Raw genomic sequence first — 72089 nt, forward strand, 5'->3', positions numbered from 1 at the left:
GTATATGTGGAACATATAAGATGGATGACAGAGAAAAAGAATGCCCAACATTTAGAACAGTAGCAGATCCTATATGAGAAATTACCAAGGCAGTGCCATTACCTACAATCACATTATCGGAACCAGAGTATGGTTCACAAATTGCTAGATTAGAGATATCTGCAGTTATGTGATTGTTGGAACCACTGTCAAGAATCCAAGAATCGGAAGTAGAAGAAACAAAGAAAGAACAGCAGGCAGAGATGCAAGAAGGTCCAAGAAAGGACGACTTACCCAGGTAGGCATGGTTGAACCTTTGGGGACACTGAGCAGCTAGGTGACCATTAAGATGGCATATCTGGCAGTTATCACGAGGAGAGTTCATGAACGATGGTGAACCAGACTGATTTGTTGGAGAGGTAGGTTGAGTTGCTTGAGTGCCATGACCACGCCTATTATTGTATGAACGGCCAGATCGATCACCATAGGAACGTCCACCAGAATCACCACGGTCATAGTTTACAGAGACACCTCGATATCCATTTGAGCCACGATCATAGCTAGACCGATCATAGGAGCGGCGATCACCCCCAATGCGCCCTTGAGACCAGTTTTGAGAACGGCGAGACCGATCTCCACCATTGCGCCCTTGAGAACGATACTGTCGAGATCGATCACCTCCATTTCGTGAGGCAACATTAGCTGTGACTATGCTTTGAATAGAGGCTGCAGCCGATGACGACAGATAGAGTTCTTGATTTAATAGAAGGCCTGAAAGATCAAGAAACCAAATCGGCTCTGCGCGTGTGCGAATTGAAGTAGAGAAATCGCGATATTCATCACCAAGGCCCCTAAGAACCGCCAAGACCAAATCCTCATTAGGCATAGGATTATCAATGGCCACGAGTGCATCAGAGATGGATCGAACCATAAGAAGAAACTCAGCGACAGAGGATGTTCCTTTTTACAATCGGTGCAGGCGATCTTTGAGATCCATCACACGAGAGCGTGAAGATGGGGCAAACACCCTAGTTAGGGTTTGCCATGCTTTCAGATGAAGTTTGGACGCATATCACATGAGGAAGAGTTTCCTCAGAGAGGGAGGAGATTGGCCAGCTGAGAATGAGCTGGTCCTGACGATCCCACAGAGCAGAGGATTCAGACTCCTCCAAAGGTCGAGGATGGCTTCCATCGATGTAGTCGAGGATATCATGGCCACGGAGTAATGGAAGGAATTGTGCGCGCCACAAAAGGAAATTTGTGGAGTTCAGTTTCAATGGCAGTGATGGTTGAACATTCAGAGATACGAGAGATGCCATGGAAATTCAGAAGAAGTTGTAGACGAAAGAAACAGAGAAAGGAAAATCTAGAAAAAGAGTCTCGAAAGAAGAGAAGAAACTCGCTTGAGACAAGAAAACCTTGAAAAAAAAATCTTGAAAGAAGAAAAGAAAAACTCGCTAGAGACAGGCTCTTGATACCATGATATGTTTAAGAATTTTCCACACTCTTTATTGAATAGGAACCAGTATATATAATACAGCAAATAAGGAATCCATTAGACATTTGATAATGACAGATAACCACTCATAACTATAACACGTCATTCACGTTGGTGAAGAGATCCTCTCCTTAACAGTTTTAAGGCCTTTATGGTCTTAGTGGAGAATGAATGAATTTTAAGGCCATTCATGACCCTTAGTGGGGAATGACCATGAATTTGGAATTAACCTCAAATTCATGTCCATATTCATGTCCATAAATCTCATTCTTCAATTTGGTCATAAGTGGATGGTTATTCTTGAGAATTCCAAGGGAATGCAAGGATTGGTCTTGGGCCTATATAAACCCAACCAATTGCATTGTAAGATACATCTTTGGATACATGTTCATGCCCATACTTAGCAATCACTAAGAATATTATTCTCTCTTTTCTTCTAAGTGTGTTAGAAGGTTGCTGTGTTGAAGCTCTTAGCCTCTTCAAGGGGACTAGAAGAACTGCTCTATCTTCTAGTTAGAGGTTATTTTATCTTGGGGTAGTGGTGCACAACAGTCCTTGGCAGTAGGAGACATCAATTACCTTAAAGGCAGCACACAAGTGTGACTCAACCTCAAGCTTCTTCAAGTTGTTGCGGGTGTGACTCTACATCAAATTCAAGTTTTGGTCTTCTCATTTCAGCCAAAGGTCAAGCCTAATTTCTACTGCTTAATCTATTGTATTACAATTTGTGTTGTTTCAAATTATTTGTGAGGAATTGTAATACAATTACCCAACAGACACATTCAATCAAATTCCTTTGCAGGCTATGGCCCCCCACTAAAGCTATAATCCTTGCACCAAAACCAGGCAAGCAAATCCCTAGTAGACCCGCAACAACACCTATGCACCACAATGGCCGATTTCTAGGTTGTACCGACCATTGATTCGTTTGTAATTCGTCAAGAAGCTGAAAATTTTCATTCAGAAAATCCAATTCCCAATCTAAATATACCCAAACCCAAATATCTTAATATCTCAATTCCCCAAACAAAAACCCAATTAAGGGTGTATTTGCAGCAGATCTTTATTAACCAACCCCCAAATAAATAATGGATTAATTAATAAAATTTTCCTGCAATCATGGTGGTAAAAAGGAAGAACCAGGTATGAACTTCGACTGAAACTTCCCAGTCCAGCAGGTTCTTGAACTGAAGTTCAGCAGAAAGGGGTCTCCCAAGGATGTCGATTAACCCTCCCTAGTGTCGGATTGAAAGATCAACCAGTTCTATCGTGAACACAGGTGACAGTCTAGCGTTGGAAAGAATTGAGAAAAAAAAAAAAACCAGTAGGTTCGAGTGGAGAAGAAGCGGGTTTGTCAATTAAACTTGCGTGAGGGTGCTCCGTCGACGTGAGGTTGCGGCACCAGTGTGAGGATGCATTTTAAGGTGACAGAAATCACCCCCACCGTCTAGTTTGGTTAAATCGTTTTGAGAGAGGAGAGAGGAGAGACAAAGAAATTTGAGAGAAAAATCGCATTTTGTCAAATAAAAGTGAAATTTGGACCGTCAGATCTCATATGCCACGTGTCGTCTTTGCAACAATGCACTTGACGATGATGCACTTTTTTTTTTTTTTGATAGAAGACGATGGTGCCCTTGAGAGTTGGGCCGATAAAAATCCGGCACACATACCCTTTTTAAAAATAAAATTAGGCCACCTTGGAGTCTTGGACAAAAAGCAACCTTATTGAAAAACTTGTCGGACTTATATCCAATGTCCCACTCTACGATAAATAGCCAAATAAACTGGCGCAAAAATATTCGGACAGGTGTTGGTTTACCATAGACGCTTGAGACCGACCAAAGTGACAGAAACGAGAGAGAGGACGAGAGACAGGGCAAAATTCTCTGCAATTTCGAGGAATTGAGGCGGCCAAGAGACCAAGTGGAAGTTGGGTCAATTCTTTAGTGTATTTTTTTTTCAGTTTTCAGCGCAGAGAGAAGAGGAAGGTATATAGATAAATGTGTGAATGAGAACACCACCTTCCCTTCTTTCCCTCGCCATTGACTCCGCTGTCCTTAATATCTCCCATGTCTCCGATCTCTCTGCCATTCCTGAGCACCTTCTGGTCGAACTTTTCCTGGTACGTCTTCTTTCTCCTTATTCCTCTCTCTTTGTTGTTCTTGTTACCTAAGAAAACTTTTTGGCTTTCTCGGTTTACCCTTTTGTTGTTATTTTGTGAGTAATTGCCTGACTCGGTGAATGGGTTTTTCGGTTTCCTGTATTCAAGTTAAAATTTTTGGGATATGAGATGGTTTCTCATTGATTGTGAATATAAATCTGTAATATATGTTGTTGTCAATTTTTAACTTAGGGCAGATAATTTTGGGCCATTTGCTTTGGGGAATGTCTCCTGGCTTAATTTAATTAGGTATTTGTTTCTACTGAAATTTATATGCTATTTTTCTCTGTTGTTTACTGCCCCCCCTAAGTAGCTGAAGTTTAGCATTAAATATGATCAGTATGTTAAACTGCATTTTTTTATAATTGTGATTATCTGTTGAAGAAAATAGAGTTTAGCATGATCTGGTGAATTTTGATAGCAGTATTTTTGGGCTTCCACGTTTCACTGGATTGATAAAAAATTACTTATGTTTGTTTAGTTAGAGTAGGTGTTTTGTACTTGTTATGGACACATATTTGCATCTTCTTATCAAACTTGAGGTGGATTGTTGGTTTATATACTGTAGAAGATCCAATAAAATAGAGTTGACCTATAGGAAAATTGGCCTTGATTTCTGGTGAAAATTTCAGTGAAATGATAAACTTTATCATAGATTAGTTAAATGATAAACTTATCTATATAAAAGCTAAGGAATTGAACGATTTCAAACTTTATTATACATGGGATAAAGTAATAGAAGTGGAGTGGGCATAGTAGTGGATAAAGATTTAAGAATGACATGGTGGATATTAAGAGATTTGGAATAGGATTATATCCATCAAGCTTGTGTTGGAGAAAGAGGTTGTCAATATAATTAGTGCTTACACACCCCAAGTAGGATTGGATAAAATAGTAAGTTACAATTTTGGGAACACATGGATGGATTAGTGTAAGGATTTAGTCAAGGAGAAAAGATTATTGTAGGGGGTGATCTATATGGTCATGTTGCAAGAGATCGTAAAGGCTATAAAAGTGCAAATTTGGAGAGGAATGAGGAGAGGATTTCATTTCTTAGATTTTTCTTTTGGCTTATGATTTATCCATTGTAAACACTTACTTTGAAAAGAGAGAAAAACATTTAGTTACCTTCAAAAGTGTGTATCATAGTAGCCAAGGAGATTTCTTCCTCACTAGAAGGTCCAATAGATTATTATATAACGATTGTAAGGTTATACCAGGTGAAATTCTACCCAAGGTTCAAAAACTTGTTTCGAGCAGCCGTCTCGACTAGGTTAAGTTTTTCGAAATCTAGAGATCTCAATGAGACAGTGCATTTTTTTTGTTTGTTTCAGAACTATGTTTCGGTGGGCAAATGGTCATAGTTGGCTCCAAAACTTTAAGGGAAGCTTATTTTAGGCTTAATATACATATTTAAAACTTCAAATTGAAAAAAAAAAAAACACCCAGTTTGGTGTTTTGGATGTGCACCCTTGGCTGGCAGTAAAGGCCGAACCCTTAATGTTATTGCCTATTCTACTCGTTGTTTTAAGCTAAAACAAGTAAATTATGCAATAATGGATGAAGAGACGTAGTCTTGAAAAGAAATAGTTTAAGACTTAAAGTTTCTACTACAAACTACATTACTTACTACAATGAACAATAAGTCAATAATACATAAGTCATACACTCATACTGTCATAGACACCTTGGTACACCGTGAGGTCGTAGTTCGGTCTTCGGTGTGTAACATATAAAAAATTCACATCCATACAACAAGTATTTGTTATTTTCTTTTCCAAAAAATGGATTTGGGGAATAGTAACTTTATCTGAAATGGTTGTATGTAGCCAAATCTGGAGGAATAGGCAACAATCGATCTCTTCGTAGTGTATCCCAGTAGCAAGGAGTGATGATGTGGCCGAAAAGTGAAGAAACCAAGTTTTCCCCCTTCTCCAGACCAAAACAACAGCCTTTATGTTGAAATATGTCGAAATCTTGAAATGAAGCTCGAGTTTGTGCCTTTTTATAAAAGGCATTGTAGTAGTTTGGCGAGATGGTACAAAGTACTGAAATCTCGGTCGAGTTTTTCGAAACTTTGTGTTTTTCTATTTTGTATGATATTCTGTTTCGACCAGCTCGAGTTTCTCGAGTCTTTCGAGATCCTGGTGAGTTTTTGAACTATGATTCTAATCACACAACATAGATTAATGGACATGGATATGTGCCTCATTATGCAGAATCGTAAGGAAGGTGAGCTTATTTACCCTAGGATAAGGTAGTGGAGCTTAAAAGGAGATACCTAACCCAATCAGCCAACCCTTGTGTGTGACCTCATTACCCTGGCTCCTAGTGGGACTACTCCTACCTAGGACTACATCAATACCTTGAAATCATTTACTAATAAAGTGGTTAAATAAGAAAAGTGGGTTTTGAGGGAGACTAATACGATGTGGAATGAGATGATTGCTTGAATTAAGAAGGTTGTTCGGGTTGGGTATGTCTTGTATTCTGCGGGTCCACATAATTGTAATTGGTCTGTATTTGTTATTGGGACGGGTTTTGGGTCAATTACATGTACCGGGGGGGGGAATTGTAATTATGTGGGGATTAGGGTTTTGGGTTTCCCTATATATTTTTTCTATGTGGAAAACCTTGGTCACAAGCAAAGGGGAAAACACTTTGTGAGGTGGAGAGTGGTGTAGAGAGTTTTTCAGGTTAGTGGAAAATCTCTGATTCTCTTGGGTGGACGTAGGCATTCTTGCCGAACCACGGTAAATTCCTTGCGTTGTGTGTGATTGTTTGCTTTGGTTCTTCCTCGTGGTTGTGCATTCGTCCCCAACAAGTTGTATCAGAGTGGGATTTGGTGGATCATCGCAGGTGGTGCATGGAGATTCAGGAAACGACGGTGCGTAAGAAGAGGAAGGAGGTTTCAATCCCAAGATCGAAGGTGCATATGGTACGTACGGTATAAGGGATTGGACATTTTTTTTAAAAAAAAAAAATCGATCAAAGATAAGAGTATCATGGAGAAGGAGGAAAACTGTTCGTACGAAGGAGATCGGAGTACGAATGTGTGTTGCTTATTTTTTTTCTTCTTTTGTTTCTTTTTTCCAAGGAGTAACGTAGACTCTGCATACTACATAGGTGTTTTGTGAAAAAAAAAAAGAATGTAAAGTAATCATTATGGTTTCATAAATCTAAGAAAAGGGAATTAGAAGAGAAGCTTGGAAACAAGGTTCGGTAAAAAAAAAATGATTTGTCGAGCCAGTATTGTACAGGGTTCGATTATGTACAAGAATTCTGGTTTTGAACAGAGGGTGTGGTACGGAGGTTAGAGGTACTTAAGTTTTTTCGGTGTTCCAGACTTAGTGGAAGGGACAGATCGGACAGATTCTGCTCCGTTAGCATAGATCTTGTGGGTTCGTGTAGAAATCAACGGTAATACAGTTGGTTCAGGTTGATGGCGGGCATGGAGGGCATAGGTCAAGTAATTTGGATGGTGGTGAAGGGTTCAAGTTTCCCCATAGAACATTTCAATGGTCATAATGACTTCACTTTGCGGCAACAATGGGTGAAGAATATTCTAACGTGGGAGGGGAGAGTTAAGGCTCTTAGGAAGAAATCAGAAAAGCTAGAGAAGATGAGGGATGATGAGTGGCACGGGTTGAGGGATTTGGCCAACAGTACGACCCAATTATATCTTGTGGATAATACTCTTCATGAGGTCATCGGGTTGGTGGCTCTAGAGGATGTCTGGGCAAAGCTGGAGAGCAGAGTAGGTACAAGTCCAGGTCGTTGACAAAATCGGCTATTTTTGAAGAAACAATTATATGGTCTTTGGTTGTTAGAGGGATTGAAGTTTGAGGTGCACTTGGATGAGTTCAACAGGATATTGACAGAATTGTGGACTCTTGATGTGAAGTTCGAAGAGGAGGACAAGGCACTTCTCCTATTGGCATCACTACCTCCTTCATTTGATCACATTGTGACTACACTACTGTTTGGTAAGGATACTCTCAAACTTGATGAGGTTATTGCTGCTTTGCTGATGAATGAGACATGACGAAAAAATAGCGGTGAGGGGACGTCAGAGGAGGGTAGTGCCTTGGTTGTAAGTGGTGGTCATGGTAGAGGCAGATCAAATGGGAGACTGGAGGAGTTTGACAAGTACAAGGGTTGCTCAAAGTCTAAAGGTCGTAAAATAACATATTATTACAAGGAGGAAGGTCATATAAAGAAAAATTATCCAAGGCGTAAGGAGGATAGAAAAGAGGAGGAGGAGGAGAAGGAAGGTAAATCATCCACTGCTGGTATCGTGGAAGGGTCTTGGAGTGATGATGGAGATATCTTTCTCACTACATTTTCAGGTATGGATACTTCAGATTGGATTTTAGATTCTGGTTGTTTGTTTCATATGTGCTCAATCAGGGATCAATTTGCTACATATCATGCATGTGAGAGTGGTATTGTCAAAATAGAAAATAATGCACACAAGAATGAAGTGGTTCAAGCAACCATTAAGACTAAGAAAGCAAATTTTAAGACATGGCAAAGGACTAAGGATGTAGAGGATCTAAAAAGGTATAAATTTTCCAAGAATGAAGTTATGAAGATTGTGGGAAAAGCAAGGGCGAAGAAATATGAAATTCTTTATAAGAATCTGAGCATAAAGGAAGAGTAGAGATCTCTACCATGTTAAATGTATTAAAAGTGAAGATGGTAAAGTACTAATAAGGAATGAGGACATTAAGGGGAGATGGAAAGATTATTTTTATAGCCTACTAAATGAAGACGTTTCGAATAATAGTCTCGGAAGACTGCATTACCCATCAAGACACCACATGTTGTATATATATATATATACGAGAAATTAGTTTCTTTGAAGTAAAGGAAGCTTTAAGGAGGATGAGATAAAAGCAGGGATTAACACGAAGTTGGAGTTGTGGAGATTAACGCCAAGTTGGAACGACGTGCTCACTATCCTCATGGAGTAGCTCCCCTTTACCCTTTTACTGAAATAACCCACATCCTCCTGCCCACTTAAGCCATGGAGATATAGGAGTAGATAAATGAGAGAGAGAAAGAAATGAGATGGAGTGAGAGTAGAGAGAGACAGAGAAATATTAAAGGTGGGCAGAGATTTTGCATAGACTAGGTGCAAAGTCGTCACCCCCGCCACCGATCCTCAGTAGGAGGTTGTTCCTGAAATTCTTCTGCCTAAATCGAGATTCATTGAAATCTCCCCTTGCATTGACACCTGAACTAGAAGAACCCCAACCTAGAGAAGATAACAGATATAAGGCTTAATTGGTTGCCAAGGGCTTCACCCAGACATTTGGCATAGACTACCAAGAGACCTTTACTCTTGTGGCCAAGTTAAACATTGTTCAAGTGATTCTCTCATGTGCAGTTAACTTGGGATGGGAGCTGCAACAACTGGATGTGAAAAATGCATTTATGCATGAGGAACTTGAAGAGAAAGTATACATGGATGTCCCTCCTGGATTCTCTAGTCCGAAAACTGATGGCAAGGTATGCAAATTAAAACTAGCATTGTATGGGTTGAAACAATCACCTTGAGCGTGATTTTTTTGCGCTTTCATAAAGCCATGATGTCTGTGGGTTACAGATAGAGTAATGCTGATCATACTCTGTTCATAAAAAAGAATAGTGAGCTGATTACTGTTCTTATTGTATATGTCGATGACTCGTGTTACAGAAAGTGACATTAGTGAAATAGCCCGGTTAAAGACTTTCCTTGGCACCGAATTTGAAATTAAAGATTCAGGAAAGCTACAGAACTTCCTTGGGATCGAGGTTACACGATCAGATCGAGGTATCTTCCTTTCTCAACGGAAGTATACACTCGACCTTTTGTCTGGCACTGGGATGTTAGGTACAAACCTGTAGATACCCCCCTTGAGGCAAATTTTTATCTCAAGCAGAAGGATGGTGAACTTGTGGATAAAGGGGGATATCAAAGATTCGTTGGGAAATTGATTTATCTCTCTCACACTAGGCCAGACATTGCATTTGCTGTTAGTATGTTCAGTCAATAGATGCATGATTCTTACTTTGGATACTTGGAAGCTGTTTATAGGATTTTGAGGTACCTGGAGTCTGCTCCTGGTCGAGGGGTTCTTTTTTCTTCTCATGGTCATTTGCACATTGAAGCTTACACTGATGCTGATTGGGTTGGTTCTCCTGACAACAGACGTTCCACCTTCCCATACTGTACTCTAGCTGGTGGAAACCTTGTTACTTGGTGCAGCAAGATGTAAGCAATGGTTGCTCGTTCTAGTGTAGAGGCTGAGTTTAGGGCTATGGCCCACGGTTTTTGTGAACTTCTCTAGCTTCAGGGTCTTCTCCAGGATCTGTGTGTCCCTGTTCAGCTTCCCATGCAACTCTTTTGTGATAGCAAAACAGCCATTGGTATTGCACACAACCTAGTTCAGCATGATCGGACGAAGCATATTGAGATTGATCGTCACTTCATCAAGGAGAAGTTAGAACAATGCATCATTTGTGTCCCTTTTATCACGTCCGCAAAGCAGCTGGCAGATGTGTTCACTAAAGGCTTATCTCTTAAAGTTTTTCATCCAATCATTTCCAAGGTGGGCATGATTGACATCTATGCACCAACTTGATGGGAGTGTTGTAATTTGGGTATAGGGGTAATTTTGTCTTATTTTATCCCTTAGGGGTATTCTTGTACTTGTACCTATTCTAGTACATTCTTTAGTCTATTATAAATAAAATGGGCTGTGGACATAATGTCACAAGCCATTATTCTCAATTTCATCAATGTATTTTCTGGATACTTGCCCATTTCCACCTTTTGTAAGAGTATCTTCTTTAAGGCTTCCAGGATGAATTACTCAGTTTGTGTAGAAGTCTAGGGCACATAATTTTATAACTGAATCGCTTGAAAAAAATTATTCCCTTCATCCCTTGTTCAGGACAGGAGTTCTATTCATCGACAGCCCTCCCTCAGTGATTTTGCATTGCTGTAAGTTCCCAATTTTTTTCCTTTATGGTATTCCTGGATTTGCTGCCACCCTTTAGGCGGCTGTGTCGTTTTTTATTTTATTTTTAATCTCCCCTTGCATTATCGATAGTCTTGGTATGGATTAGGGTAAGCAACCCCTTCACCCCAGCCAAAAACAAACAACACCATAAAACAGAGGGGGTATGATGGACTTGGAATATTGGACATCGTATGTTCATCTTGGCTGTGAAATAGTGCAATATCAACAAATGTCTTCCACAGCACAGCTCATGGCTAATTAAGAGTCCAAAATCTGGGTAGGCAATGCACGTGATGTTGCTTGAGTGTCACGCAAGTGACCAACTTGGTATTTCAGGGTATGTACAAACTAAACATAAAGGTTTTCCAACTGAAGCTATGAATTATTGTGGGTTTTCTAATGGAACCCCCAAGCCCTAGTGGTTCCATAAAGATTTCTAGTGTCCTTTGCCGTGGTTCCTGTTTAGCATGGGCTAAATTTTGGATGATGGACTATCATTGACCTTAACTTAGTCTAGCAAATGGACCATTGTATGATGTTTAAAAGGTCTGGCTAAATTAGACCATTTACATGTACATGGATGGACAAAGTTATTTGTGATTTAATCTGATAACTTAATCAGGATGATGATGGTGATGTTCAAAATTTTATTCAAGATAATGTATGTATCATTAGAAGTTAAACAATGTCTCAAAGTGTATAGTTAGGTGAAGAGCTTGAATTTGTATGTGTCAAGTATTTGTATTTGACATGGGTTAAGGACCTGACAATTCGTCTTTCAGTTTAAATTGGAACCGGACTATAGAGAGATAGGCTCTGTAGTGTTTAAAGCTGTTATGAACCCTTTTTTTTGGGGGGGGTGGGGGGGGAGGGGAACCCTGCCTAAGTACTATCGGATGGGTCGTCTGGGGCTGGGTTTTGCTACTGCTACAAGCTGATCCTATTCTGAGGAGGTTGCCACTCACTGACAGGATTTTGCCTTCCTGATCATTGAGGCTGAAAGTGATCCACTAGCCTTTTTTATGTGTATATGCATCTTCAGTTTCTTGCATGGAGAAAGGAGTGGAAGATTTAACTTCGGTCTTTGTTAAAATGGCATTCTTTGCATCCATCTGCAACATGTGCTGCTGAAGAATCAGGTATTTGGTAGTGTCATTGTGACGTTATCTGAATCCAACATTAGAAAGGATTGATTATGATCTGTTGTTGAACTTAGGCATTAGGCTCTTTCAGTTCCAGAATGTAATGCAGAGTAATTCTTTAGTTATTATCATTATCATTATCATTATTATTGTTGTTGTTGTTGTTGTTATTATTATTATTAGTAGTAGTAGTTGTAGTCGTAGTAGTAGTAGCAGCAGTAGCAGTAGCAGTAGCAGGAGCAGGAGCAGGAGTAGCAGTAGCATTAGCAGTAGGAGTAGCAGGAGTAGTAGTAGCATTAGCAGCAGCAGCAGCAGTAGTAGTCTACTACTACTAATTCAGTGTGCAATTCCTTTTTTTCTTCTTCTTCCTTTGGTCTTTATTCTGTAGTAATTTGGTGTGCTGTATTAATAATATTCAGTAGTAATTCAGAGTGCAATTTTTTTTTCTTCCTTCAGTCTTTATTCAGTAGTAATTCAGTGTGCAATATCTTTTTTGTTTTTTTTCTTCCTTCAGTCTTGAAAATTCTTTTTGGTGTTGAAGCTTAGAGGAAGAAGTCGTCGATGTAGTGAGGGAAAAGAAAAGACTCACGGTAGGTTGGAATGACCTACCACCGTGAGCAGTAACCTTTATATATTAAAAGAAAAGAATAATAAAATACAAAGACTACAACAGCCCCCATTAGTATATATCAAGACCACAATATCCTTACTTAAGCATACAAGTCTTAATCCCCAAATTACCCCTATCGACAGGACAAGTAAAGTAACCAATAATCTCGATACTCCCCCTCAAGCTAGAGCATATACATCACCCATGCCCAGCTTGAAACAACCATCATAAAAGGCTGGATGAAACAAGGCTTTAGTAAACATATCACCATGCTGATTTCCAGAAGGAGCAAATGGAGTTGAGATCAGTTTCCTCATCACAATATCTTACAAAATGACGGTCCACTTCAATGTGTTTTGTCTGCTCATGGAATACTGGGTTTCCGACAATGTAGATAGCACTATTTATAGGTTTGGTAATAGGAAAGCCAAGCTTGACCTTACCACAGTGGTCTGCTTGTTGCTCATCATTTAACAAGATTACCACTAATAAACGTGCAATATCCAGTAGTTGACCTCCTATCACCTTTAGCACCAGCCCAATCTGCATCTGAACAGCCAACCAACTCAATATGCTTATTAGGTTTCATGGAGCACCCTTAAAGTACCTCAGAATTCCACAGAAAGCCTCCCAGTGAACCTTCGTGGATGATTCCATAAATTGACTTATAAGTTATAACACTCACAACAAGAGATATGTCTGGCCTGGTAACAGTAAGATAAATGTGCTTACAACTAACCTTCTATACTAATGCTTATCACTAAGCTCTTCACCATCTTTAGCCCCAAACTTCTGATGTGGATCCATTGGCATATCAATAGGTTTGGATGCCAATGTACCAGTCTTTGTCAGAAGATCAAATATATATTTTCAAGAGGGAGACTAACCCCTTTCTTGTTACAAACAACCTCAATACCAAGAAAATACTTGAGACGGCCCAAGCCTTTCATCTGAAAATGCTGCTGTAAATAGGATTTCTCCACTGTAATACCAAGTGTTCCATTACCAGATATAATAATATCATCAACATATACAATTAATACAATCACTTTTGTGTCCCGTTGACAAACTAAGATTGAATGATTAGAATAACACTGCATAAATCCACACGTAGTTACAATAGAGCTGAACTTGTCAAACTAGGCTCTAGGTGACTATTTTAACCCGTATATTGCTTTATGAAGTTGGAAAACTTTACCAGCATTCTCTCCCTAAGCAATATACCTAGGAGGTTGCTCCATATACACTTCCTCATTCAAATCACCATATAAAGACATTCTTGATATCTAACTGATACAATCGCCAATCAAAATTAACGGCTAAGAAGATAAGCATGCAGACAGAATTGAGACGAGCAACAAGCAAAAATGACTCAAAATAATCTACACCATAGGTTTGTGTGTATCCCTTGGCAACCAAATGGGCTTTAAGTCATTCAACAAAGCATTCAGGGTCATATTTAATAGTATACACCAAACGACACTTTACTAGGTTGTTACCTGAAGGTAAATCTACCAAGGTCCAACTTCTATCCAGGGTGAGATAAAGCCTCATGATAGGTACCATCTCTGCGGTACAGTAGATACTTTAGATTCAACGTTAACTATGCTCCAATCTCAGATCGTTGGTGAGGAACATTATAAAACTATAAAGAAGACGAAAGATGAGAAATGGAAACAAACTTGTCAATGGGATAAACAACCATCGATTTTTGTGTACATGAATGAGTACCTTTAGAGAGAGCTACTGGTAAATCGTCAGCCGAAGGGCAGGAATTGCAGTTAAGGAATCAGACCGAGTGGAGGGCACTGGAGGAGCAGGAGCCACAGGCAGTGGCTTGGTATGGTGATGAAATACTTGTAGTGGTGCTCTCCGAGGGTTGGGCAAAGAATCAGTAAGAGGAATGAATGAAGGAAGCAGAAAATTGTTCGAAGAAATATCTAAGTCACAACTTGCAATAGAAAGTATGGAGTATTGTCAAAAAATGTAACATCAGTACTAACAAAAGTGCCAGCGACTAATATGGTCATAACAGCGGTACCCTTTTTGGGTACGAGAATAACCAAGAAAACACACTTGCTTGCCCAGGGAGACAATTTATTAGTAGTTGGGTGCAAATTGTGGACAAAGCAAGTTCAACCAAATATACAAAGTGGTAGGGAAAATAGGGAAGAATTAGGGAAACAACAGATGTAGGGGATTGATTATTAAGAACGGAGGAAGGCATGTGATTAATTAAATAGCAAACGGTTAAAATGTCTCTGCAAATTTTTTTTGGCACATTCATATGAATTAATAATGACTAAGCGAGCTCCAATAAATGTAGGTTTTTCATTTCAACTACTCCATTCTGTTTAGTGTTTGAACAACTTGTTTGATGAATCATACCATGGTTAGAACAAAAAGAGGAAATCTGATAATACTCAAGTGCATTATTAGATTGAAATATTTTAATAGAAAAATCAAACTGAGTTTTTATTTCATTATAAAATGCTTTAAAAATAGATAGAAACTCTGAACGATCCTTCAACAAATACAACCATGCTAAACGAGAATGTTTGTCTACAAAGCTAACAAAATCGGAAAAATCTTACCTATCTTTGACATGGCAAGAACCCCAAATATCTTAATGAACTAAAGAAAACAATTACTGGCTTCCAGACTCGCTACAAGAAGGAAAAGAATGGTGATGCTTTTTAGGTTCTCAGGATTCACATTCAAGACCGGACACAGACTTGCAACTTGGAACCATATGCTGAAGTTTGGACAGTGACAATTGATCTAACTGATGATGCCACTGAAGAGGAGAAGCACTACTTGAAGTGTAACGTTAACCATAGAAGATGTATCACAATTGAGATAGTATTGACAAAGTAACAAGCGTTGGGCTAAGCAATATATGGGTTAAAATAGTCACCTATTTAAATGTGAAGATGGGTCTTAGGAAAAAAAAAAAAAAAGTTGAGGTAGTATAGGCCATCCTTCTCACGCCCTCCACTAATCTTCTTCTTTGTCTAAAGATCTTGGAAAACACAATAGGAGGGGTAGAAAATAACAGAATAGTTTAGTCTTTTGGTAAGTTGACAAACAGATAACAAATTTAAGGACAAACTGGGTACATGAAGGACATACTACAAAGACAACGAAGAAGGTGAAACTGTACGATGACCAACCACTTGGATGGAAGACCCATCAGTAAGAACATGTTAGGGATGGTGGGATTTTGCAAGGGAGGAAAACAAGCTAGACTTACAGTCATATGATTAGAGGCATCATAGTCAATAATCCAGGATGAGGGAGATGAGGTAATAAAAAGTGCAGTGGACAATGGTACCTGAATAGGCAGGTGTAGCAATAGAGGAGGTAGTGGATGACTCAAGTTGCTGGACACGCTTAAGTAACTGACTAACCAGAGGCCAGAGCATCATGAGATGGGGACCCTAATGAATTCACTCTAGATAAGGTACTAGGTTTAGAGTTGATAGGTGCTACCATGTTAGAATTCCCGTCAGACGCTGCTTCATTGGCCATCTGTTGTGCCCACTGAGGTTTTCCATAGCTAGTCCAACATTTATCTACTGTATGATTAAGCTAGCCACAATGAGAGTGGCAAGAATCACCCTTCCAATCAATTGATGAAGTAATGATTGGCAAAACATAAATAATGATGAGAATTGGTAAGACATAAATAATGAAGAAGATAAGGCATCTCACTACTTTCCTCTTCACGGGACACACTGTTGAAGAGGTGAATCAGTCTGCTGGCCACCACGACCACCTGTGCCACGTCCTCTCCTCCCCTTGAACCATGGTCTCTACCAGGAAAACTAAAACCACAGCCACGGCCACCATTATCAGTAATGAATGCAGTATTTTCCTTGGAAGAAGAGGGGATGAGTCAACTCTGAAATGTGACATCAAATGTGACAGAATGCTTCATTCATAAAAGGTACCCTTTCACCAACAAGTAGCTAGCCTTTAATTGTTTGTAAATCTGAATCCAACCTAGACAAGAACTTTGCAACTTGAAACTAAGCTCTCTGTGTCTTCAACAATTCTAAATTAGTGGTGAAAGGTTGGTAAACATTGAGTTCCTCCCACATCTCCTTAAGGGCACCATAATATTCACCGACTGATCTCCCTATTTAAATGTGAAGATTCTCTCATACAAATCATAGACATGAGCCATATTTGTGTCTTGGGAGAAGCTTTCGTTCAAATTATCACTCTCTTAGCTGTTGTATGGAACATAAAATTGGCAGAAATAGTTGGTTCCATATTATTCCATAACCATACTAGAAGTGCGTCATTTTCACAAATTCAATTTTTGTACTCCAATTTCCTTTTTGTATTGATATACACCTTCACAGCTTGAGCCCAGAGTAAGTAATTAGCTTTGTTGAGCTTAATGGTAGTAATTGGACATTAACACTGTCTATACGAGGTTTAGAATTGGTCATGATAACCAAAAAAAAAAAAAAAAAACAAGGGCAGCAGCAGCAATATGAGAGGAACCAACCAAATACTAATACAGGATCTCAGAAAAGTCCACAGATGAATGTAGATAACTGACAACCAGTCAAGGAGCCACAATCAACACAAAACAGCAATAATATATCACCTCAAGATCATAAACAAATGATCTACAAAAAGAGAAAATAAGGAAACCACCAAGGGGAAATACTGCAAGAGATAATCAACAACCAGCCTGAGAAAACTTGTACCAGCAAATCAGGGCCTCAGATGTGGCCAAGGTCCAAGTCGAGCAGGGGGTAGAAGGAAATAAGCCCAAAATATGAGGGCAATCCAAAGGTTAGATGTGGAGAATAGGTAGATGCACCAAAATAGAAACTTCAAAATTGCAGAATTTATAAGTTTTCAAGATTATACAATTTACTCATCTGATCAGCATCAATTCGAGCAATAAGAGACCTTTGACCATATGAATGAACCCCAAAAAATCTCAACCACTTAACGGCTAGATGGGGAGATATCTTCAATCCAAAGGTGCAGTCAAAAGGCCAAAAAACAGAGTACTGCCACTTGTAGGGATCAGCAGCAACTAAGAAAAAATCATGTGCGTAGATGAGACATTCTTGTAATAGTCTTCAACATGATTGGAAACCCTAGTTTTCACTTGTTATAAACTACGGTTTCAGAAAAAGCAAGAACAACATGGGTTGCTGTAAACCATGAGGGAGAAGGCCTTAAGAAGACCCTCATAAGAAAGGTAGGGATCGAAGCAATTGATCGCTTAATGCTCTGATACCATGTAGCAATACCAAAACAGAAAGCAACCAATTGAGGGAAAACAGAAGAAGAGAAGAAAGGAGAAGAAGAAGAGGAAGAAGAAGTCTGTGTATAGGGGGAAAAGAAAAGACTCACTCACCGTAGGTTGGAATGGCCTACCACCATGAGCAGTAACCTTATATATTAAAAGAAAAAGAGAAGAAAATACAAAGACTAATATCCACCATTAGTATACATCAAGTCCACAATACCCTTAAAAATAAAAGCAATATGCCCCAAATTGCCCCTATCGACAGGACATGAGTAAGGTAACCACTAATCTTGACAAAGAATACACAATGATGAACCTGCTTCATTGGACTCATAATGAAACCATGAGGTTCTGATATTTGCCAATTAACTTGAAGGTATATTTGAGTAGCATTGTTCCGATTCTGATTTTATCAGACAATTAGGGTGCTTTTATTATAAAAATTTATATTTATTAGTCACTGTGTTCATGTTAAAAACAGCCTCTCCTGCGAAGCAGGGGGTAAGGCTGCTTACATTTGCCCCTCCCAGACCCTGCAGTAGCGGGAGCCTCATGTACTGGGATGCTCTCTCTTTTTTTCTTTCAGTCACTGTGTTCAGGATCACATGTTCATCTGTAATTGCCAATGCCTCTCCCACCCTCCCTCTAGGGAAGAGGTTGGAGAAAAAGGTTAGTATGACACTGTATTGGGTTTAGTTGTAACTGTTTGCCTCCTTTTGCAAAACCTCTCTCTTAAATAAAAGCATTCTTTTTCTCAATGGCAGAGAACATTGAGAGATGGAAAGCTGACAGAGAAGGTTTTGAAGCTGTTTGTGACAACGGACAATGATCAAGTCCTCTCACTGATTCAGGCATTTAATATCCGGAACATCATTGCTCCAGTCCTTCCTACTAGTGAGTCATCACTAAAACAAGTCATTATATCTTCTTTATCTCCTTCCTTTTCAAGATGGTCTTCTTACCATCAAAATGTTCTTTGCAGGATGCTCTGAAAAATTTTGAATCTGGTCTAAGTGGGGTGTGTGCAGAAACTTCTAGAGGACCCAAAAGGCAGGACAGTTTGAAGCTTACAAGGCAACCCAAAGTAGGTTTCTGTTTTCTTGTTAGTTCTGGTTTCAGTTCAAGAAAATGACGCACCCTATCATCGAGGATGATGAGGTTGATGTTGTGGTTGTGGCAATCCAACCTGATCTTACCTCCTTTTTTGAGGAATGGCGGCCTATCTTTTCCCGATATCACTTGATAATTATTAAAGATCCTGAAATCCAAGAGGAACTTAAAATTCCAGATGGTTTCAACCATGATCTGTACACAAAGTCTGATATGGATCGAATCTTGGGTTCTACTTCCATTATTTTCTCTGGTTACTCCTGCCGGTATTTTGGTTATCTTGTCTCCCGTAAGAAGTATATAGTTGCAGTTGACGATGACTGTGTCCCGGCAAAGGATGATAGGGGCTTCATATTTGATGCTGTGGCCCAGCATATTTCCAATCTCAGATTTCCTGCTACCCCATTCTTCTTCAACACACTCTATGATCCATTCCAAAAGGGTGCAGACTTTGTGCGTGGGTATCCTTTCAGCCTGCGGAATGGAGTGAAATGTGCCTTATCATCTGGGCTATGGCTCAATTTGGCAGATTATGATGCTCCTACACAAGCCCTGAAGCCAGAGGAGAGGAATTCTCGGTATGTTGATGCTGTACTGACTGTGCCGTTGAAGGCTATGATGCCTTTGAGTGGGATCAATGTAGCTTTTGATCGTGAGGCAATAGGGCCTGCTTTATTCCCTGGGCTACGGTTTGCAGGGGAGGGCAAGCAGAGGTGGGAAACAGTTGAAGACATATGGTGTGGGATGTGTGCCAAGGTAGTGTGTGATCATCTGGGCCTTGGGGTGAAGAGTGGGGTGCCATATGTGTGGAGGAAGGACAGAGGTGATGCCGTAGAGACCTTGAAGAAGGAGTGGCAGGGAATGAAGCTGATGGAGGAGGTGGTCCCTTTCTTTCAGTCAATGAAATTGCCCGGGACTGCAGCGGTGGCAGAGGATTGTGTGCTTGAGATTGCGGCGATGGTGAAGGAAAGGCTGGTTCCAGTGGATCCTCTGTTTGGAGAAGCAGCGGATGCGATGGTGGAGTGGGTCCGCCTATGGAAGGCTGTTGCATCAGTACACCGTCCTCCTGGAGTGTAAGAGGGGAATTTATTCTTTCATTGTTCATGTTCTCTCAGTTTCTCTATTGAGAGCTTCCCCTAATGTTTCTTTCTGCTACTTGGTAAAACGTCATATGAGGATGGGTGGCTGAAAATAAATTTGTTATGGTGGTGGTTGTTACAAGTTATGAAGTAATATTTCAACTCTTATAATTCAAATTGTTGTTATTTGCTATTTCTCTAAACCTTTTGGAAAACTATGCCCAGTTAGCCATTTATAGAACTTGTGGAGAAGGCTTTCAAATAACACCTCCAGTAATATACTTCGATTAGGAATTGTTGTGTTAGGCTTTGCCATATTTTTTGTTTGGGTTGGGGCCTATTGGTTTTGTTGTGGCCCTATGGAGCAGCTCTGGGTTTTAAATCTCTTTTTGTACTGTTAATAACAACCCTGCCTCAGCCAAAAAAAAAACTTGGTCAGTATCCTTTTCCTTCGCAACTGCTACAATCAGTAATCTCACTTCCTCCCCAGAACTTTTGGCCTAATTTGATTGCTTCTGAGCCATTCCCATTTTCCTGGCAAGTGGCAGCTAAACCAACCACTGCTGGTTCAGCCCAGTTTCTGATTTCTGACAACAAATTCTCAAAGAGAGTACAGTATGAGGTATAGTGTGGGTTTCAATCGCCTCTTATTGATTCCAAAAATTCTTGCAGTGTCCAGTCACATGTATACATAGCTTCTTACATTGATTAGAGGATCCAAAACTTGGTATTGGAGGTTGGATATGGCACCACGCATTGCTGACGGTTTGTTCTTGCCAAAATCTCCGCGATACTTCTCTGCATCGAGGTGGTGTCGGTGAGTGATATACTTAAATATGGTTACCCAATAACATTGCGTCACGTCACTATTACAGGAAAGGTCTAATGGATAAGAATCCATAGGACCTAATCCATTGGATCATACACCATCCGATCCGACACCAAGGGCCGGATTACGCAAAGACGTTATTCATCACGTGGGAATGGATCAATCCACTCGAAACTTACCGCGGATAGTTAGTGACACACTCCTATAAGAAAATTACGGGAGGAGCGCCCACGGCTCCTACTAATTAAGAGTCACTCCCCCAAGAGGACTCCACGATTGACTATCCTACCATGGACAGAACACTCCATCAACGAGACTCTCCACAATCGCCCCTATCTACAGTCTACACTATATATATTCAGGTATAAACCACAATAGAAGGACTTTGATTACTATTCTCTTATCTGCTGCTAGAGAAATCTTACTTAAGCATCAAAGAGTCCCCCACCGGAGAAGCCCGCCTCTTTGGTACTTATTTTGTTCCTCTACGCAGGCTACTTGGAAGATCCCCTAGACGATTTCTCGACGCAACAGTGAGTCTCTCTGTGAATCGGCCAATATGTCCCAAGGCTTAAATAGAATGGAATCAGGATCCAGATTGATTCCGGCCAATTCCGGTCGGGCTAGATCGATCAAGAATTGGCTAGAATCAACTAAAATATGCTCTAACCCTAGAATTTGCATGTGGATCAACCGATCGCATTCGGATTTTTAAATCCTTGACATGCTCAGATTGATCGTGATACGTCAAAAACCGTTTGAAATAATATCAAAACATCCCCTAGTTTTATTATTTCAAAAAACCCCTTAATTTCTCACGGGGTTAGTAAACTATTAGTTTTGTAAGTGAAAAAGACTATTTTACCCTCTTAGTTCAATGACCTATTTTAAATTCCCATTTTACCTTTATTCAAATTCTTCTCCCCAAAATCCCCAAAAACGAGTTAGGGTTTTGGGGAAGAGATTTGCTCCGTCAAATCTTTAAACGAGTTAGAGATTAAAGAGAGTTGCAGAAGAGATTTCAAGTTCGAAATATGCTCAAGTCCAACAGAGTTTTCATTCAGGTAAAAAACAAGAATAAGAGATTACAGTTGTCATCAATACTTGCAAATTTGCTCCGTCAAATCACAGTCGGTACTTGGTACAGGAAGATTTCTTTGCTTGTACATGAAGATCCTTATTCCTTTTTCCATTTTGAAATTGATAACAATAGAAAAGGTAAATAGTTTGAGATCTGAAAGCTAAAGAAGAATCATGAAATAAAGCTTATTAATTAGCAAAATTTTATTCTTCAATGATTTAATGGAATTTCATTCTGTGACAGTACTTGGACATTGGATTTGATTCAGAACAAGGATCTATTTTTAAACCAAATAAGCTGTTTTTTGGATCTAAAATTCTTGATACACAAGAAGTATTCGTGGCTTTGGGAGACATAGGAATGAATAGGAAATCCATCCAGATCATCACTGAACTTCCCTCGCAGATCGCCGGTGAAGGGTTTGGGCTTCCCCTATGTCTCATAAGGGTAAAATGGTCTATGGAAAAATTTTAAGGGTAAAACAGGGTTTTTGAAAAGTTTAACTACAACTAACGATATACACTTGATGGTAGGGGTTTATTTGTAAGTCATCCACAAATCTAAGAGGTGCACATAAATAGTGAAACTAAAGGGATGTTTTGATATTGTTTCCAACTACAGGAGGGGTGCATGTAATTTGCTGAAGAACAGCTAAGTTGATGTTACAGGTTGTGGTCTTGATCTTCTCCACCAACTCATTGGATCATGGTAAAAAATATAAAAAATAAAAAAAGGTTTTTTGATAGCAATACTAAGGGGTGTCAAACCCTAATCCGAACTAGCCCAAATCGAAATCGAAATGAAGCTTATTGGATCATCTTCGGATTGGGGTTTTGTTAAACTGAATCCAAACGGATGGAGCGGTGGGTAATGGTCATAAGACAAGGTGTCCTTAGCTCATCGTATCTACAAAGGGATGAACAATTTCAATATTTCATAGATAGATCATACTAGATGATCACAACTGACAAGTGCTCTCCTCAAGGGCATTGCTTTCTCAATCTCAATCTCACACTCGAAAAGCATCAATCAAGCTTACCTTCCTTATGAGGTAGAGTTGAGTTCAACCATTCCTATCTTAAGTCTTTCTTGTGTACGTCAAGGTCTTAACTATCTATGTATGTATTTGTTATCCCATTCATTTTGGGACCCCATTGAAATCGATAAGACAATGAATCAACCTTAGAAAATCGGATCGAAATTGAGTCCAAACCAATTTAACCCAATAAGAAACCTCTACCAGTCCAAAATTCATAAAAAAACATGATTTTTTGATAATTATGAATATGTGTACATGTCAAACCGATACAACCTGATACCAAACCGATTAGAGAAATCGATATGAAACCAAATCCTAACCAGATCGAAACCAAAACCAAACTGAAATTAGTGCATCCGATTGATTTTGGACTCACCTATTCTCACACCGAAACCGATAAAATCAAAACGAAATCAATCCAAACCAACCAATTGACACCCCTAACCAATATAGCCCATCATCTTAAATGGTCCAGATCAGGTCAATTACCTAGGACCAGGGAAGAAAGATGTTGGAGTGACTTGTGGCTCAAGGGATATGACACCGATTTGTTCACCAAGATCAGTCTATTATTTTGATAGCCTATCTTTATAGCCCCATTACATGCGTGAAGAAGATGAGATAGGGTCGTTGGACCAATTCCTCCTATAGCGGGGGTAGGTTATAGGCTTTCCAGAACTGTTATTTCTGTTATATCACTCTTTTGCACTTTTGTGTCTGATCAACGCAGAGGATAGTTTCGTAATCAAGTCACGCTTTTCAGTCCCTCCAAAGCTTTTCAGGCCTTCCACGACACAGTCACGAGTCAAGACAAAGATTCCTCCTGTAAGTATTTTCAGATTTACATTACTTTTTTGTTTTTTGGGGGGGCCCAAAGGCCTTATAAAACTCAAGTTTTGCATAAAGAGGCCTATTAGGAACTGTCTAAATAAGAGAAAAAGGAAGCTTTCATTAATTAATAGGGACAAAGAGGATATTTATCTCCTCCAATTCCCTATCCGGTAGAGTACGTGTGGTTCCCTAATAAGGGGGTGTAATGACCATTCCATTCCTAACAAGCAAAATATTTTTCCAATACCACCATTACTTTTTTAAATTTTACTTTCAAGAAAAGCTCTTGGATTTGGAATAGAATTCTTCTCACCCTTAGACATATGATATGTTGGAAGATTGGTTCTAATCAATTAGTAAATATATGGACTGACGCATGGCTTCCTTGATGTACAGCCCAAGCCTTGTTTTTCATACTTCTAATCCTTCCCAAACTAACGAAGAGATCTTGACGGAATTACTGAGCACAATTTTACAAATAAATACCCCAATTCTTTCTGAAGAAGAGACGGGAACTAAATTTTTCTTTTTGAGAATGTTATGAAGAATTTGTTGCTTTCATCCCAATTATCTCGTAATGATAAATTGCTCTTCATAGAAATTTTTTTCTATAACTTGTTATTTCTTATGACAATCCTGAAACCAATGTGTCAAATCTCTTTGTCGTCTTGTTCCTTGTAGGATCAGTAATAACATAGTTTTACCTCATTTATTCTTGCCATTTTACCTGCTGGAAGTGCCCTGAAACTTGCTTATTTTGGTTCTCTCCTATGAAAGTTTTGTGGAGAACTATATTGAGACAGGATGAGCATCTATAATCATTCTTGAAAAAAACTTTATTGACGCTTCTATAGACTTTGGATATGCAGGGAGAGCCCAGTAGGTAGAAGCACAAAAAATGCTCCAAGGGCTGCAACAAGCAAGATCATTAGGAGCCATCTCTGTTGACATTTGGACTGGTTGTGAGGAACTGAGAACTAGGTGGAAAAGCTGTAGACCCTAACACAATGCAGAGAAGAATGGAAAACGCAAAACAACAATCACACAATATGCACAAAGATTTACGTGTTTCAACAAGATTACCTACGTACACGGTGAGATGAGATCTATTTCACACTTGCACTATCAATGGAGAATAGGGTTACAGTTGCTCGTCCTCACACCTCTCTCAGATTTTCGTTACAGAGAAAGTACTCTCGCAACATGTTTATAGCGAAACCCTATACATGAAATTTACTCTCGCTACGAAGGCTCCACACAGCAGTTCAATCATCAAAAGTCAAGACACCAAACCTCAACAAAAGCCTTTGTTTGATTGGCCTTGGGATCTATATATTTACTATATCGCTATACATTGTATTGCTATTTAAACACTTCTCAAGAACTTACACATCAATCACCCATAATTTGGCCACTCAGGCTAGGACAGAGAAGCTAAATGATACTGTATCATCTAATTTGGACTCTTTATTGTTTTGACTAATGTAAATCTGTTTTTCTCATAAAATGTCATTGGAAGGGGGAACCATTACATTGAGTATCACATGTGTAGTACCGCCTAGGAAACATAGCTCTTCCTCTATGTAGCAACACAATGAATTCTTTATAGCAAATCCTTTCGCAATGTTTGCCCAACGAATGCAAGAGATTATCTCTCACAATCACTCCAAAGATTCTCAACCTTGATTCTCGCAACCGAAAGAAAGAAGAGAAAATCTCAAGAAGTTAGGGGCAAACTTTAATTTCAATAAGAGAGAGAAATTCTCTATGTAGGAACATTTGGGTTGGTTCGGTCAGTTACACAGTCCATGTATATCTATCTATTGGACGAGTGTTTTTGGATTGCCAGATTCTATTATTCAAAAAACTGAATTCTTGATGAGTGCCTTCTTACATAAATTAAGGAACTAACAATAATAAATTTCTTCATACCATTGGTTGGTTGTCGGTTTGAATTAAAGAGGAGTAGGAGACAAAAGAAACACACCAACTTGGGTGATGATATGTTTGTCTATTTTGTTGACAAAGACCCTCTTAGACATCAAGAGGCGATAAGTTTTTCAGATTATGTTTTTTTGGAAGGAGGCTATTAAAAGTGAGTAAGACTCTATAATAGCAAATTGTACATGAGAATTGGTTGCCTACCACTGGATACCAGATGTGGATACCAAATGGATATTTAAGAAATTGAAACTAGATGGGACACTTGACAATTTCAAGGTCAGGTTAGTAGTTAAAGGTTTTATACAAAATAATACTTTGATACTTTTTCCCCGGTTGATAGAATAGCCATCATAATAGTCTTGCTTCTTGTTGCTTCAATTTATAAACTATATATATCAAACGGATGTGAAAGCAACATTTTTAAATAGAGATTTGGAAGAGGAGATTTATAGTAGACAACGTGAAAATTATTTTGTACGAGGACAAGAACATAAAATATGTAAACTTGTCAAGTACTTGTATGATTTGAAATAAGCACCTAAAAAATGGTATGAAAAACTTGATACAGTTTTGATATCAAATGACTTTAAATAAATGATGTCGATATGTGTGTTTATAATTTTAACAAAGGTATATTTATTATTCTATATATTTATGATATGCTAATCATGGGTATAAGTTTTGAGATTGTTGAAACAACAAAAAACTCCTAATGTCAAAATTTTGATACAAAGAACCTGTGAGATCTGATGTGATTCTAGGAATCAAGATCACTATGAAACATGAAGAAATTGTGTTGTCTCAATCTTATTATGTAGATAACATACTCAAAAAGTATGGATATTTTAAATACCCATCTGTGAAGATACATTTGGTTGTCAGTGATTATTTAGAAAGACATGAAGGTGAACCGGTTTCTCAAAGGAATATTCACAAATTTTTATTTTGTGTCTTACTTGATGAATTGCACAAGACCCGATAAAGTCCTTGAGCTTGGCAAGTCAAGTCAATTCATTCATAACGCAAGTACAAAGCATTGCGATGCTCTTGTAAAGTTGATGAGGTACTAGTATTTGAAGGGTACTACAGATTATGACATACGCTGCAGTAGTAACCCAGTAATACGTACTTAAAGCTATTGTGATGTTAATTGAAACTTGGATGCAAAGGAATCCTTGGCCACTAGTGGATTTGTGTTCACTTTAAGTGGTGGAGTGATTTCATTAAAACGGTTAAATAGACATGTGGTACATGATCCACTATGGACGTAGAATTTATTGCCTTAGAAAAAGCTGGCATAGAAGTCGAATAGTTGAGAAACCCTAATGGCCAAAGCATGTGCCATCTATATCACGTCATCGAGATAGTCGAGCTACAATCGCTAAGGCAAAGAGTAAGGTCTATAATGGGCGGATAGGTCTTTCCGATGTTAGATTCATTTATCTCGATGTTGATAGTTTATTGTTAGACATCGGCCAAAGTGTGCTCAAAGTTAGGGTTTGTCAGGATCTTTATCGACTTGCACCACATTCTTTCTAATGTTGAACACAGTTTTTCTAACATCAGATGAGCGTCATTTGACATGTCGCTAGAGTCAGCGATCTTTTGTTGTGCGCTGTCCTTGTGGATGTCGGAAACGACTAGTTTCCTGTGTCTTCTCTCTTTGAGAGACACATCTTTTGAGCTCCTTTAGACAGGTGTTTCCAGGGGCACGTATATCTCCTTTATGCTAACTTTTTAGAGTATTATTCTAAGTGTTCTATTACCTCTCTCATACTCATTTGCTCTCTCTCTCTCTCTCTCTCTCTCTCTCTCTCTCTTATTTTGCCTTTTGCTCACTGAATTGAGAGATCCCTTCGTTTCATTCGTTTGGTTGATTGAACATAACTTGAGTGTGTCCTGATGTGGCTCAGTAAGTGAGTGCAACAACTACTGGAAGCCTAAGGGAATGTTTCATCTTGGAGGTCGATTCACAAGAACCCATATTGTACCACAGGGAGGCGACTACAATTTTAAAGAGTGGCCGAGGGTACAACTTAGCCTCCCAAGTGTTTGTGATTTTGTTTGTGTATAAACCTTCCTACTGTACGTGGTTTTTTCATTTAAGGGTTAAGCGGTTGAGATAAGTTCTATATTCTCAATTTATTTTCAAGTCCCCCGTTCTTCATTAACTAATGGATGTGGTTAGGAGACATCTGAAGATTTTCTTCTCATTTTTTTCATTTAACAAATTGCTTGTAACTTTCTCATTTCCTTAATTAGTCAGCCATCCAGTCCAGTCCCCTCCAATGTGGACAATGTTGTTCACGATATTTGTGTGTTAGCGGCAAATTTAACCTCCTGTTCCTTTGTTGTTGTTCTTAGGGAGGCAAATAAAATAGCCAATTCCCTAGCAAGGAAGACTCTGTCTTTAGCAAGAGAGAGAGTCTGGCCTGTCCCCACTCCTTGGCTCTTAGAGTTGTGTAATCAGGAGACTGTGTTTATCTTCCCCCCTTTTAATAAAATTACTTTTTACCAAAAAAAAAATCCATCGGGTACCGAGTTGCTAAGGGATACAGCAAGAGTCTCCCAACTATAAGCAATGAACTTAGCAACAACAATGATTGCAATTCATCATTTTGCACCATCTTCATAGTTGTCAACTGATTTAAAATACTTTGCGTTTCATTCAAGTACTCTAGAACCGATCTCCTTAAACTTCAAGTTTAGAAGTTTCTTGATGAAGAACGCCTTATTTATGATCCTCTTTCTCATACAAATCATGCAAATTCTGCTAGAATTCTATTTCTAATAGAACTCTATGTAGACCTAATTAAATCCCTAAACTCAGGCTATTTAGAGTTTTGGTCTAATTAGGGAGGTCATTAAGTTGTATTAGAAGTCTAATGTGAACTGGCTTAGTGTGGGCCAGATAGATTCCTACTGGGACTATGATGAGAGAAGCTCTCTAGGAATTACTATATAAAGAGAGTTAGGTCCCCCCTCTACCCATTACAACTATTAGTTCTCAATCTCTGTTGAGGACTGTATTCTGGAAAGAGAGGGAGATATTTAGTGTTCATCATCCCTGTGCATACGATATTCTCATCAAGCCAGTTATCTTTGGGAATAGAGGGGAAGCACCTAGATCTTTGGTCTTTATTTTCCTCTACGATTGTCATCGTCATGGATTCAAAACAAGGTTAGTGGTTCTATCGTTGATCAATTATTATTTGTTTGATTGTGTTCTTGAACGTCCTATGGAGATCCTGACTTTTACGATTTTGTTCCTATTTGAATCAAACTAGTCTAACAAATTCTTCCACAAAGAGCTAGTTTTCGTTGACAAATGATGGAAAACAACATAATCCAACCATTGCCAGATGCAAGCAATTTTTTTCTAGTCCATTTTCTTCCAATTATCATTGGAGATGGTCTTTGGCTTCTTCTTTATTTTCTCAATTGGTGAATAAAAGTCTCTTGAAAGTCATTAAGGTCGACATAAAGTGACTAAGTAGCTACTTTCTTTGGCATACAACATTGTATATGACTTACGTAATACATCAATTACTTTAAAGAAAGTCTTCTATCTTGGCTTTTCAAATCAACTAATTATTTCCAGTTAAACTAATCATTCTTGAAGAGGTATTTGCATCCATTTTTTATTTACACACAATTAAAAACAACAAAGCTCTGATAGCAGTTGTTGTGAAGCAAAGAGACCTTCATAAATAAGTGAATAGAAGAAACAAAAGCTTGCAAAAAAGCATACAACACACAAAAGTGCATTTGATACACAAAAACGCATATGCAAATGCTAGAAGCACAGAAGATAAAACAAGTAACAACAAACCTACACAAGGCCAGATTTAACATGGAAAATTTTCGTTGTGACGAGAAAACCACAAGGCAATTCTGAGAGGAATCCACTAAAATCAAAAGAAGATTATAATGTTTCTCTTCGCAAAAATTTTCTGCCTAAAACTTGAGATTTACAATAAGAATGGGAGAAGAACGATAACACTTGAAGAAATACAAAGTTACCTTAAAAGCATCAATAAGATGACATTATTCTACTTGTAAAAGTTTTAAATATACCTTCTAAATAGCTTGAAAAACAATCTGAAAAAACAAGCAACGGTTTTGATTACCCAACTTGATCAAACACGATCACATTTTCTTCTTCAACAAACATGTCTTTTCCTCTCCCCAAAACCTCTCCTTTCTCTTCTTGAGAACGCTACTACACATTCTTTCAAAAACACAAAAACAAAAAAATTCGTTCTTTATAATTCACTGAAAAAAAAAGCAGTCTTGCCAATTCATAAGACACTTGACTACACATGAGGTAGTAGACCCTATATGGCTCAACACCCAACTATACTCATGCTATAAGAATCAAGTAAAATGCACCAAACACACATATGCAACACACACACAAAGGAGACATTTATCATTTTCAAGCGCAAATGTTGGAGGTGGGGTATCACCATATGAAACAATATGACAAGACAAAGCTATAATTATAATCAAGCACCCACCCACCCTCCCTTCTCTCTCACATGCTTCTTATTCCATTTTCTCTCTAGTTACTTCAGTCATACATTGTTCCCTTTCTTCTTCATTGGATCCACTCTCCTAACAAATCTCCTTCTTTCCTTTAAACTCCCCCCAACAAAACAAAAAAAAAAAAACTCTCTTAAACCAACCAAACCATCCCACCTCTCCAAACCCCTAAAGTCCCCACCCCCTATGGTTTGAGGTATTGGTATCGAATCGCCAGACACGGCCGATACTGTATAGTTTTGAAGGTGATCGATACTATATTGATGAAACGGTATGGACAAGGGGTAAAATAGTCAAAAAAAAAAAACCCCATTTTTAAGGAACCCTAGGAGTAAACTTGTTCGATATGGCTAATCCATGCCGATACCATATCGGTATCTTATCGATTTTAAAGATGACCAATACCTGATCCGATACTGTGCACTAAAACCATGCCACCCCCATCCTGAATATTTATCCCTACGGGTCCTACAATTCCTCTCATAAGGGGGCAGAAATGATCACCTTACCCCACGTTGGGCTCCTCTGTAGCACGACACAATGTGTAGCACACATCCAACGGCCCTGTGTGCTTGAGCACGCAACCCAACACCCTGCCTGTGTGTTGAGCTACGTGCCCGAACACACAGAACCATCAGATGGTGCGTTACATATTATGTCACAGCTACAAAGGACCCGAATCTACCTTATCCCCTACCCGAACACGCTGCCCGGGTGGGGTACATCCCCTCTTAACCCCCCCCCCCCCCCTCAAAAAAAATCCAATAGAAAAAAAAATGCTTTAAGTCCATTCACGTGATGATTTTTCATTTTTCACCATGTCGCTTGCAAGTTGCAACTAGCATCACGTCCACTCATCAAAATATATTGCGATAAATTGCTGATATTTTTACGAATCAAATCGTCACTCAAATCAGTAGATGAACTGGATCACCGGATCACGATCATGTCAGGTCCCACCCACGCTTCAATTATTGTTAATTTTCATTCCATCACCATCACCCCCTCTCGCTCTTTCTCTCTCTCTCTCTCTTCTATTCTCTTCTCTTAATCCCTCTGTATTCTTGCTGGCAACCTCTGTCTTCAACCCCATAATATTTTCTGTTTTTTTCTTCATTGTTCAAACGTTGCTGTAACTCTTCCCTCTAATCTCTTACTACCCACCAAGAACAGAGATAGACAGAGAAAAGTTTAGTGGGAGCAACAAATTAAGGAGCTTGAAATCTAAATTCAATCTTTTCTCCTTTCTTTCTGAGAACAAGATGAAGAGGGTAGCTTCATCTTGTTCAATTTTGATCTTCTGCTTAGCCCTTATCGTTGCAATCTCAGCTTCTTCAGCAGAATCACCCTCTTCGATATACGATGTTTTGAGGTCGCATGGGCTTCCAATCGGTTTGCTCCCAAAAGGGGTGACAGAATTCAGCTTTGACGAAAGGGGCAGGTTCGAAGTTCATCTTGAACAAGCCTGCAATGCCAAGTTTGAGAATGAGGTGCATTACGAGCGCAACGTTTCTGGGTTTCTTAGCTATGGCCAGATCGGGGCTTTGTCTGGTATATCGGCTCAAGAGCTGTTCCTTTGGTTTCCTGTAAAGGGTATTCGTGTTGACATCCCAAGCTCCGGTCTTATTTACTTTGATGTTGGTGTCATTTACAAGCAATTTTCTCTTTCTTTGTTTGAGACACCACCGAACTGCAAGGCCGTTGACTCTGATCTTCTCCTTTCAGAGAGCCGAGCCATTGTTTCAACGGTTTCTAAGGTTTAATTCATCTTTTCCACTTTCACTTCCTTCTTATTTGTGCTTGATCTTTGGCCTTTCTTCAATTTCTATTTTTATATTTCGAAATTTGATGAATAAACTTGTGTCATGGTTTACTTACTTCCATTGTGATTGTATGTCAATAAATATTTTGCAGTTTCTTTTATTTATTAGAGCCTATTCTGCAAATCTTGTATTGTATATTTACTTCTTATGGTATTTTCCTTTTGGGATTCTGGTGTGGTTAATTCTTGTTGGTTCTTTTGATATGAGCACACATGCTTACCTGCTTGATATGATTCCTGGGTGGTGATTTATCTGATTAATTTCGCTGGTGATTGAATCTATGAAGCTGATACATACCCTTCTTCTTGATTGCAGAGTCAATCCGGGAAGCTCCGGTATAAACTTGATCAGGGAGATGTTAAAATTGCAGTTCTGTAAATGTGCAGGCGAGGATAAGTCAAGATTCATTATAGCTCAATCAACCTGTTCTGGGGGCTCCTTTACCTTGGGAGACTGTCTCAGAGAGTCTGGTTTCGTTAGTTCTTATGCTTCAATGGTGTGTGCTTGCTTGCAGTATAGTACAGACTAGTTGGGCCCGCTCCTTCTGTCCTGCAGGGGAGGAAAGGAAAATTTTGACCATGAGGAGAGGATTATTGGTGCACGGAGTCGCTACATAGGAATAATGAAGGCGAGATGGGGGCTTGTCGGGTCGAGGTGGTTTCAGATGATAAATATGTTGAAGGCTATTTTACTCAGTTGTGATCTTATTGTTGTTATTTGTAAGATAGAAATTGGTGCTGGATCAAGTCTCTGTAAATGCAGGTATCTGTTTGTATTGTCAATGCAAGTCTTAGATTGAGGTAAGAAGTGCATATCCTTTTAGATACAATGAAGTATATTTTTCATTCTTTGCTTTGATTCCTTTATATTGCCACCAGTCCGGTATCATGGCCAAGGTTGCTGCTGCTGCTACTATGTCGTTCAATTCCATGACATTTTCTCCATGTCCATCTTGTTCGTTTGCTTCGTCTGCTTGAACTTTGAATTGGATTTTAGTTTCAATTTCATTTTGAGGAATGAACTCAGGGCAGTTCTATGCTGATTATTGAGGAAGAGGAAGAAAGTGAGATGGTTTTGTCTCGAAATTGATATTTGCTCTAATATTTCGATCTGTATAACCATTTTCAATCCCCACTGACCAATTCTTCAAGGGGACTGGTTGGTTTCATTTGAGTACCAACATAGACAAGCATTGTTATGGTCGTGGAACACTTTGAGGGCAATGGAAGTTTCTATGGGGTAAACTGTGGTGAACAGCGCAAAGTGTTACTGTGAAGGGATGGTTGATCTATTAGTGTGTTATTTAAAGATGTTATATGTGTGTCTTGAATTCTTGCACACCCGTTTTGAAGTTACCCCTGCTCCGACATTATTTGGTGGCAACCAGAAAGAGAAATTTTGTGAGCTCTGTGATGGTGCCTTTGGGTGTTCTTGAGAGATCTTCATTGCATTTTCCTTCTATTACATAGTGATTCATCTCCAGCTTCATTCGTGGATGTAGCATATCAAATTGGTGTGTGAACAACGTTAAATCTCGGTGTCATCTTTGCTTAAATTTGTTTTGTTTCTTCGCGTTTCTTCGTGATCGTATTAACAAAAGATGAATTTGTTATTAACCCAGTAGCTTGAATTCATGGTGTTTGGGGTTCTGGGTTTTCAATTTAAATGTTAGAGCTTCATGTCAAGTGCTGAGTTTCAAAGTCAACCGGAATGTAGGATATCTTGCTCAGCTATTATGTTTATATTATCCGAAATGGTACTCAAAAAGGACCACTGTAGCAGAGTGGTTTGTTTGTTACGAATTCTTTAATAATGTGTTCATGTCAGAATATGTGTGTGTCTGTATTTTAGTGGATGTACACTTCATGATAGGTATGGTATGATCCCTATTTCTCTGCAGTCTGACCTATTTATTCACAGTCCTAGTACAGATACTTATGAATTCTGGTATGATATGAAGATGGTTATTTTTCTGAATGTCTTTCTGGTGTCGAATTCATCAAGGACAAGTTCAAAGTTGTGGCTTTATGCTGAGGACTCTTCTTCAAATACAAATTTGGCTATTTGGCCGTAATTTGCCTCATGAATACATCCATCTCCATGGTTTTAGTGCATGGTATCGGATCGGGGATCGGTCACCTTCAAAACCAATACGATACCGATATGGAGTAGCACGGATTGGCCTATATAGGACAAGTTTGCCCCTGGTTTTTCTTAAAGATCAGGTTTTTTGACTGATATAGCCCAGGTCCATACTGTTCACTGATACGGTATCGGGAGTGGTGTCCATTTCATCTCAGTGAGAATATCTTGTTTGAATGAGATGGCTTTCTACTATGCTGTTTGTTGTTCAAATGCAACTTGTTCAACAGTATGGGCAGAACATCATATCAGTTTTGATACTTTCCAGACCATCTCAAGATCTGGTGAATAGTCCTGAGTCTTGACAGTCTATACTTTTGTAGGAGTGAGAGGATTACAGCAGGATTGGTTTGAACTGTGTTCAGTCCACCACCACCAATTAAAAAGAAAGTTGTGGTCTATCTTTAGGTACTTATTAGTTATGAAAGTTGTTCTTCAATGCTTCTGGAGTTTCAGCTGCAACTAAATGATGTAAAGTATAAACAGAAGTTCAAAGGAAGCTGAGTTCAAGATGCCAGAATCTTGTAATGCAGAAGAAGAGTAATCTTCACAAGGGAAATTTAGTTCTTCTTGCTAAAAGCTTTAAAAGTTGCTTAATAAGTGCCCATGTTTGGAATCAGAAATTAGTGCTCCAGAATCTTGTTGGCTCCTGATTGGTTTCAGTTTGTGTACTTTCCAGAAAAGCTTGGAAGAGTGGATGGTGTTGTGTTTCATTATAAGCCTGGAGGGAGGCCTCTTCACATTGGATCCTAGTGGATGGTTGGATTCCATTGAAGCATTTCTTGACCAGTGCCTTTTTTAACTTATATGCTGGATGTAGGCCCCCCCCAACAGGCCCCAATTCTTAAAGTTGCCCATGAGCACCTTTAACTGTTTACTTCTGACAAAAGGTACTACTTGTTTGTGTTTTTGGTGGCATTGTTTCACACCTAAGGGCCAGTTTGTTAGTGAGAGTATCTTTTTCTACTTCAGCTCCAGAGTCAACCGTGTTAGCGTTGTATGGTCCCATACTTTACTTTTGTAATGGACCCCGTGGTTTAAGGTATAGGTCACGGATCGGCCGTATCGGTCAATCCGGATTTGTATTGTCACAGGACACAGGTTGATCCCGATACCAGGTCGATCCCGGTAGAATGTTATGCATTGGGGATAAAACTGTTAAATATTTGATTTTTAAGGAAAATCAAAAGCAAAACCGTTTGATTTTCAGACCAATCTGTATCGGTATCATATCGATTTCCTAAGTAACCGATCCCGATATTTTATTGTGAACTTAAATCATGATTGGACCTACTGTAGTAGTGAGAAAAGGAGTACGTTATCCATGAGGAGATAAACTCTAAAGGCTGCAAATGGCAAAAGCGATTCCAAACGGCCCATAGGAGTCTTTTTCATACTGCCCATGCTCTGGTATCTATTGCGGATTAGCACTGACCATGGCCCAGGCCAGGCCCGGCCCTTAAGATTATCTCTCTTTCTCTCACACACACACATACACACACACATAGAATAATTGGGCGATGGGGATGAATAAGAGCGGGACTCGTTATGAAGTAGGTTCCTCTCCCCGGTAACTAACCCCCCTTGATGAACCATAATTATAATAAACCAATCATCAAGTGACACGTTGCGAATCAGGAGAATGATCGAGTCAACCACTCAACCCGGGCTGAACCACGTGAGTCATAGACAAACCAAATTGTGCCGTATTCGGTGCTCAAGATTGGATGTCAGGCGTAAAACCCAAATAGACCATTCCTAAGAACAACTACCAAGTCGACCAGGAAACTAAGGTCAGGAATCAGCCTAGTCCACTCGGATACAACCCCAAAGCTTGGGCAGTAAGTAAATAAACTCATATGGTTAGTTAACCTGACCATAATATGAGTTAGCCAAGGTGGCATTTTCCTTATGACTCCCAACCCAATAGGTGTCTCGTCTTGAAGATGACACCTACGCATACGTGAGACACTACTTATCATCTCCAATCAAGTACCCCATACCGATCTACTATCTCAACCCTATAAATAGCAACACCTATCCCAAGTAAAAGGGTTCTCTCACTTCCTACTCTTTGGATTTGAACATTTTATCTGTTGCAGAGATTTGACTTAGGCATCGGAGTGTACTAACCGGTTCAGGTCGGCACTCTTTTGTCTTGTGTTGTTTACTTGTGTAGTACAGTTCAGCCAGGTAGACATCAGCTCGGATTTCACCGCAACAGATTGGCGCCGTCTGTGGGAAGCTCTACATAAAAGCCAACAGTTATGGTTACCAACTAGACGAACGACTCCCAACAAGGAAATAGCCGTGTTACAAGAAATTCTCGTCGTGGAGGGAGTCGAGTGGATGGTGGTCCAACCACACGTCAGGCGACCCGAGCTTTACTCCTCCCATCGGGTCCGGCTACACAGATGCAACAACCCACTGAAACACAACTCGAGGAAAATCTTCCACCTCCACCTCTACTACCAATCCCAAACGTCCAAGGAGGAGGACCAGGACCCTGACCTGCTATTTCCTGGAGTACAATATCTTGACCCAAACACCATCCACGGGGTGTGGTTCCTAGACCCTAAAAGTGGTCCCCACATCCCATGGACTGTGTGAGATGAGGTGGGGTGGTTAACCAAAGGGGAGGGGATCCGGAATAGCTACAAATTAGCCAAGGAAAAAGTCAATGTGGATGGATTTTGTCAAGACAATATTTAGTAGGCAATGGTTAAGTTCTACTGTTACTACATGTTGGTTGCCGTTCAAAACTTGGAAACAACCTCTCTTGCGAAGCAAGGGTTAATGCTATTGTCAAACAGTTATTACTTATGAGTCCTTCAACCACAAAATCAATTTCTCAAACTGTTTTTTTTCTTACTTAGGTGGTGTTTTCCTTACTCCTCACTACCACGCAGTACCTTTACATAAAAGCTGTTTTTTGTTTTTCAAAAACCATATCTTTTGGGTTCCATTTGGTTGCAAGAGAAATTCAAGAAAAGGGAAGTGAAATTTCCTTTTTAGGTTTTCACAATTTCACCTCGCTCTAATTTCCCTTGCAACCAAACAAAACTTTGATAATCACATCTAAAAGAAAGGCAATTGTTTCCTAGTCCGTAACGAAGGGAGGGTTCCCTTGATGATCCTAAATATTTTCACGAGCCAAATGGGGAACAAATTTTATGAACAAAGTAGACCTAAGTGCCCTTCACCTATATATTATGTTACAATCCAAACAAAGTTGACCAAGTGATAAAACAAAGCTTTGAAAATCAAAACGACTACAGGAGAGTGCATGTCAATACACGGACAATTGAAAATACATAGGTGCATAGACATGCCTTGACTGTATTTGACTGAATTTGGATTTGAAACTTAGACTCAAGGTCAACTATGCATCGACCAGTCTATTCAATGATTGGAATTGCCATATCATTCTTCCATGTGCTAGAACTAGGTGGATCTTCAAGGGAGATTTCCATTGTCGAGGACATGATATGGCATTTTGTCCCCTAGAAGAATAGTTGTAAGGCTTTAATTAGAAGAGAAAAAAGTTGTACATTGATACCAATAATTCATTTTAGGGAAAATATCATCCCCTCCTCTCTAAGTTAGTACCCAAGTTTTAAAAAATATCTACCCTCTCCCTTACTTTATAAAGATTATATCAACCGTACCTGAATGTTAAAAAACGTCATTAAGTGACAACGTGGCATGTCCAATTTTTTTAAAACCCCAAATTACCCTTAATAAAGTTTAATTCCAAGTTTGCCCTCTTCAATCCCAAAACCCCTTTTTCGTTTCTTCAGCTTTTTCTTATTCTTCTTCCTCACCGCCCCTGCAACATCTTCTTTCCTCTTCTTCCTCTCTGCGTTTCTTCCTCTTCTTCTTCTTTTGCCAGCACCACCATCATAGCCACCACTGTTTCCGCCGCCGTTCTTCTTCCACCGCCAGCACCACCGCTGCTGTTAATATTTCTAGGATCAAGAGACCTGCACCTGAATGCCCCACGAGCCCACCTGGTCATCAGTCTTCTAGCAATAATGCAATTAGATCTTTTAATTGGCCACAATAGCAAGGATAAGTTCGTTGATTTTGGGGGTTCGTTCCAATTCTTAATAAATCGTCTCCATTTCGTCTTATTTTGATTTCTATCCTTAGAAATTTTGGGTCTTTTCAGGTGAATATCGTCTCGATCTCACCGTTAGTTATGGAGCGGTGCCAGTAATTGTTCCTAGGGTCGCCGGAGTTCATACCTACTGGACATCATTGAGCCAATTCCTGGGGTTCTTGAGAAGGTTTTCAAGCGATTTGATGCTAATGGTGACGGCAAGATCTCTTCCACTGAACTTGGCAATGTTCTCAATGCCCTTGGCCCTAAGACTTCACCAGAAGGGATCAAACGGATGATGGCCGAGATTGATACTGGTGGTGATGGCTTCATCGATCTCCAAGAGTTCGTTGATTTTCACTGCGGAGGTAAGAACGGAGAGGTGAGCACCGCCGGTGGAATGAAGGAATTGAAAGATGCTTTTAATATTTACGATCGGGACAAGAACGGATTGATATCGGTTACAGAGCTTCACAAGGTGTTGAAGAATTTGGGGGAGAAGTGATCCCTCCAGGACTGCTCCAAGATGATTAGCTCCGTTGATGCCGATGGTGATGGCAACGTTAACTTTGAGGATTTCAAGAAGATGATGACTAACGGCAGAGCTTCCGCTCATTAGAACTGAATCTGTGAATCCTGACTTCTCCTTAGCTACTTCAACAATGGAACGAAGATATGAATCGACACCATAGATGCTTAATTCTACTTTAGTTTGTTCTAATGTGAATACACCTCCGATTGTAAGGTTTCTATTTCTGTGACTGAATTCGTCCCTTTAGAAAAAAATTAACTCAGAGGAAAAACTTTAGAATTAGAATTAGGCTTTCACTTTTATTAAATGTTACTGCTACTACCTGCAAAAAAAAAGTCCATGGGGTTCTACTCTATGAAGGCGAAGACATCGACCCTTCACTCTACGATGCAGAGGCGGTAAGGTAAATTTGTATTTTTTTTTTTTTTTGGTTAGTTTCTAATCTTCTGCTTCTTTCAATCTCTGTTTTTTATTTTCTTTGTTTCTAACCTTCTGTCTTTTCTTGTTGCAGAGACGAGATGGGTGGTGGCCAGTGGACATGGGGGTTGCAGGGGAAGGGGTGGGGAGGTGGTAGTTGCAGAGGCGGTAAAGCATGGGTAGGGGAGTGGGGTGCGGTTACAGAGACAGGGGCGGGTGGGCATGGGGTGCAGTGGCAAGGTGGCGGTTGGGCATGGGTGTGCAGCGGCAGGGTGGCGCGTGGGCATGGGAGTGTAGTGGAAGGGGTGGGGTGGTGGTTTGCAGAGGTGGTCAGAACCTGCCCTTTTGGAACTGGTAGGGGTGGGATTTTTTTGTTTTTTTTTAAATCTCTCTCGATTTCCCTGTTGCAACTCCAATTAAAAGAAGGGGATTGAGGTTAAAGACGAGGGTAATATCATCTTTTAATATGTTGTTTTAACAGAGTTAGTCACCTAAGATACGGTTGATATAATCTTTATAAAGTAGGAGAGGGATAGATATTTTTCAAAACTTGTGTACTGGATTGATATTAGGCAAACTTAGAGGGGAGGGGGATGATATTTTCCCTTATATCAAATGTACCCTAATCGTTAAAATGACCATTAATTGATGACATGGACAGGTCTAATTTATCTAAAACCCCAAATTACCTTTAAGTTATTTTAATTCCAATTTTACCCCTCCAACCCCAAAATCCCTTTTTTTTTTAATTTTTTTTTTATCGTTTTTCCCTCAAAATCAAATCCCATTTTCTTCTTTTTTATATTTTTCTTCTTTGTTCACAGGTTTCTTCTTCGTTGCAGGGAGTGCTTTAGGTTTCTCCGACTTCTTCTTCTTCTTCTCCGTTCACAAGTGTCTCCGTCTGGGTTTCTTTTTGGAAGATCCGGATCTGGGTTTCCGTTTATCTTGGAACGAAACCCAACCAAAACCAAAAGAGTCATGGAGAGGAGAATGTGTGAAAAGCATCGTGTATGTGGGCCTCGACGCCATTGTCACCTGCTTCGCCCTAATCTCTTCCATCGACGCCGTTGTCACCTATTTTGCCCTCATCTCTTCCATCCCACAACCACCGCACCCAGAAAAAAAAAGACAAAAAACCAAACTTCAAAGAGGGCGTCTCTTTCTAGTGTCTACACCTCCACTTATTCTAGATCTTAGTTGGGAAGTTGGGACCTCAGCCTTCCTCAGCCTACGTTGATTCCATCCCAAACCCATATGCCTTCCATTTTTCTAATCCAATCTATTATTTAGATTTCTAGATTTTCAAATGGAAAAAAATTGCAAACTTATATTAAATAATATACAACTTTGTCACCCGAGCCAAGCATACCGGATTTCAACTAGCAACACCAGGCAGTTGCAGCACCTTCAAAGTTCAAACCTCCGACTTTTTTAGAGGAATCTCTCCTTCTTTCTCTCACCTCCGCTTGAAATTTGACAGATCCATCGCGCTCAGTAGATTGGAAGGCCAAACAAAAGAAGAGAAACAAAACTAGGAATCCAAATCTCACGAAAATCAGATTAATTAACCTCCTAGTTGTAGTCATCAACCATAAACAAAAGAAAAGCAAAAGAAAGATCGAATGGATTGGAGTTCGATCGTTCAACAATCCGGCGAAAGGAAAAGAGTTTTTTTTTTTTTTGGGTAGAAGTAAAAGGGTAATATAGTCTTTTCATTAGCAAGGGAGAAAAAAAAGCTTTCAATAGATATTAAAAAGGGTAATTTTGTCTTTACACAGGTTTTTTTTAACACCGTTACATACTTAGGGTACGGTTGATATAATCTTTATAAAGTAGGGGAAGGGGTAGATATTTTTCAAAACTTGAGTACTAGATTGATATTAGGCAAACTTAGAGGGGAGGGGGATGATATTTTTCCTTCATTTTATAATATCTATCACTTTTCAATCACATGAACTGATGGTTTGGCAGATTAAATTTTTATAGATTTAAAAACTATTTTATAGACCACTAATCGAATTTGATGGCCTTTCTCAAATGTATGACCTGCCATGTAGAAGTTTTTATCCTTGCCATTTTCAACTATTCTGGTTGAGTTTATGGTAACCCAATTTGACTAATCAAATTATTCTGAACCATAGAGAATTTTTATCTCCTACAATTCTGACACCCTCCAATTCTCCTACAATGCCTCATATGGGAGCTGAAATGACCACTTATCCACTGCTTGGACACACTTCCCAAGGCAGTGGGTAAGTGGCCATTTCCCTCCCATGTGGGGGATTGTAGGGAATTGGAGGGTGTCAGAATTGTAGGTGATAATGATCCGGACCTCTATAGCAACCAATGACAATAACAAATTGGTTTGAAGTTATTATATATATATATATATATATATATATATATATGACTTATGAATGATATTTTAACTATTGATAAATGATTGTGTACAATTTGCCCACCAATATAAGGTGTATGTGATGAAATAGATTTCAAGTACAAGATTGTTGGAACCAGCTCACTAAAATAAAAGGCTAAAGAGATGCATATCTTATGGTATACATCGGGAAAAGTCCCGACGCCTTAATTTCTAAGTGTGGTACACCAATAACAAATTCAATACCGGTTAGATGTCAAATTTGAGTTCCCAATTGTACGATCCACCTTGTATTGCATATTTTGCCTTGTATTTTACAATTAAAACAAAAGTTTAGGCATATAAACGACGGTGGTACCTACCTCTAGACTTGGGCTGCACCTTAGCTACTAAGGCGGACAATGCCAATATGGTTCATTCTAGTGTGTGAAAGAAATGGATTGCTCTGTTGCTAATATATATGAACAAGAATAAAACTAAAGAGTAGCAAAATCCATGTGGGATATCTTTTTTGTTAGTAATCCAAGTGGGACATTATTAACAACATACACTATATCAGCTGCAGATAATTAGCAGACATGCAGATCTCTGCTAAACAGCACTGCATAAATAGGCAAGTTTCCTTCCAAGGCATGCAATGCCCAATAATCTCTGGCATCAATTTGATGATATTGTTCTCAAGATGGCCTGCCTCTACCTTAAACTGCCATATCTATATTTTCGACACCCTTAGTATTAGAATCTACATCACTAGCAGGAAGGAGATTGAATACGTAATTCTTCGGTCTTCCCTTGGTTATGTCAATTGTTGCTGCATGATTATCAAATTTATGCTCAGAAACATGGTCTAGTTTTGCAGATCAAATTAAAAGGAAAATTATGCTTCAGCCAATTACAACCTGTGTATCCACAATCACCCTGCTGCTATAATGTGATAAAGACCAAACTAAAACCATTCCCGGATGTTTTAGATTCTATATCAGATACCACTATGTTACACCTCAAACCCTCTTCCTTACATTTCCAGATTCTAGAGATTTCTCGACAAAGTGACAGTTGCAGACTGGGTTCCGGGTTGTAAAACTTTGACAAGCAGAACACAGGCAGCTGAATCAAACAAAATCACTAGTCTGAGTGAGCGTTTCTCTCTATGCTTGATTTGCTAAGTATGAAAACACCAAGAACAATAAGGGTAGCACCTGCAAACCACTAGAAGACAACAAAACTACCATCAAAGATGCAACTGTTAATCACATCCACAGCATCGGAAGTGCTTATCACAAACCCATGACAGATTAACGGTTAAACATTAACCAAAATAATCATCAATTCTATTGATGTTAGAGGGAATTAGCAGTAATTGTAAATAAGCATCATTTTAATAGGTTCTTATTTTCTTCCATTGTCTTGAGAATGAAAGCACCCTTGTGGTTTCTAAACAATTAATAGTTCTATAAGAACAGACTCGTCCACCATTTGCGGATGTTGAATATGATTAAGACATGACGAATGCAACAGGAAGAAAGATAGCTCTCTTTCCACTATCTCTAATAAGATCTCTTCCTACCCTCCCTTCTCTTCTATTAACAATTGCTGTTGCAAAAATTTTAATCCCCTAACACATCTGTATGTTAGTTGTAAACCTCCATATAAATTTCAACGATAGGTTGCTTTCCTTTCATGCTTCTTATTTCTTTCTGCTATCAGTTCTATTTCTCTCTCTTTGTTTTTTCCAACATTTCTTTCTCCATTGCAGCTCTTCAATATCTGTTACAGGTTAAGTGATCTGATCACACAAATTTTGCTGAACTCTGTATCTGGTCTTATTCCACATATTTTTCCATTTTTTTTATTAGCGCCAATTACCTGCAGTCCATAAATTGGTTTTTTGACACCCTCAGCCTGCATCTTTTTTATTTGCTTTGGAAGGGAGAAAAAGAGAAAAATTTGTTGCATGTTACAGTTGCCCCATGATAAAATAATCTACATGATAAGTTCTTGGAAAGTGTGAATGTCAAGCCAGAGGCTGTAGTGATATTGACTTGAGGTCTAACTAATTTTCTATGTTTAGCTCCACATTCATCAACTTGGTGAATCATGAATAGGGAAGAAAAAAGCAGGGGCTGTACAAGACATGGAAAACCAAAAGAGCTGGTTGTATTGTATTGTATCAATGTAAAATGTGATGCAAACTGCAAAGGGCATGTTCAAGGAGAATTAATTACTTGGAAAACTATAAACTGTCAGAGTTACTAAGCTAGGAGTTCAGTGTTCTTTGAGGAGATTTGATATTAAGGAGAAGTAAACCAACATAGGTGTGAAAAGAAATGGGGAAAGTACGTTTTTGGAGGGGAAACAAGTGCAGTAAATTTTAATTATTTTTATTTCAATAAATAAATAAAAAGCAAGAAAATATTAAGCGTATCATCAAATAAAAAATAAAAAAACAAATCATTGCATTGTAACTTTTCTACACCAAGTATTACTGAGGGTTTGAATTCAGGGAATCTTCGCCTGGGAAGGATGAGAACTATGTACACATTAACAACACCACCATCGCTGAAAATAAAAAAGATTCTTCTTTCATTGCAAAACATTTTCATTTTTTCAGGCAGAAATAATTAAGAACTGGATAGATTGCTAACACTCTTTATTATATTACCTGAGGAGACAATGATTCCTCAAAAAGTAGGAACCCTGCTAGACCTGAAGAGAGAAAGTTAGTGGCAAAGTTTGTGACTGTAGCTTGCAGAGATGACAGTGCTTTCAAGCTACTTATGTAGCATCCCCACATGATCACATTGAAGAATATGACCAGGCCAAACTTGATAAGCTGAGAAAGAGAAGTTCAAATTCAAAGTTACATGTCAAGAAAATAAACGAGTAAACAACTGTCAGTTTAACTTTGTTACTTACCCAATGACACAAAAAAAAAAAAAAAAAAAAACACTCAATGATACATGTTCTAAATAAAGCGCAAAGAGAAATAGTAACATGATGATGATGAAGATAACAAAATTCGATCCCTACTGTGTCAAAGACAAAGGAAAAGGTTTTGATTTTTTTTTTGGGATTCTTAACCACATGAAAAGGATTTGTGCATGGTTGCTGCAAATAAAGTCATGGGGAATGACAATTAACATAAATAATGGAGAAGCAATAAAGCCTCATGATTTTCTTAGAAAAGATGGGCCTCCTAAAGATTACGCCTATAGATCTATAGGAGTCTATCTCATACCATGTAAGGGTATTATGGTAATATCCCTTTATATGTTCTAATATAATCCTACATGTATTATGGCCCAGGCTGTGAGGGGCAATTTAGTAATTAGTCCATCTGACCTAAACCCTAGTTTCCCTATAAATACTAGCTAGAGGCAGCAGCCTGGGTAATCCTTGAAACTACTGCTCCTTACTCACCTCAATCAAATGGCATATCTGAAAGAAAGAACAGGACGTTAACAGAAATGTTAAACTCCATGTTATTGACAGCTGACATGCCCTCTTGTTATTGGGGAGAAGCAGTGTTAACTACAAATCACATTCTAAATAGACTACTACATTCAAAACTGAATTCTACACCTTATGAACTATGGTATAACCATCCCTGTAGATATCATATTCTTAAGATTTGGCAGAATTAGAACATATAAAGGGATATTACCATAATACCCTTACATTCAAATTCCCTTATATTAACATGTAAAGGAATTTAAATGTTCGATCTTTGTTCAATTGGATTATTATCTTCATGCACAGAAGGGAGGAGCCGTATGAAATGAAAATCTCACGTACGGTTCTATAGCGGGGATTCTTAGAATAGAATGAACGACCGTAAAGTCTCTTAGCTGTCCCAGGTCCTTTGTTTGAAAATGCCTCTTGAGATCAGCCTTTAAGGCAACAATACCAAGTCCATCATCTCCAGTAATGACAATATCATCGACATAAACCACCAATGCGATCATCCCTCGGTCACTATGTTTAACAAAGACCGAATGGTCTACTTTACTTCGTTAGAAGCCCAGTGAAGTTAGGGCTGTACTCAATTTATCGAACCGAGCCCAAGAAGATTGCATGAAACCATAGATAGCCTTCCATAATCTTCATACTTTCCGTGACTCTCTCTGAGCAACAAAGCCGGGAGGTTGCCCCTTCCTACCCCGAAAACCGCCCTCCTCAGTGAGATCCCCATTGAGGGAGGAAGGCATTCTTCACATCCAATTGGTGCAAGGACTAATTCAAAGGCTGAAAGGGATCTGTTTGAACCAGAACTGAGACTGGAGAGGGGAGCGAATCCCGCATAGACCAATAGATCGAGATCCATAGTCCATTTCGGATCCAGATCGAGCTTATTACTCGACTGCTAGGTTTTTATCCCTATAGAATGAATAAGCAGCTTGGCCTGTAGTAGGTATCTGGTTCACTGCTTTAGGTATTAGAACCATGGTTTTCAACCTAAATGGTTTCAATTTCAACCAATCCGTAGTTGACAGTCAAGGTCGTGTAATTAACACTTGGGCTGATATCATCAATCGTGCTAACCTTGGTATGGAAGTTATGCATGAACGTAATGCTCACAACTTCCCTCTAGACCTAGCTACTGTTGAAGCTCCATCCATTAATGGATAAGACTTAGATCTTAGTGTATACGAGTTGTTGAAGGAGCAATACCAATCCTCTTGATAAAACAAGAAATGCGGTATTGCTCCTTCATTTAGTTTATAGTTTAGTAATGTTTTATTCACATAAGATTTTTTTCCATTTTTTTTTAAATGAATGTAAGAAAAACTAAATTAAATAAGGATGAATGCTAAAAAAAGAATCTATTGAATCTTTTAGAAAGAGTGAGGATAGATCATTGCCATCTTCATCCCAAAACCCCCATTACTACTCATAAAAAGCCTTTCCCCGCGCCTTCGCCCTTGAAAAATAATCGAAAGGTTCATGTTTGGTTCGGGAAGAGATCGTGGAAGTTTTGAGAAGATAATCTACTTTCATTAAGTGATTTATTAGATAATCGAAAACTGAGGATCTTGAGTACTATTCGAAATTCAGAAGCCCGGGCCCGCTTACGGAAAGTAGAAATGGAAGCAGATGAGTTTCAAGTGAATGGGTACTCTGAGATAGAATGAGAAAAATTAAATTTGATTAATTCGACTAATAAGAATTTGGAACGATTAGAAAATTACAAAAATGAAACTATTCAGTTTGAACAACAAAGAGCCATTAATCAAGTTCGACAACGAGTTTTCCAACAAGCCCTACAAGGAGCTCTAGGCAAAAGCTAGGGGCTCAGACTGAATCGATAGGAAACACGTTACCCACCCACATACACAGGATCAGAGGAAAAGACTCCATCAAGACGAAGGAAATCACTCATAGTCAATCGAGAGAGCTCCCAACTGAAGGGACTAGTCACACCAAGGCTCTGCACATTACCGTGGATTGCAATGGGAACAGGATTCCACAAGTCTTGGTTGATAATGGTTCCGCCCTCAATGTTTGCCCTCTCAGGATTGTAAAACGGTTGGGGTTTGATACCAACGATCATCGACCCTCTACACAAGGAGTGAGAGCGTATGACAATACGAGGAGGAATATCATCAGCATACTAGCCACAGATACCACTGTGGGACCGGTTCAATTTAGGGTTGACTTCTAAGTTATTGATATCCCCTCTGGTCCCTCTTTTAGTAGACTCAGCTATGAATATGCATGAAGAAATGAATGTCGGGCTCTTTCTTTCACTGCTAACCCCAGCAATCAAACTACTGCGCTAACGCATCAAGAAAAGGCCTACTCTAATCATAAGGGCGTTAACACCCCATGCAACCAAGCAACTATGAGCTAGCTGATCGTAGACCACCTGCCCCACCTTAGACAAAGAAGAAACTCCCCCAGCGAACAAGCAACGGATTTCTTGCTTCCTTTATCTGATCTGCCTGAAGCAACAATCAAATACTATGGGTTTGGTCGGTAGGGCGTGGTTGGTTCCGAGCTATGGGCAACATTGGCTTAGGCATAACTTTCGCTTAACATCTATGCCAGAGCAAGTCTTCCTTCACTATTGTCGGTACCGAGTCCTTGCTCGACTTTGGATGCGGACAGGCCCATGCCAGGCACGGGATCAGTCCCCTTATCATATATAGCATGGAGATCCCTTTCCAAAATTCTTGCTTTCCCTTTCAACTCAAATGTCTTCGCACCATGTGGCAGCCCTGTCCTCCAAGATGGACCATTCCTTTCGGTCCACCATTTCAATCTCCTCCCCGAGCAGACAGAGTTCTTCTTCTTTACTGGGTGTCTCAAAACAAGGAGGCCATAGAGAAACTCTTTTTTGTTCCTTTGTCTCAAACTTCGTGAAGAATTCCATTCTATCTCTCCCTCGTTACGAACAAAAAAGTGGGGCGCAGTACACTTCCTTCATTCCACGAACCCTTGTTGATTTTGAACTTCGTTCGCAAAGGAACCGGACTTTTGACGGGCCAACCCTTTTTTATGCGCCGTTTTACCCTGGAAGGAAAATGAGCTTTACTCCTCTGGGTGCTAGACGAACCTCTATTATTTATTTTTATTTATATTATTTATTAATAATTCAATTTGAATTCTACTATCTAATTCTAATACTAATAGAATAGAAAACTATTGATGCATGCATTATATGGCATTTACAATCAAGGTTTAAGATTTCGCGATATATCGGTATCTCGGGCCTACCGAGATATCCAAAATTTCGCCGAAAAAATTTCTGCAATATTTCGACAGTCCATCTCGGTGGGTTTTTGGCCATATCTAGGCCTGATACTTCATGGACACCCTTATTTAAGCTAAATAAACACATTTAAACCTTCATATTGCAAAAAAATGAACTCAAAGTGGTGTTTTGGGCTTGCACCCTTGATTGACAGTATACGGTCGCCGACTCTAATGTATAAATAATTAAATACACATTGATTAGGCAATCAAAGACATAAAAGAAATTTAAACAAACTAATTAAAACTCATAAGACATAATTCATAAATCATATTCTCATAAACTCTATAATAGTCAATGACTCAATACTCAATAGCTCAATACTTTTTTTATATTTTTTAAATATTTTTCTTAATTTTCAAAAATAAAAATAATTATTTATGGGCAGAAAAATAAATTCGGCACCGTGAAGCCGTAGATCAGCCATTGGTGTCTAACATATATTTAATTGATCCCCATCTAAGTTACATTACCCCTATTTTTTTTCCTATTTTAGTTGTAGGCAAATCAATTTTTTAAACCAGAAAATAAAAAATAAAAAAATACATATGTAAAAAAAATTTCGACACCGTGAGGTTGTAGATCGGCCTCCGGTGTCTAACATATATAAATTTCATCACCATCCAACAAATCTTATACATAGTATTTTCAAAAATATAGTTTTAGAGGAAAATGATTTACCTTAAATAGTGGAAAAAATGCTTGGAGGATGTGCTTAGATGAGCCTCCGACGTGTTTCCGGAGACAATCCGTCAAAAAAGAGCTTAAACAATGCTTGAAGTCTTGGACTATGGCTTGGAAGAGTGGAAGAAGAAGAAAAATGGAGAAAAACTTCACCTTACAGCAGGTGACCTGCGAAATTTTGCATTATATGCAAGTGTCACGTGACACTTTAAGTGTAAAACTGATATTTTGACGATATCTCGTGAGGCCACAAAATATCGTCGAAATATCACAAGATATCGACGAAATATGTACATTTTTCATTTCGGTACTCCATTTCCTCTCGGCCCACTCAAAATATCCGAAATTTATCGATATTTCCCCGATATATCGCGAAATTTTGTACCATGTTTACAATCTGCCAATAGTGACAGCCATACCACTCCAATTTGGATTGAAAAAAGGCCAAGTCAAATATTCTTCTACATAAGATTCCTAGGACTAGTCCTAGGAATGGGATATAAGTAATTCCTGATATCTCACATAAAAGAAAAAGAGTATATACAAAGCAAGCAAAAGTCTTTTCATGAGATTTTTGGAGGATACATATACAGAATTGCACCAACCAACAAGAATTTCGCTCTTTTCAGAGTACTTTTATGATATGATTTTTCCTATCCTTTCTTCTAGCTCCGATTCTGTGTAACCTATATGACTAATTGGGGACAATCTATCTATCTCATCAAAATGAATTGCACACTGGATTCTCGATGTATGCGTCCCAATCCAAGGAAAGGGGATACTTATCAAATATCAAAGATCCGCTCCTTCTGTTCTGGGGAGGGATATAGAATGAAGAAAGAAAAAAAAAGATGATGAGATTATGGAAGTACCAAGCATTTATTGCTACTACACTGTTTATTCTAGTTCCTACTGCTTAAGAACTTTTCATCTACGTAAAAACAGTAAGTCCTCATAATGCATTTGAATGAAACTTGAGTTATTTATTAGTTCTTATTAATGATTGTTATTAGTTCTTATCAATGATTGAAGAAATGAAAGAGATTACAAAGTCTTAAATAAAATGAGTGGACTGGATTGAATCAGCGGTATATAGATCCAAAACAATAGATGGTATGGTAGAAAGAACTAGATGCACCTTTCTACCACACTATCTATTGTATGAAGATATGGGATTGATATAAATCAATCTATAATTATTTTCTAAAAAAATTCATATGTAAATTCTTGTATATGTACATGTAAATAGCACTCCGATTCTATTTCTTCGCTACACCCAGCAAAGAAGAAACTCCTGAGCACTAGCTGATCTACGACCAAAGAAGCAAGGGTGCTCGTAGATTAGCTCACAAACCTATTACTAAGACGAGGATTGAACAAAGATCGAACATTCAAATTCCTTTATATGTTAATATAAAGGAATTTGAATGTAAGGGTATTATGGTAATATCCCTTTATATGTTCTAATTCTGCCAAATCTTAAGAGTATCATATCTACAGGGATGGTTATGCCATAGTTCATAAGATGTAGAATTTAGTTTAGAATGTGGTAGTCTGTTTAAAATGTGATTTGTAGTCAACACTGCTTCTCCCCAATAGCAAGAGGGCATGTCAGCTGTCAATAACATGGAGTTTAACATTTCTGTTAACGTCTTATTCTTTCTTTCAGCTATGTCATTTGATTGAGGTGAGTAAGGAACAGTAGTTTCAAGGATTATGCCCGCAGAGGCACTGAATTCCTTGAACTCTATCAATTTGTATTCTCTTCCCCTATCACTTCTAAATCTTTTAATTTTCAAGTTCAACTGATTTTCTATCCTATTCTTGAAAATTTTAAATCTTTAGATTTTAACAGGTATAAATGACAATATCTAGAAAAATCGTCTATAAATGTTATCAAATACCTCCGACCTCCTCTAGTTGTGTAGCTTTTAAAGTCACAAATGTCAGAATGTATAAATTTAAGAAGTTGAGTGCTCCTAGAAACCGGTCTGAAAGGTATTCTAGTTATTTTGATTTGAGCACACACTTCACATCTGTTAAATCTAATTGCAGTATCTAATCGTAAATTATGAGTTTTGGCTGGTTTGAGCATTTTCCTATAGTTCACATGTCCTAACTTACAGTGTAGTACTTTGGGATCAAATGAAATATGGTTAACCTGGTTTATTGTCTCATTAGCTAAACTCAACCTAAACATACCATTCAAATTGTAAGCACTTCCAAAATAGAAAGAGTTAACAGACAGTGTTAATCTACCATTATTAAAAATAATAGACATGCCAACATCAAGCAAAATTCCAAATTGAAATTAAGTTCTTTTCAAAACCAGGAAAAACTTTAACATTTTTCAAAGTAAGTATTTTACCTGATGATATAACCAAGTTCGCTGTCCCTTGTTGAGCCACTTCCACGATGTCTCCATTTGCAACAGTGACAGTCTCTGCTACTTGAACAACATCAGTTAGCAGGTTCTTGTTATTGCAAACATGACAAGTTGCTCCATAGTCTAATCACCAATCTGAAGATATACTGGCCAACCCCTTACCCTTGCCAACCAAAGCAACAAAGTTAGTAGGCTCAGTCTAGTCCACCATCATGTGAACTTCCTTCTTTGGTGTGTCAGTGTTCCCTTTCTTAGGACCCCTACACTCAGATGCATGGTGACCCCACTTTCCACAGTTGTGGCACTTGTCCTTCTTTTTAAAATTAGTCCTTTTGGCCTCCAACTATTAGGGTTCTTTCTTAGGTGGCTTGGACTTCCTAGGATTTTTCTTGGGTTGTGAAACTAAATTGGCAGATGCTTCTTGTTGTTTCACCATCTCCAAGTTGTTCCTGGCTCTGTTTTCATCTTCGATTCTGATGAACCGTTTGAGATCATCTAGCCCCACTTGTGCTTTCTTCCTATACATCTTAGTTTTAAAGGAATGCCAAGTAGAGGGTAACTTGAAAATAATGGCACCCACTAGGAATGCATCAACAACAGGGATATTCTCTTGGTTCAATTTTGTTCTCAAGTTCTCAAAGTCTGTTACTTGAGGAAGTATTTCCTTGTCTTCTTGAAACTTGAAATCCATGAACTTATCAACCAAGTGGATCTTTGATAGTTTCTCCTCTTTTTTGAATTGGGCCTCTAGGTTTTCCCAAATCTCTTTTGCAGTACTATATCTACTATAGGTCTCTGGCAGCCTATCTGACAGGCAGTTCAATAGGTAGTCTTTGCAAAAGTCCTCATCACTTATCCACTTGACTTCAGTTAGTTCCGTGTAATCAGAAAATTCATTTACCACAGTGTAGAAAATATTGAGGTACTTCAGTCCAAACTGAGTCCTCCTTTTTCCAAGAACTGAATTCAGAGCCACTAAAATTTTCCAATTTGACCATCTCAATTGGAACAGCATGTTTCTCCATTATTATGTGATTTGTTTATATGCCTAGGAAAAAGTAAAATTCAAATGAAAGAAAAATACTCCAAGGAACAATCACACCTGATTATGGAGAACCCTGGATTTAGGAGATGAGATGGCCAAACTGAAACTTTGGTGGAGAACTCAGAATGACAACAGTGCAATGGCGGTGGGCTCGTGTTGTACCGGCGGCAGAGAAAGGATTGCGGCGGTGCAGCGGCGTCATACACGCTTGTGCTAGCTAGCACTGGTGCTAGTGCAGGCGCCAAAAGACTTTGACAAGAGAATGACAAAAGGCTTTTCATTTTTGGCTTCTTCTTTTTTAAACAAACAAATCAAAAGCAAAGTCCTTTTGACTTTTCGTTCTTCAAACAAAAGCTTAAAGCTTTCTCTGCCAACAAATTCTGCAAACTTCCTTTCTCATTTTTTTTCTTTTCTTTTCTTTTTTTTTTTTTTTTTTGACAATCAATCAAATCAACAATGCTTTTTTCACTCTTTTGTCTTCTTTCAAAGTTCAAGCTTTCCTTGTGAATAGAGACAAAGACCAAAAGCTGATTGCAGACTTTTTTTTTTTTTTTTAATTTAATCAGCCAAAAGCCTTTTGAGAAGAGCTTTCTCACAACATAAGGAATTGCTGCAGAATCGTTTTGTCTTTTTATTTAATTGTTTAATCAAACAATCAACTTTCTTTAATCAAAAGGAAAAACAATGAATGCACCAAAACCAATCTCTTCAAAGAACAGAACCGTGACGCACGAGACTTCCATTTTTTCTTTCTTTTCTTTGAATCAAACGATCAAATCAAGCTGTTGACAAAAAAAAAATACCTGCAGAATTCTTTTGTCGATCACAAGACAAAAGCAATACATGAAGACGAACGCCGAAGCCGAACCATGAATCCGAATTCCGCAAATAGGTACGCACGATCGGAAAATCAAGGATCGTTCTTCTCCAAAGCCGATTATACAAACCAGAATCGAGATTTGGAAAAAGGTAACGCACGATCAAGGAGGGAAAATATAATGCTTTAAGATTGTTAGGGTTTAGGGTTTAAGCACTGGTTGCTTAAAGCATTACACCCTGTGTACCAAGTTTGGAATACTCAGGCTGCTGCCTCCAGCTAGTATTTATAGGGAAACTAGGGTTTAGGTTAGATGGGCTAATTACTAGATTGTCCCTCACAGCTTGAGCCATAATACATGTAGGATTATATTAGAACATATAAAGGGATATTACCATAAAGGAGAAAGGGAGTTTGCAGAATTCGTTGGCAGAGAAAGCTTTAAGCTTTTGTTTGAAGAACGAAAAGTCAAAAGGACTTTGCTTTTGATTTGTTTGTTAAAAAAAAAAAAAAACTCAAAAGAAGAAGACAAAAAGGAAAAGCCTTTTGTCATTCTCTTGTCAAAGCCTTTTGGTGTCGGCACCAGCACTAGCGCCAGCCAGCACAAACGTGCACGACACCGCTGCACCGCCATTACAACACGAGCCCACCGTCGTTGCACCGTTGTCATTCTGAGTTCTCCGCCAGGGTTTTAGTTTGGCCGTCCCGTCTCCTAAATCCAGGGTTCTCCATAATCAGGTGTGATTGTTCCTTGGAGTATTTTTCTTTCATTTGAATTTTAATTTTTCCTAGGCATATAAACAAATCACATAATAATGGAGAAACATGTTGTTCCAATTGAGATGATCAAATTGGAAAGCTTTAGTGGCTTTGAATTCAGTTCTTGGAAAAAGGAGGACTCAGTTTGGTCTGAAGTACCTCAATATTTTCTACACTGTGATAAATGAATTTTCTGATTACACGGACCTAACTGAAGCCAAGTGGATAAGTGATGAGGACTTTTGCAAAGACTACCTATTGAACTGCTTGTCAGATAGGCTGCCAGAGACCTATAGTAGATATAGTACTGCAAAAGAGATTTAGGAAAACCTAGAGGCCCAATTCAAAAAAGAGGAGGAACTATCAAAAACCCACTTGGTTGATAAGTTCATGGATTTCAAGTTTCAAGAAGACAAGGAAATACTTCCTCAAGTAACAGACTTTGAGAACTTGAGAACAAAATTGAACCAAGAGAATATCCCTGTTGTTGATGCATTCCTAGTGGGTGCCATTATTTTCAAGTTACCCTCTACTTGGCATTCCTTTAAAACTAAGATGTATAGGAAGAAAACACAAGTGGGGCTGGATGATCTTAAACGGTTCATCAGAATTGAAGATGAGAACAGAGCCAGGAACAACTTGGAGATGGTGAAACAACAAGAAGCATCTGCCAATTTAGTTTCACAACCCAAGAAAAATCCTAGGAAGTCCAAGCCACCTAAGAAAGAACCCCAACAGTTGGAGGCCAAAAAAACTAATTTTAAAAAGAAGAGCAAGTGCCATAACTGTGGAAAGTGGGGTCACTATGCATCTGAGTGTAGGGATCCTAAGAAAGGGAACACTGACACACCAAAGAAGGAAGTTCACAAGATGGTGGACAAGATTGAGCCTACTAACTTTGTTACCATGGTTGGCAAGGGTAAGGGGTTGGCCAATACATCTTCAGATTGGTGGTTAGATTCTGGAGCGACTTGTCATGTTTGCAATAACAAGAACCTGCTAACTGATGTTATTCAAGTAGTAGAAACTGTTACTGTTGCAAATGGAGACGTCGTGGAAGTGGTTCAACAAGGGACAGCGAACTTGGTTCTATCATCAGGTAAAATACTTACTTTGAAAATTTTTAGTCTTTCCTGGTTTTGAAAAGAACGTAATTTCAATTGGAATTTTGCTTGATGCTGGCAATGGCTATTATTTTTAATAGTGGTAGAGTAACACTGTCTGTTAACTCTTTCTATTTTGGATGTGCTTACAATTTGAATGGTATGGTTAAGTTGAGTTTAACTAATGAGACAATAAATCAGGTTAACCATATTTCACTTGATCCCAAAATACTACACTATAGGTTAAGACATGTGAACTATAAGAAAATGCTCAAATTAGCCAAAACTCATAATTTACGATTAGACACTTCAATTAGATTTAACAGATGTGAAGTGTGTGCTCAAACCAAAATAACTAGAAAACCTTTCAGACCGGTTTCTAGGAGCACTCAACTTCTTGAACTTATACATTCTGACATTTGTGACTTTAAAAGCTACCCAACTAGAGAAAGTCGGAAGTATTTGATAACATTTATAGACGATTCTTCTAGATATTGTCATTTATACCTGTTAAAATCTAAAGATGAAGCATTTGAAATTTTTAATTGGTAGAAAATCAGTTGAACTTGAAAATTAAAAGATTTAGAAGTGATAGGGGAGGAGAATACAAATTGACAGAGTTCAAGGAATTTTGTGCCTCTGTGGGCATAATCCTTGAAACTACTGCTTCTTACTCACCTCAATCAACTGGCATAGCTGACAGAAAGAACAGGACGTTAACAGAAATGTTAAACTCCATGTTATTGACAGCTAGCATACCCTTTTGCTATTGGGGAGAAGCAGTGTTAACTGCAAATCGCATTCTAAATAGACTACCACATTTAAAACTGAATTCTACACCTTATGAACTATGGCATAACCATCCCTATAGATATGACACTCTTAAGATTTGGGGTTGTATTGCTTACGTTAGGATACAAGACCCTAGGAGACCTAAGGTGGGAACTAGAACAAATACTTGTATATATCTAGGTTGTGCAGAAGACAGTGTTGCAAACCGATTTTTGGATCTATCAACCATTGTGGTAATAGAATCTAGGGATGCTATATTCTTTGAGGATAAATTCCTTAGAGATAAAGACCTGACCTTGCCTGGTCTGACAGAAATGGTTACAGAATCACCCATGGATACTTAACCAATTGTTTCTGACACTCAACCCATAATGATTACTGAATCAGAGTCTAGAAGAGTATCTACAAGAGATAGAGAACCCAAAGATTTTGATGAGGATTTTGTAACCTACCATCTAGAGGCCGATCCATCCACCTATAAGGAAGCGATGAGATCTAGGGACTCATTTTGATGGAAAGAAACCATTGATGAGGAAATGAGCTTTTTAATGCAGAATGAGACCTGACACCTTGTTGATCTGCCTAGAGGGGCTAAGTCAATAGAATTTAAGTAGGTATTGAAGAAGAAACTTAATCCGGATGGGTCTATAGACAGGTATAAAGCACGGTTAGTAGTTAAGGGCTACACCCAGGTGCGTGGGATAGATTATTTTGACATCTACTCCCCGGTCTGCCATTTGGCAACGATAAGGATTCTTCTTGCCATAGCATCTATTGAGCACTATGTTGTGCATCAACTGGATGTAAAAGCGGTTTTCCTTAATGGAGACTTAACAGAAGAAATCTACATGAACCAACCTGAAGGGTTTGTCATGGAAGGTTTTGAAAAGAGAGTTTGTAAATTAAACAAATCTCTCTATGGTCTTAAACAAACACCTAAATTGGGGCATGAGAAGTTTGACAAGACAGTAAAGAGCCTTGGTTTTCGGACCAGCAATTCGGATATGTGCCTTTATTTTTTGTCTGAGTCAAACAAGGTCGCGATTATTTGCTTGTATGTAGACATGTTGATTCTAGGTTCTGATATCTCTGTAGTGAGTGGCATTAAAAAAACCTTGTCCAAAGAATTCGACATGAAAGATCTCGGTGTGGTAGACATCATTCTTGGGATGAGAGTAAGATTCAGTGAGCAAGGGATCATCCTTAGTCAGTCTCATTACATTGAGAAGCTACTTTCTAGTTAGGGATATAGTAATTGTAAACCGATTGAAACACCCTTTGACTATAACAAACAGTTGAAACCTAACACAGGTGACACTATGAATCAATTAGAATATTCTAAACCGATTAATAGTCTCATGTATGCAATGAGTTGCACTAGGCCAGACATAGCCTTTACAGTAGGCATGCTGAGTCGTTTCACTAGTAATCCTGAAAAAGAGCATTGGGATGCCCTGACGAGGCTGATGAGATACCTTAATGGTACTCTAAGTTATGCTCTATATTATACTGGACATCCTCCAACTTTGGAAGGATATTCTGATGCATCTTGGTGCTCAAATTTGGGAGACAACAGATCCACCAGTGGTTATGTATTTACACTAGGAGGAGCAGCTATAGCATGGAAGTCCAAGAAACAGACTGGTATTGCTCTGTCATCTATGGAATCGGAACTTTATGCTCTAGCTTCTGCGGAAGATGAAGCAGAGTGGATAAAAGATCTGATCATGGATATTCCATTGAGGAGTTTAAAGTTAAACTCTCTCTCTATATATATATATATATTCCGTGATAATCAAGCAACAAAGACGATTGTGAATAACTCACTCTTTAATGGTAAGAGGAGACACACCAGGCTGAAACAGGCCATGTTGAATTATCGAACAGAACAAGGGATTATCACTTTGATAGATGTGAGATCAAAGGATAATATGGCAGATGCCCTTACAAAGGGATTGAACAAAGATCGAACATTCAAAACTACGGGGGAAATGGGGTTAAAGACCATTTAGTTAGGTCTTAACCTAACCCAGTATTATTTTGAATTATTCGAATCTCATCTAGCCTTGAAAAGCATTCGGGACAGTTTACATGTTTCAGATAACTTAGTTAGGTTACTAAGTATGAGGGTTTGTGAAACCATTCCAAATTTGATGGTATAGCAAAATTTTCATGTGAAGTATGGGAGTTTGTGAAAGACATCCAAATGGAAACATGGTATGGTTAGGTTACATGTTTCAGATAACTTAGTTAGGTTACTAAGTATGGGGGTTTGTGAAAAGCATTCGAAACAGTTTACATGCTAGTCTTTATGTTATTCCAAATTTGATGACATGTCTTTCATAGTATGGTGTACCATTCCAGATTTGATGATACAACATAAATCTATGTCTGATATGACGAACACAGTATCCAAATGGAAACATAGTATGGTCCTTGTTAAAGAGACTAGATAGGATCGAGTTCTTGTAAAGAAACTTGATGATGATACTTATTGGTTTTTGATTTACCTTCAGCCATATATGGAATGTACTAAGTTCTCATTGTTGAACTAGATACTATTATACAAATGATTGAATTCATGTTATCTTATGAAATTCATATTTTACAAATTACAGAGAATGGTGAAGATGGAGGAGAACGATTGAACCTGGATCTTGATGAGGATGACTTATTAGATGAGTAAAGTCACATAAATTATAAGGACTTGTCATTTTTTTATTTCTTTTGATTTAGCCACTTGCATGTGGAACTTCGGATTTGTTATTGGGTTTAGTTTTGACCTAAAACCCTAGTTTTATTTCTTGAAATTTACTTACTTGGTTTATTGGATTGTTGATTTTCAACTTATTTAATTTATTTTGATTCAATTACTGATTGAACAATGGTTTCTATACATGTGTGGTGGATATATGTAGAACATAGGAGGAGATTGTAAGGGTATTATGGTAATATCCCTTTATATGTTCTAATATAATCCTACATGTATTATGGCTCAGGCTGTGAGGGCAATCTAGTAATTAGCCCATCTGACCTAAACCCTAGTTTCCCTATAAATACTAGCTGGAGGCAGCAGTCTGAGTATTCCAAACTTGATACATAGGGTGTAATACTTTAAGCAACCAGTGCTTAAACCCTAAACCCTAACATACCATGAGTCCACAACAAGAGTAAATAAGTGAGATACAATTATTTTAACTGAGGAGAGAAGTACACCAACTCTTATGCTTGGAATACGAATATATTCGCCAACTCCTACCATAACTGGAGTTTCAAAAAAACCACACTAAATAAGAACAAAAATTCTAAATATATTGGACTGAAAGTCATTATATATATAATATACACCCCAACAAGAGATCGGTTTTAGAGATTTTTGAAAATCTGTCAAATGAAAAAACCAGTCTCTCGTAGCCATTCAGCATATAAGAACCTATCTTGTGATTCTAAAATAATGATTTGAAACCAAATAATGAAAAGAAGGAATGCACAAACACTTCCCCCCCCCCCCCTTCCTTGCAATTCAGCTCTAGGTGGCTATTTTGGAATTGGATTTTCAAGCCCTTTTCACATTCTAATATGCATCAGATAACTTATGATGCCAATGGTTAAACCAGTTTCAAAATAGCACCTAGTGAAGCCTGGCATGTATTCTAGAGGATGGAGGTATGGGGGTTAATGCATGGCTAGCTTTCATGATGAGGAGCAAAACACTGTTGCAGACCAGATTTGCATTTTCCAACTTGTGGGGTCCATATGGGCACCGTTTGCTGTTTATGTTATGCCATCAAGTATGTTTTATGACGTAGTATCAAAGGTTATAAGTGTTCTGTTATAGGATTAATAACCTAGGAGTTATTTTCAGTCAAAGCTGCATTTTTTGGTGTATTTGTAACTAAGGGTGCTAAATGAGGAACCTTTGCAATTTCAAGGCGGAGGATGTTTCTAGTTTCTTAGTGAATAAGTATCAAGTTACTTAAATAATAAATAACTAGTAATCAACTTACTCAAGTAACTAGTTACTTGAACCTAAAGGGACTTGGCACTTTATATATAAATAATGTTTTATTTTCGAATGGAATAGAATGAATGAAATTTTCTTTAGCATTTGAGCTATTGCCATGTGAACTAATGGTGGTGGAGATAGATTTCTCTACATGCTACGCTGGAGCCTTTATCAATGTTAAGGTGGCTTACTTAGGATTTTCAGAGTTAAATTTCTTGCCTCTAACTGGATTCCTAGGCTCTTTTGAAGATGGATTCCTTCACCCCTAGATGGATTACTAGGCGAGTAATCTTTTTCTCTTCTATTTTCCATTTCCTTGATCTGTTTCAGCAGTTTTCTTTTAAGCACTATAATAACTCCCTTTATACCATTTATCTTTGCTAAACTCTCATAAAAACACTCCATAACTATCTTCTATAAACTCACATCTTCATCTTTCACTAGCCATCAAAACCTAGCTCTAATTTCACCTTAAACTGTGAATCTCTGCTGTTTACACTTTCTGTAGCCTAAAGCAGCATGCTCTCTTTTTCTTACTACTATCGAAACCTAAGGGTAGTTGGGAGTTAACCCACTCTTGAAGACAATTTTCATTGTAGAATCCTAGTTCTAACATTTCTATTTATGCTAAAAGTGATAAGTAGGGTTTTTGCACTACAACATGGATAAAGGACAATTGTGTCAGTTTGGCAGCTAAAAAAATAAGCATTTAGGCATAAACAGGAAATTTAAATACTCGGGGTCACAACCATATTGACCTTATTTGCTTGTCAATAGCACATATTGCGAAGTGGTTAAAAGCAGACTGTCACAAGTGGATTCACAATAATTTGAAAGGGATTTGGTTTTGCTGTATTAAATATTTCTTGGTCAGACCAACAGCAGTAAAGATTGCTACTATATATTTGATGGTTTTAAATAAGGTTTAGAAAATAAATCAAATAACAAATAGATAGGAAACCTTTAACACACCGACTAAAACACTTGCGCCATTTTTGCCATCCAAGCTTTCTAGCACCAACTAATACTAAGATTCATATTACCACTAAACTATATCCATTACATACTAGCCGTGTGCAATTTCTTTACCATGCCAAGTATCACACAACACACTTATTCTCCTATTGCATGAAATTTTTAAAAAAAATGTAAAACTGAATTTGAATTCCATCTTCTCTATTCTTAACACCATGTTCATCAGAGTGTTCTGAATTATGAATGTGAAACTGAATTTAAAGCAGACAAATTGACAGACTAGGTACCAGTGGTTCCAACCTTTAAGCTTGGGCATGAAATATGTGGCATGGCAGAACAAAGGCCCGTGTAGTCAAACCCAAGCAGTTGGCAAAAGGTTTTTTAACTCGAGTTTCCTTCTCACGTTACTTACAACAAGGTTCATTCCCCTCTATTTGTATAATATAGTGATCAGGACCTTCTTCCCCATTCTTAAAATCCAGAAAATCGTAACTTGAAAATTGGTTTGAATGATACAAACCCTGCTGAACAGAGAGAACTCTGGCAGTCTCATATGCAGAACTCCTCTCAACTCACTAGTTAGATAAGGTGAGCGTCTGCTTTAGATTGATTATACTCATCATTCTGAGACAGAAAACCTAATAGTTTTGCAAGAAATGAAACTCATCGAAATGAGAAAACATCAATACAGTAACAAATTTGGAACACCTTTTTTATATTAAACAAACCTATAAATACTGGTTGCAGGAACAAAACAATTCAGATAAAGGGGGAAAAAAAGAAATATTATTGGAAAACAATATCGTAATTGTTGCCTCAAACAGCCATCCAAACGACAAACCTACACAGACCCAACTAAATCCTGCCAATGCGATAAAAATCTGGAAACTTTGATCCACCGATCCGTTGAGATATCGACAAAATACCTGAGGAAAGAATAGCTTAGCAACAATGGCAGCCAGGGCAGCGTTAAGCCCGGCTAAAATCGCCCAAGCATAGCCTTTTCGGTGGCTACCCTCCATTGAATTGAAACAAAGCGCGACCCAGTTTCAGTTCTGGCTAAATCACTTGAGATTTCTAATAACTAGAGTTTCAGAGGCCGAGTTATGTACAAATGAGAAAAGATCCGGATCTAAACCAAGATTTAACAAGATTCTTGTACAAAAATGAGATCGTCCCACACTGAATGAGGATGTGGGTGGATATGCGGTGGATTAATAGGTATTTAGACACCCTTTCATTAGACACTCTCTCCTTAACGAATAGTTTTGAAGATGAGTTCTACAAATAGAGAACTTTTTCCCTATTATTTTTTGTTCCACAAAAAAACAAGCACTTCTACAACCATTAATGAAACAGCATCATGAAAGACAACTGTTATTGCTAGTAGCATGATGAGCTGGATCTTAATTACAAGTGCCATTGTAACATTAATAAACTTAAGTGAAAGTTTTCATACAGGGGTGTGTAAGCCGTATATATGAGAGGGTGGGAGTTTCAAGGCATTAATTAATGGGTGGAGATATATGACTTTTCCAACTCTTTGTGAGAGGGAACACGATTGTGCATGCTTACACGGCCGTATATGAAAACTTCTCCCATAAACTTATCAAGGATTGTGAAATATATTCTAAAATCTTTTGTTAATTACTATTAGGCAAATGCAAAAGATTATATGAACGGCTGTGCATGGTTCATGATTGCACATATAACCATGAGATGGAGTTAATAAAGGGGTCGAAATGACCCCCATTTGATGAGCTGTTTGATCCCCATATTCGACCGTGCATGAACCCCTTTCGTCTACTATTATTTGCTAATTTAATTGTTCTTTCTTGATTATTTTTGTTTTGATAAATAATCTTTGTTTATAAAAGACGAGCTGGATTACAAGAGGCAAAAAAGTCCATAAAAGACCCTCAAATAAAAAACTTGACACAATCACAATTTTGATATTTCTAGGTATTATAACTTTAGATCCAATAGAGTTAGTAGACATTTCTTTTTTAGAGTTTAGACCCTCAAATGTTTTTTTAGGCTGATATGCAGATGAAACTGAGAACACACCTTTAGATATATGAAGCCAAATCCAGGAGTCATCTTGATTAGATAATGAAAGGGGAATTGATAGTATATTACTAGTAGTTTCCAAAGGCCACCATTTATACACAAAACTGGATTTCCAACAAAGATTAGTGTGATCAATCAAATTTGCTATTGTAGTTGGCACATCATGAGGTAGAGGAAATGGGCCATGCCCAATTCTGATAAAGAGGCCCTTCACAAGGAGTTCTCTTCCAAATATAATTGATTGAAAACAATCGTTAGGTTGGTCGGTGACATGCCAGTTGAGTGCATCAATCCCCAAGAGGTCAAGGGATCGACTTCTCCTGGTTGCATATTTGGGCAAAATTTGAACCCTCTCTCAATAGTTATAGATTCTTTCCCTTCTTGTCAAAATCTATGATATCCTTTGGGGACCAGGGATCAAATATTGGTACCAAGGCCATCCATACATTCTCCATTAGAAAAGGAAAAAAAATGCCTTCAAATGGCTAATCAAATTTTGATTACGGTGCTTCTTATTAGAATTTGTTCCATTACATCCCCTATCAAGAGGGTTTCTTGAAGAGCTCAACCTTGCACTTGAGAAACTTTATTGGTACAAAGCTTCAGCATGTTTGGAAGGAGCAAAACCAGCCAGTGGATCATATTGCATCAATGGCTACTGGATCTACGAAAATTATTATTACCCTCAAGTATATTCCTTCGTGTACCTCGGTCAGGGCGTACTCGGCTCCCTTCGGTCCGAGGCATCGGAGAAGGGGCGCTGAGATGGCTTTCTTATAAAGCACTCCATCGATCATGGTGTACTTGGCAACTCAAATTTTAACTTTCCTTGCTTCTTCCCGGCTTTCTGGGAGCTGGTCACTCTCCAAGTTGTTTACAATGGGGTCCATCCAGGTTGGCCCGTCCTCCTCAATGTGTTTGACGCTTTCTTCTTGCAAGGAAGGCTTCTCCAGAATCTCAATGTATACTGATCGGCTCAGATTTGGGAGGTCGGCCTCAACCAACCTAGACAGAGTGTCAACCATGACGTTCTCTTTCCTCGTTACTCGGGTCATTTCAAAGTGCTCGAGCTCAAAAATCATTTCCCATGCTTGGCTCAGGTAGGCTATCATTCTTTCATCTTTTGCCTCATAGTCTCCGTTGACCTGGTTGACCACAAATTGCGAGTCTCCTCGTACCCTCAATTGCTTGACGCCTACAGCCTTGCTCACTCGGAGCCTGGCTAGGAGAGCTTCGTACTCGACCTCATTGTTTGAGGCTAGGAACTTGAATCTTAGGGCATATTGTATGCGAAAGCCCTCGGGGCTGACTAAGATCAGCCCTGCCCCGCTCCCCCCGGGATTGCTCGAGCGATCAACACTCATGGTCCAGGTCAGGTCGGTCTTAGCTTCCATATTGGCTTCTTCCGCTGTCTTCTCTTCCTCGACCTCGAGGTCGGGCATTGTGCACTCGGCGATGAAGTCGGCAAGTGTTTGCCCTTTTATCGCCGTCCTCGGGTAATAGCTTATATCATACTCACTCAGCTCGACTGCCCAGGTGATCAGTCGACCTGACACATCGGGCTTGTGCAATATTTTCTTGAGAGGCTAGTGGTCAGCACCGCAATCGGATGAGCCTGAAAGTATGGCCTTAGCTTTCTCGCGGCCATGATGAGAGCGAATGCTACCTTCTCGCACTTGGAGTATCTCGTCTCGACGTCGATAAGAACATGGCTGATGTAGTAAATGGGCTTCTGAGCTCGGCCCTCTTCCCTAACCAACACCGCGTTGACCGCCACCGGGGTAGCGGCTAAGTAAACTTGAAGCTCTTCTTTTGGCTCGGGTCGGCTGAGAAGAGGCGAGTTCTCCAAGTATTTCTTCAGCTCTTCAAAAGCTTGTTGACATTCGTTCGACCAAATAAAGTCCTTCGGGTTTCGGATGTTCTTGAGAGCCTTGAAGAACGGCAGGCATTTGTCGCCCGACATCGACATGAATCGTGCCAACGCCGCCACTCGCCCGTTTAGCCTTTGTACTTCTCGGATCATCCTTGGAGGGCTCATCTCTTGGATGGCCTTGATTTTTGCTGGATTGGCCTCGATGCCTCTGACGGAGACCATGAAGCCGAGGAACTTTCCTGAGGTCACGCTGAATGCACACTTTGTGGGGTTCAGTTTCATTTGGTTCTTCCTTGGCACGCCGAAGGTTTCTTCCAGGTCGGCCAAGTGGTGCTCAGCCTTTAAGCTCTTCACTAATATGTCATCCACGTAGACTTCCATGTTTCTTTCGATCTACCCGCAGAATATATAGTTCACCAGCCATTGATATGTTGCTCCGGCGTTCTTAAACCCGAACGGCATGACCTTGTAATAGAAATTTTTTTGGTTAGTTCGGAATGCCGTGTACGACTCATCCTCCTCATGCATCATGATTTGGTTGTAGCCAGAGTACGCGTCCATGAAGCTCAACATTTCGTGCCCCGTCGTGGCATTAATGAAGAGGCCAATCCGAGGTAGCGGGTACTCGTCCTTTGGGCAGGCCTTGTTAAGGTCGGTGTAGTCGACGCACATCCTCCATTTCCCATTCGGCTTAGGAACCATAACGACGTTCGCCAACCTAGTTGGGAATTTTTCTTCTCAGATGAACCCTGATCAGCGTAGCTTCTCTACTTCTTCCTTGATGGTGGCTTGGTGATCAAGGGCATACTTCCTTCTCTTCTGTTGAACTGGCTTTCAGCTCGGATCTATGTGTAGTCGATGCTCGGCTATATGTCGAGGTATACCGGGCATGTCAGCTATCGACCAGGCAAAGATGTCGGCATCTGCCTTCAAGAAGTTTTTGAACCAATTCCTTTGTTCCTCGCTCAGCAGTGATCCAAGCTGTACCATCTTTGTTGGATCTTCGTCGCTGAGGGGAAACGGGGTCAGGTCTTCCATAGGTCTTCCTCTTCTTTCGGTAAGTTCATCCCACTGGTTTTCCAGGAAGTGCTTGACACACATCGCCATCCCTCAGACGTTGCCTTTGTTTTGTTTGACAAAAGTAGCATAGCACTCCCGTGCTTTCTTCTGGTCACCTCGAATTTCGTCGATGCCGTTCTCGGTAGGGAACTTCATCTTCAAGTGCGTCAGTGAGATGATGGCTTGGAGAGCGGTTAATGATGGGCGGTCGAGTATGGCATTGAAAGCCACCACCGACCATACTACCATGAATTTATCCTGGATCATCGCTTGACATAGAGCTTGTCTGATCGTGACCAGCAGGTCGATTGAGCCCTTAATGGTGGCGACGGCTCCCGAGAACCCATGAAGTGAGGTACCCTCTGACTTGAGTGCTTCATCGCTGAAGCCAAATTGTCGGTACACATTTAGTGACATAAGGTCCATGGATGCGCCCGTGTCGACCAATACGCGATGAATGGGTCTCTTCACAATTTCCTCCTACCCTACCAAAGCATCATCCTGAGGTAAACTTATACCTTCCAGGTCGGCCTCGGTGAAGGAGATCGTCACCTCAGACTTTGGCCTTTTGCCTGGCATCTCGGTGACCCCTACGAATCGAGTACTCGCCTTGGCCTTTCGTGTGGATTCTTATCCGGGCCCTCCAAGAATGGTGTTTATTGGAGCTCCTTTGTCGCTGCTTGGCCCGGATCCGTCATCTTTCTTCTCAGCTCGGATTTTATCCTCATCATGCTCGGCTCGTCCATTCCCAGGCCTCGACTCGGCCCTTTTCTGGTCGCGGCCTTCTAACCTCCGACCCCCATGGTTTTCTTGGCCACCATTGATGTACTGCTTCAAGTGCCCTGCCTTGATCAACTCTTCAATTTCTCTTTTCATCTGATAACTATCCTCGATGTCGTGACTGGTGTCCTTTTGGAATTGACAATACTTGTTGGGATTTTGAGATGACCCAGCTTGCATCAGTCGGGGTCGGTGGATGTATCCGCCGTCCTGTATTTGCATCAAGATTTCTTTCTGCGACGTGTTCAAGGGGGTGTGCTCGGGACTTCGAGATCGGTCTGATCTCTCAGCTTGGTAATCAGTCTTGGGCCGCTTTTCCTCTTTACGGTCATCAATCGTCGGCCTGTTCTTCTCGGCTCGATCTTCATTTCCCTTCCGGGCTTGGAGCACCTTGGCCATATTTGTAAACTCATTGCACCTCTCCAAGAGCTCGGCCAGGTTTTTTGTCAGCTTTCAGGCCAAGTCCTTGATGAAGTCCATGTTAGCGAGCCCATTGCTCATCGCAGTATGGGCCGTGGCCTCATCCAAATCCTTAATGTCTAAGGATTCTTTGTTGAAACGCGAGACGAACGCTCGGATCGACTCATCAGATCGTTGCCTCACGCTGAGGAGGTTGACCGTCGTCTTCTTGTGTTTCATGCTACTCTGGAAGCACGTGACGAAGGCTCAACAGAGCTGAGCGAAGCTTGTTATGGAGTTTGGTGGCAACCAAGAGAACCATGAGGTCGACGCGTCCTTGAGAGATGCAGGGAAAGCCTGATAAGAGACAATCTTGGTTCCCGCATACATGGTCATCATCGCATTGAAGTAGTTGATATGATCCGTCGGGTCGGTCGTCCCGTCATACTAGTCGAAGGGAGGTGGCTTGAACCCGACCGATAGTGGCACGGCCATGATCTTGTGAGGATAAGGGTGTCATCCGACTAGGGAATAGGCGTTCGGGGTTGCCTGTTTCTTTAATCCCTCCACCTGCTTGGCTAAGTCTCGTAACCGCTTTTCCAACTCAGTTTCAGGTGCTCGACCATTCGGCTCATCCACCTGATGCAAATTGTCTCGTTCATTTGGCTGAGGTCGGCCATTTTGTCCTTTAGCTCAGGATCGGTTCACTTGGTCATCCCGTTGAGGTCAGCCATTCTGGTTGGCTCGATCAGCATCACCCCTCCTTATTCTTCTTTCCATCTGGAAATTAGACCCACGTGGGCTTCTCGGCTGTTCTTCTCGGAGAGGCAGAGGGCTTTGACGCAGGGGGGCTACCTCCTGCTATTCTCGGTGTGCCCTCGGCTGTCTGTCCTCTCTGAGCCGGCCTAAAAATACCGATCTCCTCGCTACTGATGCCACTGGTTCTATCTCTTGCCCGATCTTCGGGCTCCGACGATGCTCCTGCTCACCCCATCGAGCGCTCCTGTTGGGATGCAGAGGAGGAGTTTTTTGACGAGGCGGATGTGACGATGCGGTTCGACTTGACTCAGCCCGATGCCGGCCACCATTCTACTGCAAGTTTCCCTCTACGCGGACCAGGGCTGGAGGGGGCGCGACCAGTGGTTGACCCATCAGCCCACCTCAGGCCATCTGGGTCATGAAAGTACGCAAGATCTCGTTGGTGTGGAGCATCTGCAGTTGGAAATCGATAACTTACCTGTTATTCATCGGGGCTTTCGGATCCAAATTCTCCGGTGAGGGTGGCGGCGGTGGTAGGCTCAACCCATTCAAGTTTGGCTCGACCTGTGTCCGGTCAGCCACTGCTGTGTCCAGTACACTTCCACCATTCCCACCCTCTAGCGGGGGAGTTGGATTGGCCGCGACACCCATGCTGGGCTGCACACCCCCTGCCCGAGGGGGTCTTTTGGTCGTACCTTACCGTGATGCCTCAGGGGGTAGCGAATGTCTCGCTTGCCTATCAGGTTACAGCTCATCCCCGCGAGAGGCGGAGCCGTGCTGTCCTGATCTTGTTTGCACCATTGTTCTTGCTCTTGAAGTTGGTAGAAACGACGATGACTTATTGACGTCATTTCCATAGACGATGCCAAATCTGTTGCGTGTGAAAACCTCCATCGCCCGGTTCACCCACGGATGAGCCTGCAAAAAATTGAGTAAGCGCAAGAGAGCCGATGTGGCTCTGGCCTAGGAATCTCCGACGCTCAAGTCAGGTCTCCAGTGCAACAGCTTAACAGCTTAGTAAAAGTGAGATGAGCATTTGAGCTCCATACCTAAGTATTTATAGAGTGAGGTGAGGCGGTTGGGAGAGTCCTAGTATGGTAGGAGTTCTTCTCTTGGAAGGCTCTCTCGCTTAGAGCGAAGTGGAGGATTCCGTATCGCGGTAGGATTGTGCCTCGATCCTTATCTCATGATTCTCAGATTGTGCTGATGTGGCTCTGCGATTCTCGATGAGCCGTTACAAAGGCTTTTGTGGAGGGCTCGGCCTCAGAGCTTGGCCTCAGAGCTCGGCCTCGGCCTCAGCTGACTGGCGTGAGGTCAGCTTAGGGTCGATGGCTGATTTGGGGGTGCTTTATGGGCTGAGCCGTGGTGCTCAGCTCGGCCGTGTGATCTCTCAGGGACTGGGTCGACCCGACTTCTCTCGATTCAGGTTGGTCCTCTGATTGACCTCGGCTCGGCCAGGTGGCAGCATCTGATTGGTGAGGTGATTCTATGCCTTATCATCTATCATTTGTAGAACAGGTTTTGTTCTTTCTCCCCAACTTTTTTGTTCAATTCCTTTTTTTGTCCCCACTGAATGTATTCCTTTTTGGTTCACTGTTGTTGGAATCTCAGAAATGCAAAATAATAACTTGCTGAATTATGGGTGATTGCCAGTAGAGAAGAAGGTGCATTTGTTTGATCGTTTTCATGGTTGTATATGATAAATGCTACATTTTGATAATTATAAGTTAATTAATTTGTGGCTTACTTTAATTAAGATTTTCTTAATTTTCATGTGTCATTGGCATTAAAACCAGAACTTGATTTGAAGATGCTTTGTTGAAGTAAATATGGTTATTGGTGCTAAAACTTTAACTTAACATGATCATCCCTTCTCTCTCATTTTTTTTTTTTACTGATCAGAGATATGGATGAACATTGGATTTTTAAAATATTCCATACGTCACTAACCTTGAAATACTCTTTACCTTTATTTGAATGGACATCCTATGAGTATATAGAACCGTCTTAGGGGGCCTAAATAAACATTAACCACAGAAACAAGGGATTCCTCTGTTAGTGGACAGAACTAAGCAGAATAGATCAGCTAAAACTGAGAGAAGTAGTTGGCTTCATCAAGTAGTGTGTCTTCTTCGTCTTCACCTTCCATTCCGAGGTGTGAAGCTTCATATAAACTCATCAGTCCTCTTATGTCTTCACTTAGTTTTTGTTTGAACTGTCCCTCCTTGTCCTTGAAGATCTCAAAGACATCCATTCCAAGTTCACCCAGAATTCGCCTAATGACTCTTCAAGTTTCTCAATGTGTTTGACCTGAATTCCAGCCCACAATAGTGAAAAGCAAGAAGAGTATTAAATTAGTTGTTGGACCCCAAAAAATAAATATTATTAAACATAAAGTTGCCCCATTTCTTGGAGAAACTAATTAAGAATTAATGTTCAATTCTTACCATATTGACATCACTACTGCTAGTATAATGACAGAATAGCATGAGGTTCCCTTCCTCCTATTTATCTTCTCCATTTCCATTGGTCTTCATTGAGATTGAGGCAGTACAAAGTTCAGTCATGAATTACAGACCTGTTGTGTGATGTTTGGCAGGTGGGAAAAGTGTATTAAAGGTGGAAATGAGTTTACTTGCTGTTGTTTTTCCTTGATTGTATTGCTTCAATAGGGAGAAATACCCTTTTGTCTCCACTGATTGAATACTACTTGATGGGTCTTTAGCTCAAATTGGTAGAGCACTTGGAACATGAGCATGTTCCAAGAGGATGGTGGTTCGAGTCCACCAAGGCCCTCTTTATTCAACTGTTCATAGCATAGTCAGTTATGCCACTAATCCACACAAGAACCCAATTTTAATGGCATCTTTGAAATTTGACATATTTTTATACTTACTTTGGTTATGTTAATGAGATATTTTAATTTTATGCTAAGGTTGGGAAGAGAAAAGGATTTTACAACTCTTTTTTTGGTATAATTGACAAAGAAATGGCATTATTGTAATTAATATCAAATAGGGAAGAATAGGTTTTACCAAACACCATTTTCATTCTAAACAGCGTTCTTGAGACCGTTACCAAACAGTCATTTTCGGTCTCAAAACGCCGTTCTAGACCAGAAACGCAAAAGAACATTTCTAGTCAAGAACGGGCGTTCTTTGTTCAGACCGTTACCAAATGCAGCCTTAGTAATCTTGCTGATAGATAATAAATTAGATGATAGAGAGGGCACAAATAAACTATCTGAAGTACGGGAAAAAAATTCCAGGGCCCCACGTCCTTGGACTGGAACCTTCTCCCCATTAGCAACAGTAATTGGAGAGTGAGACCCATTAGATGCATCATGCAAATTTGTCAAGCAATGAGAAGTGTAGCACATATGGTCAGTTGCCCCTGAATCAATAATAAAATAATTTTGAGATATGGTAGATAGGGCAAAAATATTACCAGATGATTGAGCCATATCGTTAGAATCTGTAAGAGTGGTGCCACTGGTAGTCATGAGTTGTTGGAGCTGTAATGCAATCTTTCCAAGAGAAGTTTGTAAATCAGGAGTAGGGGTTTGGGTAGCAACCATAACCTCCGAATTCTTTTCTTTGGCAGCAGTATGCAAATGAGGATGGAGACTCCAACAGCGATCTTTAGTGTGACCATCTATATTGCATGCTTACAGTGGTACCTAGATACACGGCCTTTCCTTTTGCCTCTCCTAGTGGTGGAACGGCTACCATTACCAGACTGTTGACTAAGATTAGTAGTAGCAGTGTTAGCAGAGGAGTCAACTAGTTCTCCCCCTGTCTTAGAACTGGGATTCATGACCCTCCTGCGGGTTTCTTCTTGCTGAATTGTTGCACAAACATTAACAAAAGATGGAAGAGGAGAACTCATGAGTATTTGTCTTTTTAGATCCTCATATTCAGGACGAACACTGGCCAACAACTGGAAAATTCAATCTTGTTCTTCACGTCTGGTATATTCCTCTACAGTAGGAGCAGAGGGACGATACTGTCGAAGATCGTCCCATTTTCTTTTTAAACTGCCAAGATGGTCAGTAAAAGACTGATCAGAAAAGTTTTCTTAGTATTGGAGAGTTCCTGCTATAATTCAAATATCCGAGAGGCATTATCATCATGCCCTTACATATCTCTTAATGAATCCCAAAGATCTTTAGATGTTTCAGAATAGGCAAAAATTTCATAGATCTGGGGATCCATAGAATTGAACAACCATGACATAACAAGGTGGTCGTTTGCTTGCCATTCAACAATCTTGGCATCGTCAGCATCTGGAACTTAA

General features: G+C 39.5%; 2 protein-coding genes and 2 pseudogenes across 3 annotated transcripts; 3 read left to right on the forward strand and 1 right to left on the reverse strand.

The window, feature by feature from the left end:
* Positions 1–3349: 3349 nt before the first annotated feature.
* Positions 3350–20015, forward strand: LOC122667695 (annotated as a pseudogene).
* An 11182-nt stretch (positions 20016–31197) lies between these two features.
* On the forward strand, positions 31198–32818 carry LOC122668859. Its single transcript, XM_043865413.1, has 2 exons — positions 31198–31896; positions 32278–32818. Exons 1-2 carry the CDS (start codon positions 31402–31404, stop codon positions 32338–32340), a joined length of 558 nt encoding a protein of 185 aa, XP_043721348.1. The 5' UTR covers positions 31198–31401; the 3' UTR covers positions 32341–32818.
* A 2806-nt stretch (positions 32819–35624) lies between these two features.
* Positions 35625–38965, forward strand: LOC122668473 (annotated as a pseudogene).
* Positions 38966–42575: 3610 nt separating this feature from the next.
* On the reverse strand, positions 42576–61971 carry LOC122668861. Of its 2 annotated transcripts, none has more exons than XM_043865415.1 (3): positions 61780–61971; positions 44195–44365; positions 42576–42731 (listed from the first exon to the last, which is right to left on the reverse strand). In XM_043865415.1, the coding sequence occupies exons 1-3, from the start codon at positions 61873–61875 to the stop codon at positions 42681–42683; spliced, it is 318 nt and encodes a 105-aa protein (XP_043721350.1). In that variant the 5' UTR covers positions 61876–61971; the 3' UTR covers positions 42576–42680. The 2 variants fall into 2 exon arrangements, with proteins under 2 accessions (XP_043721350.1, XP_043721349.1); XM_043865414.1 differs by having other exon boundaries at positions 42576–42741.
* Positions 61972–72089: the final 10118 nt, after the last annotated feature.

This window comes from Telopea speciosissima, chromosome 7, assembly GCF_018873765.1.
Source record: "Telopea speciosissima isolate NSW1024214 ecotype Mountain lineage chromosome 7, Tspe_v1, whole genome shotgun sequence".
Lineage (NCBI taxonomy): Eukaryota > Viridiplantae > Streptophyta > Magnoliopsida > Proteales > Proteaceae > Telopea > Telopea speciosissima.

What these genes read in the sequence shown, in the direction of transcription:
- LOC122668859 (XM_043865413.1), top strand. Translation starts at nt 31,402, where the DNA reads ATGAAGAGGGTAGCTTCATCTTGTTCAATTTTGATCTTCTGCTTAGCC. An exon ending in TTGTTTCAACGGTTTCTAAG is followed by an intron (nt 31,897 to 32,277) that starts GTTTAATTCATC and finishes TCTTGATTGCAG; the next exon opens with AGTCAATCCGGGAAGCTCCG.
- LOC122668861 (XM_043865414.1), bottom strand. Translation starts at nt 61,875, where the DNA reads ATGGAGGGTAGCCACCGAAAAGGCTATGCTTGGGCGATTTTAGCCGGG. An exon ending in CTAAGCTATTCTTTCCTCAG is followed by an intron (nt 44,366 to 61,779) that starts GTATTTTGTCGA and finishes TCTCTTTCTCAG; the next exon opens with CTTATCAAGTTTGGCCTGGT. An exon ending in AGGAATCATTGTCTCCTCAG is followed by an intron (nt 42,742 to 44,194) that starts GTAATATAATAA and finishes GTTGTCTTCTAG; the next exon opens with TGGTTTGCAGGTGCTACCCT.